The 72089-nt window shown below is 32.8% G+C and overlaps 2 protein-coding genes across 2 annotated transcripts; one reads left to right on the top strand and one right to left on the bottom strand.

The window, feature by feature from the left end:
• Positions 1–36450: 36450 nt before the first annotated feature.
• LOC139896132 (uncharacterized protein At5g01610-like) lies at positions 36451–38100 on the top strand. The gene is made up of 2 exons (XM_071878718.1): positions 36451–37012; positions 37783–38100. Exons 1-2 carry the CDS (start codon positions 36473–36475, stop codon positions 37825–37827), a joined length of 585 nt encoding a protein of 194 aa, XP_071734819.1. The 5' UTR covers positions 36451–36472; the 3' UTR covers positions 37828–38100.
• A 398-nt stretch (positions 38101–38498) lies between these two features.
• Positions 38499–41295, bottom strand: LOC139896131 (F-box/kelch-repeat protein At1g55270-like). Its single transcript, XM_071878717.1, has 2 exons — positions 41016–41295; positions 38499–40141 (listed from the first exon to the last, which is right to left on the bottom strand). The coding sequence occupies exons 1-2, from the start codon at positions 41079–41081 to the stop codon at positions 38891–38893; spliced, it is 1317 nt and encodes a 438-aa protein (XP_071734818.1). The 5' UTR covers positions 41082–41295; the 3' UTR covers positions 38499–38890.
• Positions 41296–72089: the final 30794 nt, after the last annotated feature.

Below are 72089 nucleotides of genomic sequence, written 5' to 3'. Positions count from 1 at the left end.
AGATATTATCGTATCTTTCATTATAAATATCCTCCATATTTCTGGAGATATTTTTATAACTATTCTTATCTGAAATCATTAATCTCTTCGTGCTATCAGTATTATGTCATATAGAAGCTGTTAGTTTCTATATTCTGTAGACTTTCGAATTCAAAATATGAATGTTTTTGAAGTAGTGTTGGGAACTGATGCATGAGTTAGTATAATATAATGACACTTGATCAACGTGATTATATTATAGTAAGTCATGCTGAGTTCTAATGGGACATGATGGTTCACAGTAAATCATACCACCATCATGTGTCATGTTACATAACTCATTCATTCTAATTAACTTCTGAACATATCAAGAAAGTATATTCTTGATAGCTCTACTCTCAATGATTCTGGTAATTTGACTAATCAAATCGTGCTATTACGTTCTTTCTTGATTAAACATTAAATTCATTCGCAACTCCATACTTACAAATTCTAGACCATTACTCGTTTTATTAGAGATCGAGAGGAGATTAAAAAGACGAAGAGCTCCGAAACATAAAGGAAGATATAAAACTCGACGACAATACTGAAATTACAATAATTAAAAATTAAAACATCACGACAATTAAAAATTTAAAAGATTACAATCAAGCTACTCGTTGTCGTCAATTGACATCTGCAAAGTAGCGTTCACCAGTCATTTCACCATCCGTGAGGTACTCTGGAGACATCGGTATTTCTCTTGATGCCTCAACTGCTGCTTCAGTTGATTCATCGAGGTAACGATAACTCAACGTCTCTTCATCTTCCAGAACCGCATACAAAGAAATACGTTTACCACGATCTTCAATGGTATCTTTTATAAAGTACCATTGATCATCGGTACACAGAAAACTTGCCCTACAATCCGCATCATAATCGTCTTTATAAAAGAACACAGACGTAAATTCACACGGGACTTTTTCCTTCAGAAAGGATAGCAAGTCTTGTAAACCAACATCACGAATGTCAATATCTTCAAACGAAATACTGTCGCACCACTTATATTCCTTCATTTGATTACGGAAATCACCTCCGTAATGAACATCGAATGAAACAATCATTGGGGGAAGTGTTAACATTTTGCAGTTTGGGAGTGTTTGATTTTGATTTTGAGAAAGGTGGAAATGTAAAAGAAATATATGTTTGAGTGAATAAAATGAAGTATATGGTTGGTGTTATTATAGGATAAAAGTGACCGTTGGGATAGCCGTTGGAATTTTTTTACTAACGGCTAAAAATTTGGACAAGTTTTTGGGCGAAGGTGGACGATGCCCGTTAGGACCTCTCTCATGATAGTTTCATTCGTGCTCTTCGAATAATCGAATTATTTTATCCAGGTTAGACCCTGTGATAAAATTCTATTTATCAACTCATATTTGCCATGAAAACATTTTTATTGTTAGCCATGACCATCTCACTCAAATTTCGGGACGAAATTTCTTTAACGGGTAGGTACTGTGATGACCCGGGAATTTCCGACCAAATTTAAACTAAATCTTTATATGATTTCGACACGATAAGCATAGTTTGTAATGTTGAGTCTAGAAAATTTTGGAACGATGTTCATATATTCAATTGACCTTTGACTATTCCCGACGATTCACGAACCATTATTTGCAAATAGATACATAAATATTTTAATAACAATTGAAAATATAAATTGAAATATTATATGATGTAATTATTGAAGTAATGTTGTAAAAATAAAATAATATGTAATAAATATTATTAAAAGCATGTCTATACATAATAAAGAAGTATATTGAATATATGTTTAAGGTTTCGAATTTATTTAGTGAACGACGGTGACACTCAAATATCATTCTGTTATCTATCATTATCCATCTTTATATATCTTTATCTATAAATTTCATATATAATCTATATATACATATGAATATAACATAACACCTCACTTCACACTTATATTGTTTCTTTCTTTCTGTCTAATATTCGATCCCTTCATATATACACAAACAAACATATAATTGTAATCAACTTTAAATTAAAGATATCACCAAACTAGTACCATTATTTGATTTATTAACTATTACTAACTTTTGTTTCCTATCTAACAATCAAACACCATATTCAATAATATCTAATTTAATAGATTTATATACATATAGTAATGTAAAGGGAAAACCATTGAAAAAGACCACCATAACAACTCAAACCCAGCATTTTTTTTTCTTTCTATTCTGTGTCCAACTTCAATCCAAAAACGTCACCATGAAACATCTACCTACTACAACTGAGATTTCTATTTCATATCTTAATCACATATACTTTTACATATTCAAAGATATTAGATATAAATATATACATAGACAACTCTTATATGAAACACCACTTATTGACTCACTTTTCTTCCTTGTTCTTCGGTCACCATTAGAACACCACCACACGCCACTCTCCTGCACCACCTTGCTTCTTCTCCATCACTACTAAAGACCACTATCGGGAACCACCATTAAAACATCACTAGCAACACCCTGCAAATCACCATGAGAGAACCACTATCACCATTTCATCATCACTTAAACTACTACTTTGCTTTTCCTGTATTCTGTTAACTCGCTTCAATCTGCTACTGCAGTGAATTCTGTTTCAGTCTAGGAATGACCCAAATAAAATCACTTCAACTGTCAATTACCACCATCGACACAACACCAACTACAAGGGTCTGATGTTAACCTTCTACTTTTAAACCGGCCACCACACAGCTCCACTCCATTGTTGCTGTTATGCTGTCCTAGACCCATATCACCATCACCATTAGAACTTTCATCACCCATCAGTATTGACTTGCAAGCTAATAGTCCTGTTCTTATTCATACTACTACAGAGGTAATTGAAATCAGATTACAAACTCAATCTTTATTTACTAATTTAGTATGAAACATTATGTTTGCATTTGAGTCATTACCTGTTTGAGCCACACTAATACAACACCGGTTGCCAACCCCAATAAACCCCACCTGTAAAACCATCGAAACCCAACCCATCTTCAATCAACACCCTGCAAACAACCCTGTATCACTGTAAATTACTACTACTATTATCGACCACCAAGTCCACTTTTATTACAATTAAATTATTATGTTTGCTGAACCACTCATCAAGAAACCATCATAACACCACTAGTAATTTTATGTTTCTGCTGTAAATTGAAGCCCTACAACAAATTCACACGATTAACCTTTAAAACCAAATACCATTACCTTCAAACAAATCAAAGCATTGTTACTGTTGATCATCTCCATGCTTCAATAACCTGAAATTGATAAATGGTAATGATAGCTAATAATGACGAACGTATTGATAAACCTATTTGTTTTCGTTCGATTACACCACAACCGGTTAATTTCTGTTTCCTGATTGAAGACACTCAATCCAAAAACCATTAATTACTGTATGAGTTCAATCCATTTAAAAGATCAGAATATATATATAAACGAATTAAGAGAAGCAATGAACCAATTACCCACTTGATTTATTGTTGAACCGATTACATAATCGATTGAAGAAGGAAGATGATTAACTATGAGAATGAAGACCGATGATGATGATTGCACGATATTGGTGATGAATCTATGACCTACTATACTTTGATCGATTGTTTGAGTTATGAATCGAAGAAATCGTGAGCTGTGTTACTCTTCTGCCTTTGATTCTGCTAGCTCGATCTGATTTGAAGCAGTCAACAAGATACCTAATTTCTTTTATTAGGTATAAATATTATTGTTATATTATTATTATTATTATTATTATTATTATTATTATTATTATTATTATTATTATTATTATTATTATTATTATTAAAAATCATTATTATTATCATTATTAATAAAAATAAATAAATAAATAAATAAATAATATTATGGATATTATAATTATAATTATAATTATCATTACTATTATTAACAATAATATTCTCATTATTAATATCATTATTTTCATTACTAATATTATCATTATTATAAGTACCATCATTTTATTATATTATTATTATCATTACTATTATTTTGACAATAACATTATTATTATTTTTTTTATTATTATTACTATTAATTATTATTGATAATATTATTATCATGATAACTATTATTATTATTATTGTAAAATAAAACAAATTTTTATTTATTATTATTATCAATATTTTTTTTTATCAAATAACTATTAGTTATATAAAATCATATTTATTACATATAAAATAACTATATCAATACTTTTATAATAAATATTAATAAATATAATTAATTAAATTATTAATGAAATACATAATTAAAATAACAATTAATACACTAATAATATATAAATTTGTTCGACTTCAATTATATGTATTAATATATACATAAATGATATAGGTTTGTGAATCCAAGGCCAACCCTGCATTGCTCAATATAGTCAAATGTATTTTTACTACAAAATACATTAGGTGAGTTTCATTGATCCCCTTTTACTCTTTACATTTTTGGGGCTGAGAATACATGCTAATGCTTTAGTAACTGTTTCACAATAATTATATGCGTGAGTTTTCATTACTCCCTTTTTAAATGCTTTCGCAATATATATTTTTGGGACTGAGAATGCATGCGCTGCTTTTATAAATGTTTTACGAAATGGACACAAGTGATCGAAACTACATTCTATGGTTGGATTATCTAATCGAATATGCCCTTTTTATATAGTCTGGTAATCTAAGAATTAGGGAACAGAAACCCTAATTGACGCGAACTCTAAAGATAGATCTATCGGGCCCAACAAGCCCCATCCAAAGTATCGGATGCTTTAGTACTTCGAAATTTATATCATGTCCGAAGGAGGATCCCGGAATGATGGGGATATTCTTATATGTATATTGTGAATGTCGGTTACCAGGTGTTCAATCCATATGAATGATATCTTTGTCTCTATGCATGGGACGTATGTTTATGAGAAATGGAAATATGAAATCTTGTGGTCTATTAAAATTATGAAATGATTATTTATGTTAAACTAATGAACTCACCAACCTTTTGGTTGACACTTGAAAGCATGTTTATTCTCAGGTATGAAAGAAACATTCCGCTGTGCATTTGCTCATTTTAAAGACAATATTTGGAGTCGATCATCGCAATGGAACCAGTTGTTGGTGACTTCGTCCAGATGGATTAGGACGGGTCCTTTCATACAAGAGTCGTATAACATGGCACATGATGATGTTATGATCTGTGAATCATCACGTTCCATTTAGAAACTCAGCATGACTTACTGTAATATAATCACGTTGATCAAATGTCATTATATTATATTAACTCATGCTTCAGCTCCCAATACTACTTCAAAAATATTCCTATTTTAAACTCGAATGTTTTAGAATTTAGAAACTAAAATAGTTTCTTTTATGATATAATACAGTTAGCGCGAAGAGGTAAATGATTTCAGATAAGAATGATTATGGAAATACCTTCAGAAATATGGAGGATATTTATAATGAAAGATACGATGATATCTTAGAATTTCTAATATCAGAGGATGATGAAGAATATTGTCCGCAGGGGTTTAAAGTCAGGAACAAGGTATTCGTTAATGAATTCAGCAGGTACTGAATCATTTGGATCCTTTGAAGTCAGGTTCAGTCTTGGTGATTTGTCTACAGCCTCCTTCATACTTTGCTCAATCATGTTTCCAGTTCCAAGACTTCTCTTTTTCTGCGCTTTGCCTGCACACTATTCATTATCATCAAACTTTTTACTGTTAATGTCGTTTATAGTTTTTGCTGCTTCATCAGCTCTTTTCCATTTTCGGAGAACCAATTCGTAGTTCGGAGTGTTTTTCAGAAACTTCACATTCAAATTAAGTTAAGAAGATAGACGTTATATATACACATATAACTGTTGGAGTAGACATGCTGCGAGATTTCAAAATACTGATTGCTAATTCCCAATGATTCATATGGCAATTCTCGTTACAAGATGCGAATGAGTAAATGATGGGGTTTCAATGAATAACTATAATGACTTTTTGGAGAGGCTAAAGTCAAAGGGTAATGAAGTTGTTGGTACATCTGCTAATAATGTGGTGGAATGTAAAAGGTTCCCCGGTAATGATGGTATATATCTCAAGGTTATAATAAGGTTAGTCTGACTGAAAAGTCGAAGTTGACTTGTTGGAGCTGTGACAAAACTGGCTACTTTGAAAAGGAATCGCAAAGTTATTTTTGCTAATAATACCAAAGAATCTGACGCGGATACGTTGTTTAAAATTTTACTTTGGTTTCAAGAGTTTTTCAGGTACATAACTGTGAGTAACATGTGGTTGGATCATCATCTCGATTGCTCATCATTCGAAGTGTCTTCAGAAATTTTTGAAGGGTTTGAACACAGATTGTAATCATTAATATACATTTGATGTTCTAATATAGTTTTAAAGTCAAAATATAGCTTTGAAAGATGTAGGAATCTAAAAGTGATGGTACCAGTTATATCTCGAATTTAATTCTGAGGTTTCAAAATCAGAATATGTAATTGAGTTTGAATGAGTATGGTTGTTTTGATTTTTATGAAAGAATGTATATAATTGTGAAAGTAGGAAGTATAGTTGATAATTTGCTTAATCAGATTTGAAGAATGTAACATATTAATTGTGAATATATATATATATATATATATATATATATATATATATATATATATATATATATATATATATATCTCGGGTATTACCTACCCGTTAAAAAAAAAATTCACAATTAATATTTTGTACAAAAGAATTTTATTACAGTCTTTATAAAAATATATATGTATATATTCTCTTCAGATGTAACATAGATTTTAATGAGTTAATACTAAATTAAACTCATTCGATTTACAATTGGAACTAGAATTGAATAATCCTTTGAAGGCTTTAGAGATTACATAAGTATTTCTTCAATAATATTGAAATTATGAATCAATACTTCGTTATTTGTTGAGATGTGATGTTGGTTTTCGTTAAATTCTTGTGAACTTTGCAAAGTACGAATAATGTTATCTGAAAAGTTTCGGGTACATCGATGATGAAAGTGTAAAATCAAATATATACTTGATTTATTATAAATTGGAATTTGTTGAATTTCGACAGAGATTGTAGTTAACGATGGTTAAGTTGCGGGTGAAGGACGTACATTATTGTATATTTATAATATGAATTAACCTAATAGTTAAGATTCACACACAATAGCTTTGCACGGAAAGATTTATTTTTAGTTCAAAATATATATATATAAAATATACATATAATTTCTTCAGAGGGAATGAGTTAATTCTTCATAACTCGTTGATACAATATACGCGTTATTGATTCGTAATGATGTCCACAGTGATTCTTGAACTGACGGAGTTTGTGTTGTTATAGGTGTTGTTGATTCTGATGCTAACTGTACTGACGATGCTGGTGACGCTGACGGTACTGTTGATGATGTTGGTAAAACAAGTTTAGCTTGTTAACCACACACCATTTGTCAGGTTTTCTACTCTTCCTTCTATCATTTTGGTTCGCTTAACTGATTTTTGGTTAGGGCCAGATTAGATAATCTCTAAGACTTTAGAGATTACATAATCGCCGCGAAATGTCTCTCCAATGAAGTTATGAATTAATATTTCGTCAGTTATTATTGTTGGTACTCCTTGGTATCTATGGTGCGTATGACGTTGATGCTCGTGGGACAGATTGTGAAGTTGAGGTTTACGACGCGGTTGTGGTTAGAGGTGGTAATGGTACTTTTAGCGTTGATGATGGTGGTACTGGTTATGTTGCTGGTGCTGATGCTGATGTTTGTAACCTTTGCACCATATTTTCCAAAGCCACTACCCGAGCGCGAAGCTTGTTGACTTCTTCTATTACACCGGGGTGATTGTCGGTTCGGACAAGCGGATAAATAAAATCTAGAATTTGATGTAGTATATAATCGTGACGAGATACTCTGGAAATGAGAGAGAAAATGGTGTTTCGGAGAGGTTCGCCGGTAAGTGCTTCAGGTTCTTCGTCAAGAGGGTAATGTGGTGGATGGAAAGGATCGAATTCTTCTTGTCTCTAATGATTGAGGAGGCTACGAAAGCATCCCCAATTCATCCACAATAGGTGATGACTGATTGATTGATCCATTCCGGTCACACTGCTTTCGGAGCTTGAGTGAGATTCCATTTCGGAATTCGAGTGACTTGAACTGATGACAAATTCCATTTCGTACGATTGGATACAGGATTTTTCGATATAAAATGATTTTCCGGCTATCGGGTGATATTCCATTTACATAGGATATCTATATATATATAGATCAAAAGATTTTGTAGATTACGGAGGAATTTGCGGGATATGTCAGACAAAGTTTAAAGTAACAGATACGATAAGATATGATTTAGCAGATACGCTAAGATATGGATTTTGACTATACACTACTCATGCAATTAATGTAGCAAGACGTGTCTAGACTAATAATGATAAGCAGGTAATTTCATAAGGATGATACGCAGATGATTTCCGACTAGAAATGATAAGCAAAACTTTTGACATGCAGACAAGGTTGAAGTCCAGACTCACTAATGCATCCTAACGACTTTTCAGTTAGACACACTAATGCAGACCTGGTTCGCTAAGACCACCGCTCTGATACCAACTGAAATTACAGTAGGGACAACCACCGTCTCACCCAGTGCCTTCCCAGTTAACCGCCTGGTGACCACTGAGTGTACCTCAGATACTGATTTTAGGGCCTGCCTCTCGGCTACTGCCAACCCTCGCAAGGGATCGCAAGGAGTAAGAGCCAATGCTTCGTCATAGGTAACACTGTGAGAACCTCCTTTATGACTAACCCGCCACACATGGATGGCGTTATACCAGCTCTAATACCAACTAAAAGGACCCGTTCATATACATTATAAAAGATTCACAATAGTTGATTACATCGCCAGGTATTTGACCTCTATATGATACATTTTACAAACATTGCATTCGTTTTTAAAAGACAAACTTTCTTTACAACGAAAGTTGAAGGCATGCAAACTATTTCATAATACATCCAACTATAATTGACTTAATAATAATCTTGATGAACTCAACGACTCGAATGCAACGTCTTTCGAAATATACCATGAATGACTCCAAGTAAGATCTCTAAAATGAGCAAATGCACAGCGGAAGATTTCTTTAATACCTGAGAATAAACATGCTTTAAAGTATCAACTAAAAGGTTGGTGAGTTCATTAGTTTATCATAATCATTCATTTTCATCATTTTAATAGACCACAAGAATTTCATTTCCAGTTCTCATAAATATACGTCCCATGCATAGAGACAAAAATCATTCATATGGATTGAACACCTGGTAACCGACATTAACAAGATGCATATAAGAATATCCCCTATCATTCCGGGACATCCATCGGACATGATAAAACAACATCGAAGTACTAAAGCATCCGCTACAACGGATGGGGTTCGTTAGGCCCAATAGATCCATCTTTAGGATTCGCGTCAATTAGTAGACTGGTTTACTAATTCTTAGGTTACCAAGCAAAAAAGGGCATATTCGGCTTCAATCATTCACCCATATAATGTAGTTTTGATTACTTGTGTCTATTTCGTAAAACATTTATAAAAGCAGCGCATGTATTCTCAGTCCCAAAAATATATATTGCAAAAGCATTTAAAAAGGGAGTAATGAAACTCACCTATTGTATTTCGTAGTAAAAATACATATAACGTCATTGAACAAGTGCAAGGTTGGCCTCAGATTCACGAACTTAAATTAATTATATATATATTTATATGTTGGTCAATATTTGTCTAACAATTAGGTCAGATCATAGTGTACCACAATCCTAATGCTCGAGACTAATATTCAAAAGTCAACAAAAGTCAATTTGATTCAAAAATGATTTCCAAAATTTATACATGATTATTATATAGTTTAAATATCGTCGTTTTATATTTTTAAATATTTTTAAAAGCTTTATTAAAGTAAATAATATAATTCATTTATTAATAAATAAATAAAATTTTATATAAAATATACTTTTATATATCTTAAGTAATAAAATTCATAAGGTTCATTTAATATCATAAAAATATTATGATAGGTTTTATTAAGGTAATTATATTACTCGTGTTACATATTTATTTGATATAATAACATTGATAATAATAATAAGTAAAAGTTGTATTATTTTGTAATAATAATTATTATCTTATTAGTAAAAATATTAATTTTTATATTTACCAAAAATGATATTATGATAAATCGATAATAATAATAAAATTTTTGATTTACAATGATATTCCTCTTAATAATAATAATTTTCGTAAAAATGATATTTTTAATATTAATAATACTTTTAATAATAATAGTGATAAAAATAATGAAAAACGATAATTTTATCTAAATCAATGTCTTACAATATTTTAAATTTCATCATGATACTCATACTCATTATTTCCTAATCGATTTGTTAGTAGCTTTTAAATCGTATTTTATATCGCGTTCATTTTAATGATAATAATAATAATAATTATAATAATTAAGTGTTACTAATATTAGTTTTAGTTATAATAATACTAATAATAATAAATATTATGATAAGGATAATACTAATAACTATTTTAATGATAATAATAATAATGATACTGATTATAACATTAACGATAATAACGATAGTAATAATAATAAAAATAACAATTTTTAATGTTAATACTTTTTATTGATGATAATAATAATAATAATAATAATAATAGTAGTAGTAGTAATAATAATAATAATAATAATAATAATAATAATAATAATAATAATAATAATAATAATAATAATAATAATAATAATTTGATAAAAACTAGAACGACGATAATAACGACGATAATAATAATAATCATTTTTACAAAAATTCAATTGACTATAACTTCAAATCTGTTCGTCGAAATCATTCGACATCTAAATGAAAAGTTATTAATTTTTCACTAGCTTTCCAATGACATGCATATCTTATACCTTATCTCAACCGCAGGCATAACTAACTCAAGATTCAACATATCCTATCTAAGGACAATATCAAAAGTACAATGAAAGGACCCGTTCATATACATTATAAACGATTCACAATAGTTGATTACATCGCGAGGTATTTTGACCTCTATATGATACATTTTACAAACATTGCATTCGTTTTTAAAAGACAAACTTTCTTTACAACGAAAGTTGACGGTATGCACACCATTTCATAATACATCCAACTATAATTGACATAATAATAATCTTGATGAACTCAATGACTCGAATGCAACGTCTTTCAAAATATGCCATGAATGACTCCAAGTAATATCCTTAAAATGAGCTAATGCACAGCGGAAGATTTCTTTAATACCTGAGAATAAACATGCTTTAAAGTGTCAACCAAAAGGTTGGTGAGTTCATAGGTTTATCATAACAATCATTTCAATATATTAATAGACCACAAGATTTCCGTTTATAAATATATGTACACTCGCAAGTGTATAAATGTATTCTATAAGTTGTAGGCACCCGGTAACAAGCCTTAACGTTCATGTTTTACCCTCTGAAGTACACCAGATCAGGTGTGTTTAAAATAACCTCGAAGTACTAAAGCATCCCATAGTCAGGATGGGGTTTGTCAGGCCCAATAGATCTATCTTTAGGATTCGCGCCTACCGTACATAGACAAGTAGTTTAATGTTACCAAGCTAAGGGTATATTTCTGATTTAAACCCACGTAAAATTAGTTTTAGTACTTGTGCCTATTTCGTAAAACATTTATAAAAAACAGCGCATGTATTCTCAGTCCCAAAAATATATATAAAAGGGAGCAAATGAAACTCACCATACTGTATTTCGTAGTAAAAATACATATAACGTCATTTAACAAGTGCAAGGTTGGCCTCGGATTCACGAACCTATATTAATTATATATATTTATATGTTGGTCAATATTTGTCTAACAATTTTTGGTCAAGTCATAGTGTACCACAATCCTAATGCTCGAGACTAATATGCAAAAGTCAACAAAAGTCAACTTGACCCAAAATGACTTCTAAAATTTATACGTGTTTATTATATAACTTAACTATAGTCGTTTTATATGTTTAAATATATTTATTAGATTTTATAATAATAAAAGTCATTTATTAATAAAAATTTATATTAACGTTTATATATGATAAAATATACTTTTATATATCTTAAGTAGTAAAATTTATAAAGTTCACTTAATATCTTAAAACTATAGTGGTAAGTATTATTAATGTAATTATATTACGCGTGGTGAAAAATATCTTTGTATCCCCTATTTATTTGATAAAATAATATTGATCATAATAATAATAAGTAAAAGTTGTATTATTTTGTAATAATAATTATTATTATTCTATAAAAAAAATAACAATATTTATATTTACTAAAAATGTTATTATGATAAAATGATAATACTAACATAATAGTAATAATGATATTTTATAATAACAATGATATTTCTATTAAAATAATAACGACGATAGTAATAATTATCATTTTAACAATAATACTAAAATTCAGTTGACTATAACTTCAAATCTGTTTATCGAAACCATTCGATATCTAAATGAAAAGTTCTTAATTTTTCGCTAGCTTTCCAATGACATGCATATCATATACCCTATCTCAGTAGCATATGTATCTAATTCAGGATTCAACAAACCTATCTAAGGACAATATTGAAAGTACAAGCATGCATAATCCTATATACTCGAGCACTAGTCAGGGATACACTATTGATATATAAAAGTTAAGTTATGAGTGCTCACGTATCAATATTGAGATTCAATATTGCAGGAAAGTACGTAGACGCAACGGAGATGATAAACACTAGATTGACCTCACGAGCATACCCATGAACCATACCCATCACCTCCATAGCTATAACCCATAATTTCCTTAGCTTCGACTCATTTAAAAAAACTATTTTGAAATCACTCGGACATCACTCCGTCGTAATATTTTATGTATACTAATAATATCTTGAATAACATAGAGCAAATATATATATATATATATATATATATATATATATATATATATATATATATATATATATATATATATATATATATATATATATATATGTAAATCGATTGAGAGAGTTTAGAGAAATATATTTTCAAGTTTCTATGAAATAATGAAACCTATTGAATTCTATTTATAATAAATTTTTGAATTATTAAAGTGAATTATTAAAGTATGAATTATTAAAGTGAATTATTAAAGTATGAATTATTAAAGTGAATTATTAAAGTGAATTATTAAAGTATGAATTATTAAGGTGAATTATTAAAGTATGAATTATTAAAGTTAAAGTAAAGTTAAAGTAAAGTAAAGGTAAAGTTAAAGTATAGTAAAAGTATAAAAACTATGTATGTATAATACGCGTATAAATATATATAATATTAATTTAAATTGTTATATATATTTAATGAAATAAAATATAAATATCGTTATATTTATTATACTGGTTAAGTAATGAGTTGTCAAAAGTGATTCTAGATATTTATAAAAGTTATATACGTTTTAATAATAAAGTTCCTTTTAAACTGAAAACGTTTTTGTACGTTTGAAAATAGATTAATAGAATATTATGGAAACCAATTCTCCACTAGCTTTTGTCTAACTTTCGTAAATGACACTTTTTATTTTTATTTATAAATAGCTTTACAAATTATTCCGAATATCGTTAAGAGGAATAGATTTCTCAAATCATAGTGGACCTCTCAACAGAGACTTGTAATCATAATTCAATGTTTTTGATAATTCAATCATTTAATATATATTTTTTTTAATTTCATCGATAATCATATTGAAACAAATACGTCCATATAAAGCATTATACTTTTAAATACTTTGTTGACATTTTCAATTTATAACATATACACATATACATATATATGTTCATTTAATGGTTCGTGAATCATTGGAATTTGGTCGAGGTTTAAATGAATGTATAAACATAGTTTAAAATCCTTGAGATTTAACTTAACAAGCATTGCTTATCGTGTCAGAATAATATAAAGATAAAGTTTAAATTTAGTCGGAAATTTCCGGGTCGTCACAGTACCTACCCGTTAAAGAAATTTCGTCCCCGAAATTTGATAGAGGTCGTTATGGCTAACAATGAGAATGTTATTATGACGATTATGAAGTTTTATCATGTCTAAGAAGTATGGATAAAATAATTCGATTACTCAAAGCGTATGAGGGAAGTTATCGTAAATGAAGGAAATAAGATTATAGTGATTCGTCATATCTTTTGACGTCATCACAATTGATCTCCGAATTTAAAGAAAATCTTTGTAATCTATGTTGGATTTGATGCTTCAGTGATTAAGGAGATTATGATTCTCTTCGAATTAATACGATAATCCATCTTGATTTCTCTGTCGGGTATTTCACTATAAATCCACCTCCTTCGTTTCCTTACAACTCACACCTTCTATTCTTTCTCCCTCAACTCATATTTTAAAGTATTTGTCAATATGCTTCATCCAGTACTGATTCTCGATATACTCCTCACTTTCATATCTGTCGTTCTTCTTTTTCATCTGCCTCCGGAAAAATCTATTTACTTCTACTATACTCTCGGTGTGAGGACCCGTCCTTATCCCCCGGGACGAACTCATCAACATTTGGTTCCATTGCGATGATCGACTCCAAGTAATGTCCTTAACATGAGCAAATGCACAGCGGAAGACTTAATTTGTACCTGAGAATAACATGCTTTAAAATGTCAACATAAAGTTGGTGAGATATATAGGTTTGATGCTAGCAGCGTTATAACAATGGACCACAAGATTTAAAGTTTATACATAATACACTCCTCGTGTATGAAAAGTCGTTGAGCACTTGGTAACCATACTTAACATTTAAATCACAGCAGCATATTCTTAAATAAACCCTACACCGTACCAAGTGTAGTAACGAAACGAAGTACTGTGCAACCGTTTAAAACTGGTCGTCCAGCCCGGTTGGGGTTGTCAGGCCCGATAGATCTATCAACAGGATTCGCGTTTACGCTCCTCACGTAAATATTAGCTACCAAGTATAAAGAGATATGCCATGGTACAACTCAACGTAGAATTTATTTTTGATCACTTGTGTCCATAACGTAAATCATTTATAAAAACAGCGCATGTATTCTCAGCCCAAAATATTTAGAGTTTAAAAGGGAACTATATACTCACCTAATGTATTTTGTAGTAAAAATACATATAACACCATTAATCAATTATAAAGTTGGCCTGGGATTCACGAACCTATATCATATATATATATATTAATACATATAATCGTAATCAAACAAATTTATATATATAAGACTTTATTAGTTATATCATTTTTATATTAATAACCTATATGTTTCATATATTTATTTTATATATTTAAAATAAATAAAAAAAATATTAATTTTGTTATATCATATGTATTTAATACCTTTTTGTACATATATGTATATATTTCTGTTGTTTGTTAAAATTATATTAATACTAAAGTAATATTAGAAATGATAAAAATAATAATAGTGATAATAGAGTTAAAAATGATACTTTTAATGTAAATGATAAAATGATAACTTTAATAAAAATAATACTTTTAATAGAAAGATAATTTTAATAATAATGTATATTAATAATAATAATTCTAAAAATAATGATTTTACTAATAATAATAATAATGATAATAATAATAATAAATGTAATAATAAATGTAATAATAAATAATCATCATCATAATCATCATCATTATAATGAATAAAAAAAATGAAAATAAGAACTACCTTAAAGAGGTTTTCCCAAAATATATTGACAGAGATCGGGCTCGAACTCCAGACCTTTCACTCACCCACAACACACTTCTAACCAATGAACCATTATTTGTTTCTTGTAATAATTCACCTATTTAATTGTTTATCATGTACCAAATTGTTTTCTCATCTTCTTACCCTAATTAAATCATCATCAATCTATTATCAATATCATCATCTTAAACGTTATTATCACTATCATCATCATCGGGTTCATTTGCTATTTTAGCCCAACAGAGTGAAAGGTGGATCACAGCCCAATAATAGAACATGGTGGCCTATCTCAATAGTCCAAGTCTAGCAACAAATTCTCGGCCCAATAAGACTACAGGATCACGGCCCAACAGACCCACACTCTTAAGACAGCTTTTATTAAAAAAAAAAATATATCCAGACTCCTGATTCGAACCCATGACCTTCTGTCTAGTAAACCCAATACCAAACCATTGAACTGTTCTATTTTTCCTGATTAAGTTAGCTTATTAAATTCTTTTAACTCGTATCTGTTGTCTCCTCCTTAAAACCCATCAATTTTTCTAGCATCGTCAACATTATTATCTTTCTCACCCTAACTGTTCCTCGATTTCTAAACTTGAAAGTGAGTGGACAGTTTTATCCAAAAACAAAAACCTCGGGGTCAAAATGGGTAATCAACGTTATTGTCCCATGGGCACACTTTGTGATTATTAAAGTAGGTCATACTTTTTTTTTAAAGCAATAAGGATAATACAAAAAAAAAAGAAACAGCCACAAGGTTCCATCACAAACATCACGATCAATCTTCTTTCTCTCTCAACTTCGTATATCAATGATAGCAAACAGGTGCAGCAACAGTACAACAACAAGTATATTGTGGCGGTGGTTTCAACGGAAATAGAAGAAAAAGCATACAAGCTGCAATACTTAAATGGTGTTTTGAACTTGCTGTGGGTCATCAAACGAGACAGAAACAGTAAGATATAATAGTAGCTATAGCAGTCTGTTGCAGTACCAAAAATGATCGAGTAACAGGTTAGATGGCTTGTATTGGTGTGAGTGTCGATCGGTTTAGAAATAAACAGGAGTATGTAGCAGTTATTGTTGATGATTCGGTTGTGCTGTAACAACAGAAGTGTGCAAGACAGAACGTGAGGGTAGTTGTTTAGTGAGGAAGGTGATGGTTGTAACCCGTTAGATGGTGGTGATTGTGAGGATTCATTTTAGAAACAAGAAGTATGTGAGGGTTTCATTAAGAGGGTGATGGTTTAATGGATGTGTGGGGATGTATGTAGTCAGAGAGATAAAGAGAAAGAAATGGTCGTGTTTGCCATTGAAACTAAAATAATGAAGTCGAGATGGTGTTTGAGATGAAGTGGGTTCATGAATGATCGTTTGATGATTGTGCAATTGGAAGTTGATATGTGAGTTAGTTTAAGAGAGTGATAAACGCAATCAATCAAGAGTTTTCTTTTTACTTCATCTACTGAGTTGTGTCTACTCTAATATAAAGTGTAAATGAGATTCTACACAGTACCAGATTTGTTTAAGTTTTGTTTTGTATCAACAAGTTGGTCGACAATTTTGCCAATCAGAAACAGGAAAGGAAGACAAATAAGAACAAGTTAAAATTCTTTGATTCCATTCGTACCAAATCAAGATTTTTTTTTAAACATCAGATAATTAAAGTAAACTTGATTGTGATATATATAACGGAAATACGTAATTATCTGATACACATGTGCATAATACGTTATTATATATCTATTTATATATATTTGATTTCTTACTAATATAATTATATGAATAAAATAATAATATTATTAATAAAGACTAAAAATGATAAATAACAATATATTAATATTAATACTAACAACAATGTTAACTACCAATACTGATAATAATATAAATGATAATAATAATCTTTTTAGTAACTTAATTATTTTATTTATTACATTAAATTTTCAATTCAATTTAAATGATTAATTTATATTATATTAATTTATATTTAATATACACTTATAATTATATTTATATATATACACATAATGTTCGTGAATCGTTAGGTATGGTCAAAGGGTAACTAATTATCCGAATATAGATTTCAGACTTTCTATACTCAACATTACAGATTTTGCTTATCGTGTCGGAAACATATAAAGATTAAGGTTTAAATTTGGTCGGAAATTTCCGGGTCGTTACAGTACCCACCCGTTAAAGAAATTTCGTCCCCGAAATTTGATCGAGATCGTCATGACTAACAGTAACATGTTTTTATGACGAATATGAATTAATAACTAGAGTTTTATCACCATTTAGTAATAGTGGTAAAACAATTCGATTATGTGAAGCGTACGAGTGAAGCTGTCACAAGAGATTGAGATAAAGATTTAACTTTTGACGTAGTCACAGTGAATTTTCGGAATTTAAGGGATTGAAAAGAAAATCTTGGAAATCTAAAAGATTTGATTCTTCGGCGATCATGATCTTCTTTGATTTAATGCGGCAATCTATTTTCATTTCTCTGTCGGATATTTCACTATAAATCTACCCTTCATTTCCTTATTTCCATATCTCATATCCTATTCTTTCTCCTCAGTTCATACTTTAAAGCATTCGTTAATATGCTCCATCCCATTCTGATCCTTGATATACTCTAAATTTTCACATCTGTCATTCTTCTTTTTCATCTACCACCAGAAGAATCTATTTACTTCTACTATACTCTTGTATTTATAGTGTTTCTAGTTCTCTCGTGTCTCTATATTGCCATGTGCATTGATATACACGGTTTGTAATTTCGGGGTTGTTATCGACCTTGGTATCCTTCTTTATTTTCGGGGCTTTATGCTTTCGTTTTCTCTTTCCGACTTCGAGTCAAGCGAGCAATGGTTCGGAATTCGTAGATATGAAATTTGGAATGAACATAGCTAATGCTCTTAGAAATAAATGGTAATAGCACGATTTTAATTTGTCAAATTACCAGAATATCCTGAAAAAGACCGAATCATCAAGAGAATATTTTCTTGATATGTTTAGAGATTAGATAGAATGTAAGAGCCGTGTAACATGGCACATGATGACGGTACTGTGAATCATCACATTCCCTTAGAAACTTAACATGACTTACTGTAATATAATGAAGTTGATCAAGTTTCATTATATTATACTAATTCATGCATCAGTTCCCAACACTGCTTCAAAACATTCCTATTTCAAACTCGAAGGTTTCAGAATTTAGAAACTAACACAGTTTCTTTTATATTGTAACGCAGATATTACGGAATGATAAATGATTTCAGATAAAGATAGTTGTGAAAATGTCTCCAACAATATGGAGAATATGTATAACGGAAGATATGAAGATATCTTATAATACCTAAGATAAGATGTTGATGAAGAATATATCATCTGAAATGGTTTAGAATAAGGAGTAGGGTTCATACTGACGGTTTCAACAGACACTGAATCATTTGCATTATTTGAAGGCAGGTTCATTCCTTGTATTTGTTCTTTGTTTCCTTCACGGTTAGCTCAATCCATTTTTCAGCACTAAATTTTCTATCGAGCGTTCCTAACATTCCCTTCTTTATCATCAAACTTTTGGCCATTTAGGCCATCTAAAATTTTACTGTTTCCTCTGCATTTAATGCAGTCATATCTGAATCGTCGATTATCAATCCGAGGTGTTTTTGGGCGAATTGTGTTTTTAGATGATTAAATGCTGATGGTAACATGGCGGAGTATGAAAGGTTCCCCGATAACGATGAGGAAAACCAATCGTATATATCAAAGTTATAATAAGACTTATTCGAATAAAAGGTCAAAGTTGTTCTGCTGAAGCTGTGACAAAATTGGCTACTTTAAAATGGAATCGTAAGGTTGTTTTTGCTAATAAATGCTAAAGAATTCGTCGCGGTACGTGTTAAACTATGACTTTGGGTTCAAGAGTTTTTCATGTGTATAGATCTTTTCTTCTGTAGATGAAGTGCGGTCGGTTCAACTTCTCGATTGAGGTATTTTTAAGAATCCTGATAGGTTTGTACGCGGATTGTAAACGTCGAGATACAAATGAGGTTTAGAATGAAATCAAGTGGCAAACTTGAAGAATTGTTTAGTTTCATATGTTATAATCGATATTTTAATTTATTTTAATTGTCCAAAGTTAGTAGTCCAATAGTCCAGTTGTCCACTAGTCCAATATATTCATATATAATTTAATATATAATATTCGAATTAATTAATACGTATCGTGACCCGTGTACCGGTCTCAGTATTGATCACAACTCAAACCATATATATATTTTGAAATCAACCTCAACCCTGTATAGCCAACTCCAACATTCACATATAGAGTGTCTATGGTTGTTCCGAAATATATATATAGATGGGTCGATATGATAGGTCGAAACCTTGTATACGTGTCCCGTTACTTAAAGTGCGTAAAATAAATAACAGAACTTAAATGACAATAAATTAAATTGCGATAAAATGTAATACAGAATTAACAGTTAGCTGGGAACAGTTAACTAGGAACAGTTAGCGTGGATTCCTAACAGAATTTCTCATAATTAATTTGTTTGTTTCTAACACTTTTTATTTTGTCCAATGTTTTCTTCATTATGCCACTTGTTGGATTCTGATAGATAAAAATCCAAATATAAAATTTGAATAAAAATGGTTATTCGGTGGTGAATAGATACGAATATCGGTGGTTGTAAGTAGAATAGCAAATGACCGTTGAATCAGATTCGAAAAATATACACCGTAACTTATTAATGTGAGATCTAAATATTCCTCGGGTACTACCTACCCGTTAAAATATTTTCATCATTAACAGTTTGTACGAAAGAATTTTTAATTACAATCTTTATGAAAATATACTTGTATATATATTTTCTTCAGATGTAATCATGGATCTAATGAGTCAATAAGATATTAAATTTTTTTGATTTATCGTTAATACTTGATTACATGATCTCTAAAACATTAAAGATTACATAATTACCATGTCGAACGAAGATAAATGAGATAGAACGATAAGTAAAGCGAAGATAATCGATATAGAATGATATGTAAAACGAAGATCATACTCGAAGTACAGATAGTGATATTGAGGTGTGTGATGTTGATATCCGAGTTACAAATTGTGATGTTGAGGTTTACGACGCGGTTGTGGTTAAGGGTGATATGGGTACTGTCGGTGTTGATGATGGTGGTACGGATTATGCTGCTGGTGCTGCTGCTGGTGTTTGTAACCTTCGCACCATATTCTCCAAAGCCGTCACGCGAGCGCGAAGTTCGTTAACTTCTGCTAGTACACCGGGATGATTGGTGGTTGGAGTGAGCGAATGAACAAGATCTGAAATATGGGATAGTATATAATCGTGACGAGATACTCTAGAAATGAGAGAGAAAATGGTTTCTCGAACAGGTTCGCCGGTAAGTGCTTCAGGTTCATCGCCAAGAGGGCAATTTGGTGGATGGAAGGGATCACCCTCTTCATGTCTCCAGTGACTTAGTATATTACGAACCCACCCCCAATTCATCCAGAATAGATGATGGGAGATTGGTTGATCCATTCCGGTGACGCTGCCTTCGGAGCTTGAATGAAAATCCATATCGGCATAGCTGTCATAATCTGAGGAATTCGAACTAGATGCGGAATCCATCTTGTATAATCGGAAAAATGAATTTTTGGTATGAAATAGATTATAGAAGTTAGATTTGGTACTCTTCAATACATACTTTACATATGTATATATAATACCAAAATCCCGTAAATTACGGAGAATCTTTGAAAAGATGTCAACCAAAGTCCAAAGTAACAGATATGCTAAGATATGAATTTTGTCTATACACTATCGATGCACTAAATGCAGTAAGACGTGTCCAGACTTATGAATGATAAGCAGGCAATTCCCTAAGGATGATAAGCAAATAATTTACGACTAGAAATGATAAGCAAAACTTTTACATGCAGGCACGGTCAAAGTCCAGACTCACTAATGTATCCTAACAACTACCAGTTAGACACACTAATGGGAGACCTGGTTCGCTAAGACCACCGCTCTGATACCACCTGTGAGGACCCGTCCTTATCCCCCGGGACGAACTCATCAACATTTGGTTCCATTGCGATGATCGACTCCAAGTAATGTCCTTAACATGAGCAAATGCACAGCGGAAGACTTAATTTGTACCTGAGAATAACATGCTTTAAAATGTCAACATAAAGTTGGTGAGATATATAGGTTTGATGCTAGCAGCGTTATAACAATGGACCACAAGATTTAAAGTTTATACATAATACACTCCTCGTGTATGAAAAGTCATTGAGCACTTGGTAACCATACTTAACATTTAAATCACAGCAGCATATTCTTAAATAAACCCTACACCGTACCAAGTGTAGTAACGAAACGAAGTACTGTGCAACCGTTTAAAACTGGTCGTCCAGCCCGGTTGGGGTTGTCAGGCCCGATAGATCTATCAACAGGATTCGCGTTTACGCTCCTCACGTAAATATTAGCTACCAAGTATAAAGAGATATGCCATGGTACAACTCAACGTAGAATTTATTTTTGATCACTTGTGTCCATAACGTAAATCATTTATAAAAACAGCGCATGTATTCTCAGCCCAAAATATTTAGAGTTTAAAAGGGAACTATATACTCACCTAATGTATTTTGTAGTAAAAATACATATAACACCATTAATCAATTATAAAGTTGGCCTCGGATTCACGAACCTATATCATATATATATATTAATACATATAATCGTAATCAAACAAATTTATATATATAAGACTTTATTAGTTATATCATTTTTATATTAATAACCTATATGTTTCATATATTTATTTTATATATTTAAAATAAATAAAAAAAAATATTAATTTTGTTATATCATATGTATTTAATACCTTTTTGTACATATATGTATATATTTCTGTTGTTTGTTAAAATTATATTAATACTAAAGTAATATTAGAAATGATAAAAATAATAATAGTGATAATAGAGTTAAAAATGATACTTTTAATGTAAATGATAAAATGATAACTTTAATAAAAATAATACTTTTAATAGAAAGATAATTTTAATAATAATGTATATTAATAATAATAATTCTAAAAATAATGATTTTACTAATAATAATAATAATGATAATAATAATAATAAATGTAATAATAAATGTAATAATAATAATCATCATCATAATCATCATCATTATAATGAATAAAAAAAAAATGAAAATAAGAACTACCTTAAAGAGGTTTTCCCAAAATATATTGACAGTGATCGGGCTCGAACTCCAGACCTTTCACTCACCCACAACACACTTCTAACCAATGAACCATTATTTGTTTCTTGTAATAATTCACCTATTTAATTGTTTATCATGTACCAAATTGTTTTCTCATCTTCTTACCCTAATTAAATCATCATCAATCTATTATCAATATCATCATCTTAAACGTTATTATCACTATCATCATCATCGGGTTCATTTGCTATTTTAGCCCAACAGAATGAAAGGTGGATCACAGCCCAATAATAGAACATGGTGGCCTATCTCAATAGTCCAAGTCTAGCAACAAATTCTCGGCCCAATAAGACTACAGGATCACGGCCCAACAGACCCACACTCTTAAGACAGCTTTTATTAAAAAAAAAAATATATCCAGACTCCTGATTCGAACCCATGACCTTCTGTCTAGTAAACCCAATACCAAACCATTGAACTGTTCTATTTTTCCTGATTAAGTTAGCTTATTAAATTCTTTTAACTCGTATCTGTTGTCTCCTCCTTAAAACCCATCAATTTTTCTAGCATCGTCAACATTATTATCTTTCTCACCCTAACTGTTCCTCGATTTCTAAACTTGAAAGTGAGTGGACGGTTTTATCCAACGTTATTGTCCCATGGGCACACTTTGTGATTATTAAAGTAGGTCATACTTTTTTTTTAAAGCAATAAGGATAATACAAAAAAAAAAGAAACAGCCACAAGGTTCCATCACAAACATCACGATCAATCTTCTTTCTCTCTCAACTTCGTATATCAATGATAGCAAATAGGTGCAGCAACAGTACAACAACAAGTATATTGTGGCGGTGGTTTCAACGGAAATAGAAGAAAAAGCATGCAAGCTGCAATACTTAAATGGTGTTTTGAACTTGCTGTGGGTCATCAAACGAGGCAGAAACAGTAAGATATAATAGTAGCTATAGCAGTCTGTTGCAGTACCAAAAATGATCGAGTAACAGGTTAGATGGCTTGTATTGGTGTGAGTGTTGATCGGTTTAGAAATAAACAGGAGTATGTAGCAGTTATTGTTGATGATTCGGTTGTGCTGTAACAACAGAAGTGTGCAAGACAGAACGTGAGGGTAGTTGTTTAGTGAGGAAGGTGATGGTTGTAACCCGTTAGATGGTGGTGATTGTGAGGATTCATTTTAGAAACAAGAAGTATGTGAGGGTTTCATTAAGAGGGTGATGGTTTAATGGATGTGTGGGGATGTATGTAGTCAGAGAGATAAAGAGAAAGAAATGGTCGTGTTTGCCATTGAAACTAAAATAATGAAGTCGAGATGGTGTTTGAGATGAAGTGGGTTCATGAATGATCGTTTGATGATTGTGCAATTGGAAGTTGATATGTGAGTTAGTTTAAGAGAGTGATAAACGCAATCAATCAAGAGTTTTCTTTTTACTTCATCTACTAAGTTGTGTCTACTCTAATATAAAGTGTAAATGAGATTCTACACAGTACCAGATTTGTTTAAGTTTTGTTTTGTATCAACAAGTTGGTCGACAATTTTGCCAATCAGAAACAGGAAAGGAAGACAAATAAGAACAAGTTAAAATTCTTTGATTCCATTCGTACCAAATCAAGATTTTTTTTTTAAACATCAGATAATTAAAGTAAACTTGATTGTGATATATATAACGGAAATACGTAATTATCTGATACACATGTGCATAATACGTTATTATATATCTATTTATATATATTTGATTTCTTACTAATATAATTATATGAATAAAATAATAATATTATTAATAAAGACTAAAAATGATAAATAACAATATATTAATATTAATACTAACAACAATGTTAACTACCAATACTGATAATAATATAAATGATAACAATAATCTTTTTAGTAACTTAATTATTTTATTTATTACATTAAATTTTCAATTCAATTTAAATGATTAATTTATATTATATTAATTTATATTTAATATACACTTATAATTATATTTATATATATAAACATAATGTTCGTGAATCGTTAGGTATGGTCAAAGGGTAACTAATTATCCGAATATAGATTTCAGACTTTCTATACTCAACATTACAGATTTTGCTTATCGTGTCGGAAACATATAAAGATTAAGGTTTAAATTTGGTCGGAAATTTCCGGGTCGTTACACTCGGTTTTATAGTGTTTTTAGTTTTTTTCGTGTCTTTATATTGCTATATGCATTGATATATACGGTTTATAATTTTGGGGTGGTTGTTGGGTTTTATATCTTCCCTTATATTTTAAAGCCCCTGCTTTTGTCTTCTATAATCATTGACATCCACAGTTAATGCTCCCTTCTATTTGCTGCGATTTATACTCCAATTTCTATTTTGGAGTTTTGTCCTTTCGTTTCTTCTTCTTGCGATTAAGCAATGTTTGTAATGGTCCAGTATTCGCAGATATGAATTTCAGAATGAACATAGTTAATGTTCTAAGAAGGAAATGGTAATGGTACGATCTTGATTTGTTAATTTACCAGAATACCCTGAAAAGACCGAATCATCAAGAAAATATATTCTTGATATTTTTAGAGATTAAATAGAATACAAGAGTCGTGTAACATGGAATATGATGACGGCATGGTCTGTGACTCGTCATGCCCCATTAGAAACTCAGCATGACTTACTGTAATATAATCACGTTGATCAAGTGTCATTATATTATACTAACTCATGCTTCAGTTCCCAACACTACTTCAAAACATTCATAATTTAAACTCGAAAGTTTATAGAATATAGAAACTAATAGTTTCTTATATGATGTAACACTGATAGCGCAAAGAGATAAATGACTTCAGATAAGATTAGTTGTGAAAATATCTTCAGAAATATCGCGGATATTTATAATGAAAGATATGATAATATCTTAGAATTTCTAATATTGATGGATGATGATGAAGATTTGTCTGTAAAGGTTTAGAATAAAGAGTAAGGTATTCGTTAATGACTTTAGCAGGCACTGAATCATTTGGATTCTTTGAAGGCAGATTTAGTCTTTGTGATTTGTCCACAGCCTCTTTCATAGTCTGTTCAATCCGTTTTCCAGTTCCAAACCTTCTCTATTTCTCAGCTTTACCACCTTACTATTCTTTGTCATCAAACTTTTTACTGTTAAGATCGTTTACAGTTTTTGATGCTTCGTCAGCATTTCAAGAACTAGTTTGCAGTTCAAAATATTTTTCAGAACTTCACATTCAAAGTATGTAAGTCCAGGAGATAGACGTTTTACGTACACATATAACTGTTGGCGTAGACATGCTGTGAGATTTCAAAATACTGGTTACTGTTTTTCGATGATTCGTATGACAATTCTCGTTACAAGATGCGAATGAGTAAATGATGTGATTTCAATAAATATAATGATTTTTCGAAAAGTCAAAGATAATTGAAGTTGTTGGTAAGTTTATTGCTAAGGTGGCGAGATATGAAAGGTCCCCAGTAACGATGACGAAAGGGCAACGTATCTATCGAGGTTATAATAAGACTAGTCCGACTGAAAAGTTGAAGTTGACTTGCTGGATCTGTGACAAAACTGTCTACTTTGAAAAGGAATTAAAAAGTCATTTTAGCTAATAAATGCCAAAGGGTCTGACACGGATACGCGTCGAACTATGACTTTGGCTTCGAGAACTTTTTAGGTACATAAATGTGGGTAATATGTGGTTGGATCATCATCTCGATTGTTCATTGTTTGAAGTGTCTTCGAAAACTTCGGAGAGTTTGAACACAGCTTGTAATCGTTAATATACATATGATGTTCTAACACGGTTTTGAAGTCAAAGTATAGCTTTGAAAGATGTAGGAATCTAAGAGTGATGTCTTCTGTTAAATCATGACTTGGATTTTGATTTGTCAAAATCAGAATGCGTAATCAAATTTGGGTGAGAATGGTTGTTTTGATTTCTATACAAGAATGTATATTGTTGTGAGATTTTGGGAGTATAGTTGATGATTTGCTTAATCAGATTCAAAAAATGTAATATATTAATTGTGAATTTATATATCTCTCGGGTATTACCTACCCGTTAAAAAAAAATTTCACAATTAATATTTTGTACAACAGAAATTTATTACAGTCTTTATGAAAATATATATGTGCATATTTTCTTCAGATGTAACATAGATTTAATGAGTTAATATTAAATTAAACTCATTTGATTTACGGGTGAAACTAGAACTGAATAATCCCTAAAGACTTTAGAAATTACATAACTTTTACGGAGTATTTATTCAATAAAATTGAAATTATGAATTAATACTTCGTTATTTGTTGGTGTTTGTAACCCTTGCACCATATTCTCTAAAGCCACTACTCGAGCGCGAAGCTCGTTGACTTCTTCTATTACACCGGGGTGATTGTCGGTTCGGACGAGCGGATAAATAAAATCTAGAATTTGATGTAGTATATAATCGTGACGAGATACTCTGAAAATGAGAGAGAAAATGGTGTTTCGGACCGGTTCGCCGGTAAGTGCTTCAGGTTCATCGCCAAGAGGGCAATGTGGTGGATGGAAGGGATCACCTTCTTCTTGTCTCCAATTATTGAGGAGGCTACGAACCTATCCCCAATTCATTCATAATAGATGATGGCTAATTGGTTGATCCATTCCGGTCACACTGCTTTCGGAGCTTGAGTGGGATTCCATATCGGAATTCGAGGGACTTGAACTAATGACGAATTCCATTTCGTTCGATTGAATAAAGAATTTTTCGATATGAAATGATTTTTCAGCTATCGGGTGGTATTCTAATTACATAGAATATCTATATATATAGCGCAAAAGATTTCATAGATTACGGAGGAAATTACGGGATATGTCAGGCAAAGTTTACAGTAACAGATACGCTAAGATATGGATTAGCAGATACGCTAAGATATGAATTTTGTCTATACACTATTCATGCAATCAATGCAGTAAGACGTGTCTAGACTAAGAATGATAAGCAGGCAATTTCCGACAAAAATGATAAGCAAAACTTTTGACATGCAGACACGGTCGAAGTCCAGGCTCATTAATGCATCCTAACGACTATCAGTTAGACACACTAATGCAGACCTGGTTCGCTAAGACCACCGCTCTGATACCAACTGAAAGGACCCGTTCATATACATTATAAACGATTCACAATAGTTGATTACATCGCGAGGTATTTTGACCTCTATATGATACATTTTACAAACATTGCATTCGTTTTTAAAAGACAAACTTTCTTTACAACGAAAGTTGACGGTATGCACACCATTTCATAATACATCCAACTATAATTGACATAATAATAATCTTGATGAACTCAATGACTCGAATGCAACGTCTTTCAAAATATGCCATGAATGACTCCAAGTAATATCCTTAAAATGAGCTAATGCACAGCGGAAGATTTCTTTAATACCTGAGAATAAACATGCTTTAAAGTGTCAACCAAAAGGTTGGTGAGTTCATAGGTTTATCATAACAATCATTTCAATATATTAATAGACCACAAGATTTCCGTTTATAAATATATGTACACTCGCAAGTGTATAAATGTATTCTATAAGTTGTAGGCACCCGGTAACAAGCCTTAACGTTCATGTTTTACCCTCTGAAGTACACCAGATCAGGTGTGTTTAAAATAACCTCGAAGTACTAAAGTATCCCATAGTCAGGATGGGGTTTGTCAGGCCCAATAGATCTATCTTTAGGATTCGCGCCTACCGTACATAGACAAGTAGTTTAATGTTACCAAGCTAAGGGTATATTTCTGATTTAAACCCACGTAGAATTAGTTTTAGTACTTGTGCCTATTTCGTAAAACATTTATAAAAAACAGCGCATGTATTCTCAGTCCCAAAAATATATATAAAAGGGAGCAAATGAAACTCACCATACTGTATTTCGTAGTAAAAATACATATAACGTCATTTAACAAGTGGAAGGTTGGCCTCGGATTCACGAACCTATATTAATTATATATATTTATATGTTGGTCAATATTTGTCTAACAATTTTTGGTCAAGTCATAGTGTACCACAATCCTAATGCTCGAGACTAATATGCAAAAGTCAACAAAAGTCAACAAAAGTCAACTTGACCCAAAATGACTTCTAAAATTTATACGTGTTTATTATATAACTTAACTATAGTCGTTTTATATGTTTAAATATATTTATTAGATTTTATAATAATAAAAGTCATTTATTAATAAAAATTTATATTAACGTTTATATATGATAAAATATACTTTTATATATCTTAAGTAGTAAAATTTATAAAGTTCACTTAATATCTTAAAACTATAGTGGTAAGTATTATTAATGTAATTATATTACGCGTGGTGAAAAATATCTTTGTATCCCCTATTTATTTGATAAAATAATATTGATCATAATAATAATAAGTAAAAGTTGTATTATTTTGTAATAATAATTATTATTATTCTATAAAAAAAATAACAATATTTATATTTACTAAAAATGTTATTATGATAAAATGATAATACTAACATAATAGTAATAATGATATTTTATAATAACAATGATATTTCTATTAAAATAATAACGACGATAGTAATAATTATCATTTTAACAATAATACTAAAATTCAGTTGACTATAACTTCAAATCCGTTTATCGAAACCATTCGATATCTAAATGAAAAGTTCTTAATTTTTCGCTAGCTTTCCAATGACATGCATATCATATACCCTATCTCAGTAGCATATGTATCTAATTCAGGATTCAACAAACCTATCTAAGGACAATATCGAATGTACAAGCATGCATAATCCTATATACTCGAACACTAGTCAGGGATACACTATTGATATATAAAAGTTAAGTTATGAGTGCTCACGTATCAATATTGAGATTCAATATTGCAGGAAAGTACGTAGACGCAACGGAGATGATAAACACTAGATTGACCTCACGAGCATACCCATGAACCATACCCATCACCTCCATAGCTATAACCCATAATTTCCTTAGCTTCGACTCATTTAAAAAAACTATTTTGAAATCACTCGGACATCACTCCGTCGTAATATTTTATGTATACTAATAATATCTTGAAATAATATAGAGCAAATATATATATATATATATATATATATATATATATATATATATATATATGTATGTATGTATGTATGTATGTATGTATGTATGTATGTATGTATGTATGTATGTATGTAAATCGATTGAGAGAGTTTAGAGAAATATATTTTCAAGTTTCTATGAAATAATGAAACCTATTGAATTCTATTTATAATAGATTTTTAAATTATTAAAGTGAATTATTAAAGTATGAATTATTAAAGTGAATTATTAAAGTATGAATTATTAAAGTGTGAATTATTAAAGTGAATTATTAAAGTGAATTATTAAAGTATGAATTATTAAGGTGAATTATTAAAGTATGAATTATTAAAGTTAAAGTAAAGTAAAAGTAAAGTAAAGGTAAAGTTAAAGTATAGTAAAAGTATAAAAACTATGTATGTATAATACGCGTATAAATATATATAATATTAATTTAAATCGTTATATATATGTAATGAAATAAAATATAAATATCGTTATATTTATTATACTGGTTAAGTAATGAGTTGTCAAAAGTGATTCTAGATATTTATAAAAGTTATATACGTTTTAATAATAAAGTTCCTTTTAAACTGAAAACGTTTTTGTACGTTTGAAAATAGATTAATAGAATATTATGGAAACCAATTCTCCACTAGCTTTTGTCTAACTTTCGTAAATGACACTTTTTATTTTTATTTATAAATAGCTTTACAAATTATTCCGAATATCGTTAAGAGGAATAGATTTCTCAAATCATAGTGGACCTCTCAACAGAGACTTGTAATCATAATTCAATGTTTTTGATAATTCAATCATTTAATATATATATTTTTTAATTTCGTCGATAATCATATTGAAACAAATACGTCCATATAAAGCATTATACTTTTAAATACTTTGTTGACATTTTCAATTTATAACATATACACATATACATATATATGTTCATTTAATGGTTCGTGAATCATTGGAATTTGGTCGAGGTTTAAATGAATGTATAAACATAGTTTAAAATCCTTGAGATTTAACTTAACAAGCATTGCTTATCGTGTCAGAATAATATAAAGATAAAGTTTAAATTTAGTCGGAAATTTTCGGGTCGTCACATACAAGCATGCATAATCCTATATACTCGAGCACTAGTCAGGGATACACTATTAATATGTAAAAATTTATTTACGAGTACTCACGTATCAATATTGAGATTCAATATTGCAGGAAAGGTACGTAGACACAACGGAGACGATAAACACTAGATTGACCTCACGAGCATACCCATGAACCCTACCCATCACCTCCATAGCTATAACCCATAATTTTCTTAGCCCTATCCTACTCGAAAAGCTCATTTTGGAATCACGCGGGCAGAACCTCGTCGTAGTATTTTATGTATAATACATAATAATAATAACACTTAACACTCTTAATAATAATAATAATAATAATAATAATAATAATAATAATAATAATATATATATAAATATATACGGAGTATTATATGTGATATAGAGAGATAGAGATTATGTGCACAATGAGCTGAACGAGTTCATTTTATAATTGATTTCCAGATTTTGACTTCATGCGATCGCATGGAGTCCCAATGATATTATCATGCGATCGCATGATGTTGGTTGCCAGCTCATATGCACTAATCTAATATGCCGACACTCCTTACATTACACATTTACACATGATACGTAAATATATATATTATTTAATATATATTATATTTAATCTTTAAAATTAATTAAATATTATATTATATTCTCGTGCATAGTTAAAATGTAATTTTTGTTCAAATGAGTCGTACGTTGTCACTCGACTCATGTACCACTTTCGGTTTTTCGAGCGCACTTTCGTACGTTTAGAAAACTAGCCTTTTACGTTACGCGACGTGTACCTTTAATAATAGTTTGATTTATTCATCAAAAAATTACCTTGTAAAAATGTATCTTATAAAATTTGAGCGTTGTGGTCATTTGCTTCTATAAATTAGTGACTCGTTGTTTACCAAGCTATATTATTCTAAATTGGGACGTTTTATGAATAAGTTAAAGTATATATATATATATTTTTATTTAAAATTGTAAATTTGTACCTAATAAATATTTTTGAAATATTTTAACTAATGATATAATATTTAGCCTTTCAAAACCAAATAGATTTCAAAGTTCGTTTTAACTCGTTTTTAAATAATAGTAGTTATTTTACCAAATAATATTTTTAATATGAAAACTAAATAGTTGCTTTATCGAGGGACACGAGTTAATCAAGTAAAGTATATTTTTGAAATTTAAACGGAAATGATTTCTAACTTTTGACTAACTCTTGTAAATGACATTTTTGTAAATCACTTTTACCAACAATTCCGGATACCGTTAAAAAGGAAAGGTTTCTCAAATCATAGTGGACCTCTTAACAGAGACTCATAATTATAATTCAATGTATCTAATAATTCAATCATTTGATATCATCTTTTAATTCCATTGATAACTATTAGAATATATTTTGAAACAAATACGTTTATATAAAGTATTATACGTCTAATACTTTGTTAATGTTTTTAAGTTATAATATATACACATATACATATATAATCATGTTCGTTCATATAATAGTTCGTGAATCATTGGAATTTGGTCGAGGTTAAATGAGTGTATGAACACAGTTTAAAATTCTTGAGATCCAACTTACAAACTTTGCTTATCGTGTCGGGAATATATAAAGATTAAAGTTTAAATTTGGTCGGAAATTTCCGGGTTATCACATAGGGTTAATTAGGTGAAAGAGATGAAGGTACGGGAGTGTGTGGAAGAGTCTGGAAAATGAGAAGAACACAGCTCACTAGTCATCTAAAGTGGGTTAAAATCCCACACTGTGCAACACACGGGTATTTATCAGTTATCTGATATCTTTCGTACATCATTTGGCAACCCAAACGAAGTCCAAATTAAATAAACAAACATGTTCTGTGACCCTTGTTACAAACTGGTCCTAACCACATCATTATTTAATAATAAATATTAAATAAAAATAAAAGTATATAGTAATACAATACTAACTTAAGGGCAAATTAGTAATCTTACATCTAGGCCCAGTAAATGATGTTACATCATATCTTCTCGCTCGCAACGAGTTAAATTTTTCCAACACTATTGTTAAACTCGAAATAACTTTTGGAATACAATGTCACTAGCTATACGCAAAACAGACGTTTTTTAAAAAACGCTAAATATTTGAGGTACTTTTCATACACGTTGATTTTGCGTTAAATTTTTAAAAGTCGACAATTCCATAGCGAAACGCGGAGATGCACATATATTATTAATTTAAAATAACATTTAAATCTTTCACGGGTTATACCTTTTAGTTCGACCCGAGTTGCGCTTCAACGATATCATCGTCAGTCACGAAATAATTTTACAAACTAAACGCAATAAAATACATTGAAAACCGAACCCCCGTCGCGAAGCGAGGGTTCGAAAACTAGTTAATATCATTAGTTAAAAGCACTGTTGCAAAACACCCCGTCTCGACCCGTCTCGACGCCCTTTGCGACGGTTTGGTGACTAGCCCGTCCCGTCTCGAAGAAAACCGTCTAATATGACAGTCAACGGTCAAAATTCGAGTCAAAGTTGAAAAAAATCATGTCAAAGTCTCTCAAAATTCGGAAAAGCCAGAAAGTCGGCAAAATCAGTCAAATATGTCGTATTTTAGTTTAGATTTTCAGTATTATATTAACGTTGATAGCAATTATGAGTACAAGTTAGTCAATTGAAGTTTATGACTTTAAAATATGTACATATATATATTTATATACTTATATATTTAAAAGTCAACTTTGGTCAACGTCCGTCTCGACTCCCGTCTCGACCCCGTCTTGAACGTCTCGACTTTTTTAGGACCCGGCCGTCTCGACCCCGTCTCACGTCTTTTGCAACCTTGGTTAAAAGCCTAAAAATTTTAGACTATCCACTAGTGTTGGTAACTAAAATCTTAAATAATTGTTTTACACTATATAGCTTATTTCACCGGTAGCATGTGCTACAAGCAAATACAATATAATGTAGATCCGCCCCTAAACACACAAAGAGTCATGTAGGGTAAAAGGGGTGGAGTCGGGTGTGTGTGTATTTTATTTAGAATTGTATCTCCTTTAATGGCTAAGAAGATGAGCGTAATGAAAAAAGCATAGGTGTTGCATTATACGGAGTAAATTGAATTAGTATTAGTATGTTTTTATGCAGCAACAACACTCGAAGGGATCAAAGGAACATCTAATTAAATTAAGCTGGCTGGAGTCAGAGCCATCTCGTTATTTTAGAAGTCTTCATTCTAGATATTAAAATTAGTCCTAATAAACATTAAACTAATCAATATTTAATATAAGTAATCAAAAGATAATAGTTAACTTTTCAATACTTATATAAGTTATCAATATCAAAGAATTCTAGAGAAAATCGTATGAAAATGTTTATTTTTTCATATAATTGTCATCTCATTATACTTATTCTGTACATAAAATTATTCTTGTATCATTTTCAAAACCAAAGAATGTATTTTTTTTTTTCTCCGGAAAAAACTAAAACTTCATAAATATCAAAGATCTTTCTACAAAAGAACCCAAACAAGCAAAGACGACATGTAATTGTATAGTTCCAATAATGTTACCAATGAGAATTTGTTGGTGGTGGAGAAGAGCTCAATATTGGATGGTTTGTTTTGTATAAGTGACGATTTAATTTTGTTAGACATCTCTCATTTGAATAAAAAAGTGAGAACTGAAGACTTTGTCAGAACAATATGTATATATTCGCTGAAAAAAATCGTTTTGAGTGAGTGGATTCACTTGCTAATAGAAGTCAACTTATTGAGGATTTTATGGCATGATTTGTATCGTTATGTGATCCGAGGTGCCTTCATCTTTAAACTTGATTCTCGCTACACACAGAGCCGAAACACATGGAGAACGAATAAGCAATAAGATCATTGTATGGTGAATAGACTCTCTATGTCAGGACCAAACGGTATTTACCTTTTTATTAGTAAAAATAACTAAAACTTATATAGAAATGAAGTCATTTTCTAAAGAAAAGCGCACTCAACGGAGAATACAAAAGAACGAGGGAAACGAGGAAGTTCGCAGCTAGAAAGCAACCGTCTAAACAAAAACTATCTAAAAACGAGACTATTTTGGTCCTTTAACAACCCGAAAAACCTTAATACAAAGCATACAATACTAATCTAATCGAGACTATTTTGGTCCATGTTTAAAGGGTGTTTCAATGTTTGAAGGACCCTACAATCATCACTCGAAGATTATTCATCTTTAAGTGTATAACCACCAGTCCACCAGTCCCCCAAACATAAAGATCCACATGATCAAGTAATAACATATTCATACTTTTTAAGAGCATATTACCTTTAATGTAAAATGTGACTTATCAATTATCACAAATGATAGTGGCTAACCCTCAATGAGGTGATGACATTTCTATTATAGTACTCTTGATCCTTGGCATTAAACATCTTTTAGTATATGTGCTCGTCGCAATTAACATTCGCACCTCTATTGCGCATAATAACTATGCGCAAATGTTAGATTGAATCAACCTCTAGTCCCGCTGGTTTTAACTTTATCAAATGTTAGGAGCTTTACCTTCACATTAAAATGTCAAATAACCGATATAACGGAGTTAAATAAAGGGGAGTGATATGTACACAACTTATTTTTGTTATGTACACGACCAGCATCAGTGGCGACTTTAGGTTGTAACCCGTGGGGTCACGGGACACCACTAGTTTAAAATTTTGTTGTAGAAAATACTCTAAAAATTGTATAGGACACCACTAAATTTAACTATAGGACCCCATATATTTTACGAATCTATACTTTTTCCTTTAAATTGTATAGGACACCACAAAATTTAACTATTCGGATCACATATATTTTCGAATTCGTGGTTTTTTGAAGGCAAATAACCACTAAAATAGCATTCAAATATAATTACTATTGAAAAAAAATTCGGTACACCATTGAGTTCTAATCCTGAAATCGCCACGGACCAGCATGCTTTATAGTGTTGTATTGTACAACACTGTAAAGCATGATAGTTGTGTAGATAATAAAAATAGATTGGGTACATATCATCACCCTTAAATAAATCGTCAAATTTGGTCAAAATCGGGCCACGCTCACAACTCAAACACGTGGCGGTCGGTACAAATCAGCGGATATCATGTCACGTTCCAATAAATTCACAAACCACAGTTCAGTAGTTCACTACCGACAACTTACAATAACAATGGCGGCAAAAACCCTAATTACACTCCTAACCCTAGTCATCTTAATCACGTCAACTAATGCACTCTCCGTCACCAATCAACCAACCGTTTACCAAATCCTCGAAAAGTACGGTCTTCCTAGTGGCCTATTACCTGATTCCGTTAAATCGTACACGTTATCATCCGATGACGGAAGTTTTGTCGTTGAACTTGAGAAACCGTGTTATATACAGTTCGATTACCTTGTGTATTATGATAGTAAGATCACAGGGAAGCTTAATTTTGGATCGATTACTGATTTGGATGGGATTCAAGTGAAGAGGTTTTTGTTTTGGTTTAGTGTTGATGAAATTAGGGTTGATTTACCTGCTAGTGATTATATTTACTTTACTGTTGGGATTATTAATAAGGAGCTTGATATTGATCAGTTTGAAACGGTTCATGCTTGTACGGAAAATGCACTCTGCCCTTTCTCCTCAAATCCTACCTCTCAGGTATATGCATATACTTATATATGATATATGAAACAAGTATGTATAGTTTTAACTGTTTATAAGTGCAATGTTGATTGAATTCATAGAGATTTACTTGAATAATGCATTAATGTCATATTTCAGTCTGCTGTATGCTTAGTGGTTAGCATTCAGCTGTAGTATCATAAAACAGGGGAATTTATACTAGTTTTTGCCAAAAAAAAAAAATAATAATATATAATTATATGTTAGATTACATTGCTTGGCTATTTGCACTGAAATAACTAAGTCTGTGATTGTAGTAAGTTAATAACGTTATGAAAGTTGATCGTATTAACCAACTCCCTCGCTGAAAGAATTAGTGGTTGAACTGATAATAATGAGTAGAGGTATTGGATTTCAACTCCAGAAACTGAGTAAGAATTCAAGTTGTAACAGTACGTTCAGATCTTTTATTATGGAATAGTTATGCTTTAGATTCATGGACTTAGTGCGTAAATAGGTAATTTAGCATCATATACTTGCCTAGTTGTATTGCTTGACCTGGCTTAAGGTAGTCAGACGAAGATAAGAGATCGTAAATGGTAGCAACATATTGGTCTTTCTTGATTGTATAATAATTGATTGATACACTCGTATGTTTCGTCAACATAGTAGTACATTATGTCTTCAAAGGGTGGGTTTTAGACCATCTGGGACCGTTTTGCTACTCTTTTATCTTTTTTGTCAACCTGCTCTCACTGACCCCGTCTGTTTGTGACTAACTTTTATCGTAATTTTTTCTTTTACAGCTTCCAAAGACTGTTGATGAGGTTGAAATGCTGATTACAGAGTAGATGTAACACCAGGTGGTGACATGCAGTGGGAATAATATAGGTATATATTTGTATCGTGTGTTTTAAAGGTCAGAAGCCACTGGGCTGAGCTTATTGTTGAGCCTCGTTGAGCCTCTATATGTGAGTATAATGAATAAGAACTTGTGAACTTTCGGAGATTGTACTATTACTAAGAAATGTATAATATTGCGTCGGATGTTGTAGGAGCTTTCCACTGTGTGTAATGACTCACTAGTAAATAATGAATGACTTTAATGTTCTGGTTACCTTATTATCTTTATGATGGTGATCCAAATTAGAATGAATGTATGTGATGATTTATGTCATAGGGTCAGGGGACTGGTGCATTATCTTCCTGTTTAGTCGAGTTCACTGCTACCCATGGTCCCCTTATGAATTAGCTGGACTGATGAACAAACGGAGCAGGTATATATGCCTGGGGAGCTGGCCTGGTCCCATAAGTTAACACCGACAGACTGAATCTTCGTAGTTGAGTTTCTACATCCAAAAAGTGTTATGATTGTGCAAGGTAGGCCTTAATCCTAGTCCTAGTTTAGTTCAAACCAGGCCTGTTTATGCTAGAATGCAACTTCATTTTAAACATCTGTTCTGAAGCTCCATTACTAAAATTGATTGACGAAACTACAATACATGATGTATGAACAGTCGTACGAATCTTATTGAATGACAATATAACCTTCAAGCATGCTACAAGTCTTTAGTTGCCCAGACCACTATAATAGTTCATGGGTCACAAGAAATCAATGAAAAGTACATGTCAGAATTCGTAATCAACAGATAATTCAATTATGCACGCGAATAAGATCTCAAAAAGGCCAAAAACAGTCACAAAACGAGTTTTATAATTCCTGCTTTCTCACCAATGGGTTCTTACATTTGATTTTTGTACAAACCTATCTCACCTCTAAACTTACCATTTACTATCATCACGTTGGCTTCTTCAGATTCTCGACCCTCCTCGTTATGTTCTTGTTTGCAGCCATCGAGTCAAACTCCGTACATACAAAAACCGCATTCTTGATCAATCATCATCAACAGTTCTTCAAGCTTGAAGCACTTGGCAGTGCACAATGTGGCTCTTCAGATTGTTTCGGCCTGATAAACTTGACCATAAATTTGTGAACAACGTTTTAATCTGACCTTTTCCAGCAATGTTTTCCCAAAGCTGCGGATTACTCTCCACTTCTTTATTCGGGCTCAACACATCAACAAGACTAATACTCATATTATTTCTAATAATACACAACTTCCCATTTAACGAAACAAGAGCTGCAGCTTCAAAAGCACGCGAACTCCCTAAATGAACCTTACTATCAATAATTCTTTTCCAAGAATTCGTATCTTCATCGTAAACCCTAATCTTGCATCCATCACGACAATCCAACGCATAAAGCTGCTCGTTCATCGAAATACTCGGATTTCTCCAACCACCAATCATCCCGTTCGTTATCGACCCCCATGTGTTAGATTCCGGGCTATACACTTCACTCAAAACCTCACGGTGGGCACCGAGCCCTTTCAAGAACCACTTCCCGTTGTGAACCACTCCTATAAACGGCACCATAGCCGTACTCATATCCGATATGAAGTTCCATCTGTGTTTATTCGGATCGTAAACTTCGGCGGACCGTAACGTTCGGTGTATTCCCTCACATTCGCCACCCGCGACATAAAGACAGTTGTTAATCACACATGCGCCAAAAAAATGCCTTTTTCGAAGCATATCGGGAGCCCTATGCCATTTATTTGTCCTAGCGCTGTAGAAAATAACGCGTCTCATGGAACCCTTAAGCGGGTCTTTACCTCCAAACAGATAAAGATGACACCCGCTTAAAACTGCACACCCGAACCCGAGTGCAAAACCATACTCCATTGGGACAGGTGGCAGCGGTTGCCACAGTTGGTAAAGGGGGTCGAAAGCATGCCAGGAAATTCGACCATCACGGTCTCGTTTAAAAACGTAAACCCATTCTTCTGCAAATCCAAGACTCTTTCTTAACGAATAGAAGTAGTTCCCCGAAAGAAGTCGGAACCATCGTTTGCAAACTAACCGAAGTTTGTTATGCTCGGCACGTGGGACCCGGATCAGACAAGCGATTGCCAGGTCATCAGGGAGGCCAGGTAGGAGAGGTGGCTGAACCCTGGTTCGTTCCCTGCGCCCGTTTTTGGACTTGTGTGCACGCGGGTTGATATCGGGCTGGATACAAAGTTTTGACCCAGGGACGAACCTTCTTGCTCCAGCTACTGTTTTCAAGCCTGCATCGACTCTGCAGTAGCACGAAACAGACTCAACCTGAATCGTTTCACCATGTTAGGATACAAAACATCACCATAATTACAACACCATCAGACTTCGAAGGTCAAAAAGATAAGTATGTTTCTTTCAATCACCGTACACATACAAGTATTTCAAGATATCCATTTACAGATGTGTCAATATATGTCAGACGCAATAAGTTTAGCCCTCATACAACTTTTCTTTATTTGTGTTTGTCATATACAGGTGGTAATGAAATGGCATGAATGAAACAGTATGAGGCTGTTTTACACGGTTAATGGTTATATTCTTCTACAAAATTTCTCAAATTTGAGCTACTGTTTGCAGTAAAAAGTTACAAAATTTGTAACTAACAATCATAGATTACACAACAAAGAACATCAAAACCCGAGCTTTTCGATCACAAACTAGTTTTGGTAGTATGAGAAACAAGTCCCATCATCAGAATTTTAATTTTTTTTTTCTTTTTAAACAAAATGCTGATGAATTGCATTCATTAATAACAACATATGTGCAGGCACACTAGTAATCAAATAGGTTACTTAAGAAACTCGGAAAGAAAAAAAAGCATAAAGATTAAAACTTTTTACCCCCAAATTACCAAGAAACCAATCCCCAACACAATTGAGCTCAAGTTAGCAAAAAACCACATCATATCTCAAACCTAATTTCAAAATTAATTACAAAATTTACTTAATTTCATCTAAGTATCTCTATTTATCACTCATTACCCACATATTCTACGAAGAAACATAACCCATAACCGATTTCACATGCAATTATCAAAATTCTCATAAAGATTGTTAATTTCTTCAAGATTCATCTGGGTACCCATCAAAATCTAACAAATGAACTGAACAAAAAATAAAGTCAAAGATGTTTGACTTACCAGTGGAGCTTGAACACGAAAACCCCTTTGTTGAGACCTTTCAGGTTCAGAAGATAATTGAGCCATCTAACTCACAATTGCACCAATTTCATAAGTTTTAATATTATTTTAATTCCAATTAAATTAATCAGAGATTTCGGATTACTATGTTATCTTAGATCGAGAACAAAAAAGGCAGACGCAGCAGTCTTGAAATCTGATCCCAGGATTACAATATTCACAAGATCAAAAGAAACCCTTTTTTCTAATTTTATGTATAAAAATGCAAAGTGTGTGAATGTGTGTGTATTTCGAGATTTTAAGAAAATTAAAAAATGAAAGAAGAGAGGACTTATTTTGCTGAAGTGAGAAATCACAGCTGGACCCCTGTGTTGTTTAATTATGGTAGGTTTTGGAACATTTAATTTTTTAATTAATTGAATAAAAAAACTACTCCGTAATTTAACAATCAAGAAAATAATAATAATTAATTGATTACGTCCTCCTGATTGGATAATGGATTGATAATAATTCAACTTTGTTTGTCAACGAAAGTTAGACTTTTTCTATTTTTTTATTTTTTATTTTTTGATAAACGAGTTCACCGGATGAATATATTGATATCAACAAACAAATAGAAATAAGCACGAAGTTATATGACAGGCCCTATAACCACTCAAAAGTAACAAGCTTTAACTTAAACAGAAAAAGCTCACTAGAGCGTGAAGCTCGAACACAAAATAAACAAACTCATGAAATTTTCCAATCCGATTTTAGCCGAATCGCACTCGATGAGGACTTCTATTTGAAACTCATAAGCTTTAAACTAACCGTTGAATAAATCTTCTCGTCACCTGTTCAGTAAAACGCCTGCCCTTATTAAACAATCGTCTGTTCCGCTCTTGCCAAAGAAAATAAACTGTAGCCGAAAATAGTAACTTTATGATCACAATACGCGCTAGATTTCGAGAGGCAAACGGACACAGTAGCAACATAAAATCCCTCCAAGAATGACTGGTTATCGAAAATTCACAATGTTGTAACACCAAAGTCCATACCCTGGATGGAAACGTACATGAAAAGAAAATGGGGTCGTGGGAATCAAGGATTGAACTGCATAGCAAACAGGAAAGAGCATGTTGATGAACTTCCCAAACTTGCAGTTTATCTTGTGTCTTCAGTCTTTCTCCCATAAGAAGTCATAGAACAAATGCATGTACAGGGTTATAGTGAGAGTGCCAAACAACCGAAAACCACTGTATTTGTGGAGCCCTTAGACGTAAACAGTCCCACACTTGTTTTATCAAAAATTGAGTTTTAATGTCATTGATATCCTTCCATTTCACAAAAGCTGGTTCATTCGATAACGTTTGAGGTGCTAAATTCGATAGCACTAAAAATCGATCCACCCAGTCATGCGGCCAATACCACGCACCAACACCTTGAACAATATCCGCAACCGAATCTTATAAAGTGTACCTCGCTTGGATTATGTCTCGTCGTCTAACAACCATTAGCAAAGTACCAATACTTAACCATTCATCAAACCATGCTGACGTACTCTTATCATTGCATATGTCATGCACAAATCTTCCCATCATAACATCACGCATACTAAGTAACTTACACCATCCCCAACTAGCATTTAATGGAATTGAAACATCCCAAAAGTTTTGATTATTTAATCGATAAGTATGTATCCATTTCACCCAAAGGAAACTTTTATGCGCAAAAATCCTCCACACGTGAGTTGTTAAAAGAGCTAAATTCCATTGTTTTAATCTTCGAATACCCAAACTACCCTCTTCTTTAGGAAGACACACATCCACCCATTAAACCTTTGCTTTTCCTTTCTTCATATCTCCTTGACATCAAAGAAACGTACGCATCAAAAATTTAATTTCTTTTATAATAGATGATGGAATATTGAACACGGATTGCCAATAAATTTGCAAGGAGGACAAACCGAATTAATAAGTTGAACTCGACATGCAAATGAGAGAAATTTATTTTGGCAACTATTTATTCTTTGCTTCACTCAGTCGACTAGAACTTTGTAATCATTACCTAGATATTTTATCGGAAGAACACCTTCATCAAAGGGCATTAGAGCTAGAATTTGCTCTTTAAGACTATGCGTGACATTAGCAAAAAAACGTAGTACTTTTTGGCAAAATTGGAACCAACCCATACCACATCTTAAACTCTTCTAAAGCCGTACTAATAGCTTGAACAGACGTACAGTCAGATGAAGAGAAGATAAAAAGATCATCTGCAAAACAGAGATTAATAATCCCTCGCTCTTCATGAAATGTCCCGTTCATATTGATTATAAACGTTCCATATTAATTGATTTCGTCACGAGGTTTTGACCTCTATATGAGACGTTTTTCAAAGACTGCATTCATTTTTAAAACAACCATAACCTTTATTTTATCGATAAAGGTTTAAAAAACATTACGTAGATTATCAAATAATGATAATCTAAAATATACCATTTACACACGACCATTACATAATGGTTTACAATATGAATATATTACATCAAAAATAAGTTTCTTGAATGCAGTTTTACATAATATCATACAAGCATGGACTCCAAATCTTGTCCTTATTTTAGTATGCAACAGCGGAAGCTCTTAATAATCACTTGAGAATAAACATGCTTAAAACGTCAACAAAAACGTTGGTGAGTTATAGGTTTGACCTATATATTATCAAATCATAATAATAGACCACAAGATTTCATATTTCAATACATCCCATACACAGAGATAAAAAAATCATTCATACGGTGAACACCTGGTAACCGACATTAACAAGATGCATATAAGAATATCCCCATCATTCCGGGACATCCATCGGACATGATATAAAAACTCGAACTACTAAAGCATCCGCTACAACGGATGGGGTTTGTTGGGCCCAATAAATCTATCTTTAGAATTCGCGTCAATTAGTAGACTGGTTTACTAATTCTTAGGTTACCAAGTAAAAGGGGCATATTCGGCTTCGATCGTTCAACCATAGAAACTAGTTTCATGTACTTGTGTCTATTTTGTAAAACATTTATAAAGCTGCATGTATTCTCATCCCAAAAATATTAGATTTTAAAAGTGGGACTATAACTCACTTTCACAGATTTTTACTTCGTCGGGAAGTAAGACTTGGCCACTGGTCGATTCACGAACCTATAACAAATATGTATATATATATATATCAAAGTATGTTCAAAATATATTTACAACATTTCTAATACGTTTTAATGTTTTAAGTTTATTAAGTCGGCTGTCCTCGTTAGTAACCTACAACTAGTTGTCCATAGTTAGATGTACAGAAATAAATTGATATATATTATCTTGACCCAATCCACGACCCAGTGTATACACGTCTCAGGCTAGATCACAACTCAAAGTATATATATTTTTGAAATCAACCTCAACCCTGTATAGCTAACTCCAACATTACTGCATATAGAGTGTCTATGGTTGTTCCAAATAATATATATAGATGGGTCGATATGATATGTCAAAACATTTGCATACGTGTCTACGGTATCCCAAGATTACATAATATATTAGAATATATGTATTATATAATATAAGTTAGCTAGGATATGATTAATATAGATTTGTTACCAATTTTCACGTAGCTACAACAAGTAAAAATATCCAATCTTGTTTTACCCATAACTTCTTCGTTTTAAATCCGTTTTGAGTGAATCCAATTGCTATGGTTTCATATTGAACTTAAGTTTATGAATATATACAGAAAAAGTATAAGTTTATAGTCGGAAATATAGGTTACAAGTCATTTTTGTAAAGGTAGTCATTCCAGTCGAAAGAACGACGTCTAGATGACCATTTTGGAAAACATACTTCCACTTTGAGTTTAATCATGATTTTTGGATATAGTTTCATGTTCATAAGAAAAATAATTTTCCTAGAAGAACAACTTTTAAATCAAAGTTTATCATAGTTTTTAATTAACTAACCCAAAACAGCCCGCGGTGTTACTACGACGGCGTATATCCAGTTTTACGGTGTTTTTCATGTTTTCAGGTTTTAAATCATTAAGTTAGCATATCATATAGATATAGAACATGTGTCTAGTTGATTTTAAAAGTCAAGTTAGAAGGATTAACTTTTGTTTGCGAACAAGTTTAGAATTAACTAAACTATGTTCTAGTGATTTCAAGTTTAAACCTTCGAATAAGGTAGTTTTATATATATGAATCGAATGATGTTATGAACATCATTACTACCTCAGGTTTTTTGGATAAACCTACTGGAAATGAGAAAAATAGATCTAGCTTCAAAGGATCCTTGGATGGCTTGAAAGTTCTTGAAGCAGAATCATGACACGAAAACAAGTTCAAGTAAGATTTCCACTCGAAATAAGATTGTTATAGTTATAGAAATTGAAACAACGTATGAATATGAGTATTACCTTGTATTAGAAAGATATCTTACTGTAAATAAGAAAGATTTCTTGAGGTTGGATGTGAAATGTCCCGTTCTTATTGATTAAAAATGTTCCATATTAATTGATTTCGTTGCGAGGTTTTGACCTCTATATGAGACGTTTTTCAAAGATTGCATTCATTTTTAAAACAAACCATAACCTTTATTTCATAAATAAAGGTTTAAAAAGCTTTACGTAGATTATCAAATAATGATAATCTAAAATATCCTGTTTACACACGACCATTACATAATGGTTTACAATACAAATATGTTACATCGAAATCAGTTTCTTGAATGCAGTTTTTACACAATATCATACAAACATGGACTCCAAATCTTGTCCTTATTTTAGTATGCAACAGCGGAAGCTCTTAATATTCACCTGAGAATAAACATGCTTTAAACGTCAACAAAAATGTTGGTGAGTTATAGGTTTAACCTATATATATCAAATCGTAACAATAGACCACAAGATTTCATATTTCAATACACATCCCATACATAGAGATAAAAATCATTCATATGGTGAACACCTGGTAACCGACATTAACAAGATGCACATATAAGAATATCCCCATCATTCCGGGACACCCTTCGGATATGATATAAATTTCGAAGTACTAAAGCATCCGGTACTTTGGATGGGGCTTGTTGGGCCCGATAGATCTATCTTTAGGATTCGCGTCAATTAGGGTGTCTGTTCCCTAATTCTTAGATTACCAGACTTAATAAAAAGGGGCATATTCGATTTCGATAATTCAACCATAGAATGTAGTTTCACGTACTTGTGTCTATTTTGTAAATCATTTTTAAAACTTGCATGTATTCTCATCCCAAAAATATTAGATTTTAAAAGTGGGACTATAACTCACTTTCACAGATTTTTACTTCGTCGGGAAGTAAGACTTGGCCACTGGTTGATTCACGAACCTATAACAATATATACATATATATCAAAGTATGTTCAAAATATATTTACAACACTTTTAATATATTTTGATGTTTTAAGTTTATTAAGTCAGCTGTCCTCGTTAGTAACCTACAACTATTTGTCCACAGTTAGATGTATAGAAATAAATCGATAAATATTATCTTGAATCAATCCACGACCCAGTGTATACGTATCTCAGTATTGATCACAACTCAAACTATATATATTTTGGAATCAACCTCAACCCTGTATAGCTAACTCCAACATTCACATATAGAGTGTCTATGGTTGTTCCGAAATATATATAGATGTGTCGACATGATAGGTCGAAACATTGTATACGTGTCTACGGTATCTCAAGATTACATAATATACAATACAAGTTGATTAAGTTATGGTTGGAATAGATTTGTTACCAATTTTCACGTAGCTAAAATGAGAAAAATTATCCAATCTTGTTTTACCCATAACTTCTTCATTTTAAATCCGTTTTGAGTGAATCAAATTGCTATGGTTTCATATTGAACTCTATTTTATGAATCTAAACAGAAAAAGTATAGGTTTATAGTCGGAAAAATAAGTTACAAGTCGTTTTTGTAAAGGTAGTCATTTCAGTCGAAAGAACGACGTCTAGATGACCATTTTAGAAAACATACTTCCACTTTGAGTTTAACCATAATTTTTGGATATAGTTTCATGTTCATAATAAAAATCATTTTCTCTGAATAACAACTTTTAAATCAAAGTTTATCATAGTTTTTAATTAACTAACCCAAAACAGCCCGCGGTGTTACTACGACGGCGTAAATCCGGTTTTACGGTGTTTTTCGTGTTTCCAGGTTTTAAATCATTAAGTTAGCATATCATATAGATATATAACATGTGTTTAGTTGATTTTAAAAGTCAAGTTAGAAGGATTAACTTTTGTTTGCGAACAAGTTTAGAATTAACTAAACTATGTTCTAGTGATTACAAGTTTAAACCTTCGAATAAGATAGCTTTATATGTATGAATCGAATGATGTTATGAACATCATTACTACCTTAAGTTCCTTGGATAAACCTACTGGAAAAGAAAAAAATGGATCTAGCTTCAATGGATCCTTGGATGGCTCGAAGTTCTTGAAGCAGAATCATGACACGAAAACAAGTTCAAGTAAGATCATCACTTGAAATAAGATTGTTATAGTTATAGAAATTGAACCAAAGTTTGAATATGATTATTACCTTGTATTAGAATGATAACCTACTGTAAGAAACAAAGATTTCTTGAGGTTGGATGATCACCTTACAAGATTGGAAGTGAGCTAGCAAACTTGAAAGTATTCTTGATTTTATGAAACTAGAACTTTTGGAATTTATGAACAACACTTAGAACTTGAAGATAGAACTTGAGAGAGATCAATTAGATGAAGAAAATTGAAGAATTAAAGTGTTTGTAGGTGTTTTTGGTCGTTGGTGTATGGATTAGATATAAAGGATATGTAATTTTGTTTTCATGTAAATAAGTCATGAATGATTACTCATATTTTTGTAATTTTATGAGATATTTCATGCTAGTTGCCAAATGATGGTTCCCACATGTGTTAGGTGACTCACATGGGCTGCTAAGAGCTGATAATTGGAGTGTATATACCAATAGTACATACATCTAAAAGCTGTGTATTGTACGAGTACGAATACGGGTGCATACGAGTAGAATTGTTGATGAAACTGAACGAGGATGTAATTGTAAGCATTTTTGTTAAGTAGAAGTATTTTGATAAGTGTATTGAAGTCTTTCAAAAGTGTATAAATACATATTAAAACACTACATGTATATACATTTTAACTGAGTCGTTAAGTCATCGTTAGTCGTTACATGTAAGTGTTGTTTTGAAACCTTTAGGTTAACGATCTTGTTAAATGTTATTAACCCAATGTTTATAATATCAAATGAGATTTTAAATTATTATATTATCATGATATTATCATGTATGAATATCTCTTAATATGATATATATACATTAAATGTCTTTACAACGATAATCGTTACATATATGTCTCGTTTAAAAATCATTAAGTTAGTAGTCTTGTTTTTACATATGTAGTTCATTGTTAATATACTTAATGATATGTTTACTTATCATAGTATCATGTTAACTATATATATATCCATATATATGTCATCATATAGTTTTTACAAGTTTTAACGTTCGTGAATCACCGGTCAACTTGGGTGGTCAATTGTCTATATGAAACATATTTCAATTAATCAAGTCTTAACAAGTTTGATTGCTTAACATGTTGGAAACATTTAATCATGTAAATATCAATCTCAATTAATATATATAAACATGGAAAAGTTCGGGTCACTACAGTACCTACCCGTTAAATAAATTTCGTCCCGAAATTTTAAGCTGTTGAAGGTGTTGACGAATCTTCTGGAAATAGATGCGGGTATTTCTTTTTCATCTGATCTTCACGCTCCCAGGTGAACTCGGGTCCTCTACGAGCATTCCATCGAACCTTAACAATTGGTATCTTGTTTTGCTTAAGTCTTTTAACCTCACGATCCATTATTTCGACGGGTTCTTCGATGAATTGAAGTTTTTCGTTGATTTGGATTTCATCTAACGGAATAGTGAGATCTTCTTTAGCAAAACATTTCTTCAAATTCGAGACGTGGAAAGTGTTATGTACAGCCGCGAGTTGTTGAGGTAACTCTAGTCGGTAAGCTACTGGTCCGACACGATCAATAATCTTGAATGGTCCAATATACCTTGGATTTAATTTCCCTCGTTTACCAAATCGAACAACGCCTTTCCATGGTGCAACTTTAAGCATGACCATCTCTCCAATTTCAAATTCTATATCTTTTCTTTTAATGTCAGCGTAGCTCTTTTGTCGACATTGGGCGGTTTTCAACCGTTGTTGAATTTGGATGATCTTCTCGGTAGTTTCTTGTATAATCTCCGGACCCGTAATCTGTCTATCCCCCACTTCACTCCAACAAATCGGAGACCTGCACTTTCTACCATAAAGTGCTTCAAACGGCGCCATCTCAATGCTTGAATGGTAGCTGTTGTTGTAGGAAAATTCTGCTAACGGTAGATGTCGATCCCAACTGTTTCCGAAATCAATAACACATGCTCGTAGCATGTCTTCAAGCGTTTGTATCGTCCTTTCACTCTGCCCATCAGTTTATGGATGATAGGCAGTACTCATGTCTAGACGAGTTCCTAATGCTTGCTGTAATGTCTGCCAGAATCTTGAAATAAATCTGCCATCCCTATCAGAGATAATAGAGATTGGTATTCCATGTCTGGAGACGACTTCCTTCAAATACAGTCGTGCTAACTTCTCCATCTTGTCATCTTCTCTTATTGGCAGGAAGTGTGCTGATCTGGTGAGACGATCAACTATTACCCAAATAGTATCAAAACCACTTGCAGTCCTTGGCAATTTAGTGATGAAATCCATGGTAATGTTTTCCCATTTCCATTCCGGGATTTCGGGTTGTTGAAGTAGACCTGATGGTTTCTGATGCTCAGCTTTAACCTTAGAACACGTCAAACATTCTCCTACGTATTTAGCAACATCGGCTTTCATACCCGGCGACCAAAAATGTTTCTTGAGATCCTTGTACATCTTCCCCGTTCCAGGATGTATTGAGTATCTGGTTTTATGAGCTTCTCTAAGTACCATTTCTCTCATATCTCCAAATTTTGGTACCCAAATCCTTTCAGCCCTATACCGGGTTCCGTCTTCCCGAATATTAAGATGCTTCTCCGATCCTTTGGGTATTTCATCCTTTAAATTTCCCTCTTTTAAAACTCCTTGTTGCGCCTCCTTTATTTGAGTAGTAAGGTTATTATGAATCATTATATTCATAGATTTTACTCGAATGGGTTCTCTGTCCTTCCTGCTCAAGGCATTGGCTACCACATTTGCCTTCCCCGGGTGGTAACGAATCTCAAAGTCGTAATCATTCAATAATTCAATCCACCTACGCTGCCTCATATTCAGTTGTTTCTGGTTAAATATGTGTTGAAGACTTTTGTGGTCGGTATATATAATACTTTTGACCCCATATAAGTAGTGCCTCCAAGTCTTTAATGCAAAAACAACCGCACCTAATTCCAAATCATGCGTCGTATAATTTTGTTCGTGAATCTTCAATTGTCTAGACGCATAAGCAATCACCTTCGTTCGTTGCATTAATACACAACCGAGACCTTGCTTTGATGCATCACAATAAATCACAAAATCATCATTCCCTTCAGGCAATGACAATATAGGTGCCGTAGTTAGCTTTTTCTTCAATAACTGAAACGCTTTCTCTTGTTCATCATTCCATTCAAATTTCTTCCCTTTATGCGTTAATGCAGTCAAGGGTTTTGCTATTCTGGAAAAGTCTTGGATGAACCTTCTGTAGTAACCAGCTAGTCCTAAAAACTGGCGTATGTGTTTCGGAGTTTTCGGGGTTTCCCACTTTTCAACAGTTTCTATCTTTGCCGGATCCACCTTAATACCTTCTTTGTTCACTATGTGACCGAGGAATTGAACTTCTTCCAACCAAAATGCACACTTTGAAAACTTAGCGTACAATTCTTCCTTCCTCAATACTTCTAACACCTTTCTCAAATGTTCACCGTGTTCTTGGTCATTCTTTGAGTAAATAAGTATGTCATCAATGAAAACAATGACAAACTTGTCAAGGTATGGTCCACACACTCGGTTCATAAGGTCCATGAACACAGCTGGTGCATTAGTTAAACCAAACGGCATGACCATAAACTCGTAATGACCGTAACGTGTTCTGAAAGCAGTCTTTGGAATATCATCTTCTTTCACCCGCATTTGATGATAACCGGAACGTAAGTCAATCTTTGAATAAACAGACGAGCCTTGTAGTTGATCAAATAAGTCATCGATTCTCGGTAGTGGGTAGCGGTTCTTGATGGTAAGTTTGTTCAACTCTCGGTAGTCGATACACAACCTGAATGTACCATCTTTCTTCTTGACAAACAAAACAGGAGCTCCCCACGGTGATGTGCTTGGTCGAATGAAACCACGCTCTAAAAGTTCTTGTAATTGGCTTTGTAGTTCTTTCATCTCGCTGGGTGCGAGTCTGTAAGGAGCACGAGCTATTGGTGCAGCTCCTGGTACAAGATCTATTTGAAATTCAACGGATCGATGTGGGGGTAATCCCGATAATTCTTTCGGAAATACATCAGGAAATTCTTTTGCGACGGGAACATCATTGATGCTCTTTTCTTCAGTTTGTACTTTCTCGACGTGTGCTAGAACAGCATAGCAACCTTTTCTTATTAGTTTTTGTGCCTTCAAATTACTAATAAGATGTAGCTTCGTGTTGCCCTTTTCTCCGTACACCATTAAGGGTTTTCCTTTTTCTCGTATAATGCGAATTGCGTTTTTGTAACAAACGATCTCCGCTTTCACTTCTTTCAACCAGTCCATACCGATTATCACATCAAAACTCCCTAACTCTACTGGTATCAAATCAATCTTAAATGTTTCGCTAACCAGTTTAATTTCTCGATTCCGACATATATTATCTGCTGAAATTAATTTACCATTTGCTAATTCGAGTAAAAATTTACTATCCAAAGGCGTCAATGGACAACTTAATTTAGCACAAAAATCTCTACTCATATAGCTTCTATCCGCACCCGAATCAAATAAAACGTAAGCAGATTTATTGTCAATAAGAAACGTACCCGTAACAAGCTCCGGGTCTTCCTGTGCCTCTGCCGCATTAATATTGAAAACTCTTCCACGGCCTTGTCCGTTCGTGTTCTCCTGGTTCGGGCAATTTCTAATAATGTGGCCCGGTTTTCCACATTTATAACAAACTACATTGGCATAACTTGCTCCGACACTACTTGCTCCGCCATTACTCGTTCCGACACCATTTGTTCCTTTCGTTCTATTAACCCCTGGTCCGTAGACCTCACACTTCGCCGCGCTATGACCATTTCTTTTACACTTGTTGCAAAATTTGGTGCAGAACCCCGAGTGATTCTTTTCACACCTTTGGCATAGCTGCTTCTGATTGTTGTTGTTGTTGCGGTTATTATTGTTGTTGGGATGATTGTTGTAGTTGCTGTTGTTGTTGTTGTTGTTGGGCTGTTTGTTGTAGTTGCGATTGATGTTGCGATTGTTGGGATAATTGTTGCGATTATTGTTGTAATTGCTGTTGTTGTTGTATTGGTGATTCTTATCACCGTTTTCCTCCCACTTTCTTTTGACTTGCTTCACATTGGCCTCTTCAGCAGTCTGTTCTTTAATTCTTTCTTCAATCTGGTTCACGAGTTTGTGAGCCATTCTACATGCCTGTTGTATGGAGGCGGGCTCGTGTGAACTTATATCTTCTTGGATTCTTTCCGGTAATCCTTTCACAAACGCGTCGATCTTCTCTTCCTCATCTTCGAATGCTCCCGGACACAATAGGCACAATTCTGTGAATCGTCTTTCGTACGTGGTAATATCAAATCCTTGGGTTCGTAACCCTCTAAGTTCTGTCTTGAGCTTATTGACCTCGGTTCTGGGACGGTACTTCTCGTTCATCAAGTGCTTGAATGCTGACCACGGTAGTGCGTACGCATCGTCTTGTCCCACTTGCTCTAGATAGGTATTCCACCATGTTAACGCAGAACCTGTGAAGGTATGCGTAGCGTACTTTACTTTGTCCTCTTCAGTACACTTACTTATGGCAAACACCGAGTCGACCTTCTCGGTCCACCGTTTCAATCCGATCGGTCCTTCGGTTCCATCAAATTCCAAAGGTTTGCAGGCAGTGAATTCTTTGTAGGTGCATCCTACACGATTTCCTGTACTGCTAGATCCAAGGTTATTGTTGGTATGTAGCGCAGCCTGTAATGCGGCTATGTTTGAAGCTAGAAAAGTACGGAATTCCTCTTCATTCATATTCACGGTGTGTCGAGTAGTCGGTGCCATTTCCTTCAAAATAGTCAAATGGAACAAGTTAATCATACATAATATTAAGAGTAGTTAATAGTATTTCGTAGCATAATATGAACTCATTTATAAAAGCTTTTTCTTCATATTAGCGTTTTATAAGTTTAAATTCGGGTAGTACCTACCCGTTAAGTTCATACTTAGTAGCTAATATACAATTCAACTACTACGATTCTATATGAAAAACTGGTTATAATAATATTTCGCCTTCAAACTTTTACACAATATTTTACAAACTTACAATACCGCTTATTTTACATATAGCATGAAATATAGCACACAATAAATTTGATACAAGATGGTTGTGAAGATAATTCTAGCTAGTACACAAGTCGTTCAGCAAAGGCAATAAAGACACGTAATTCATACGTCCAGAAACAAGTCATGCATTCTGGTTTTACTAGGATTACTTCCCATCCTTGGTCTTGTGGAACATAACCGTTATGGTCGTTGATAAGACATCGTGTTGTAACGTCGTCAAAGGGACGAGGGTTACGTAATGTCCAACAGTCCCGTAACAATCTAAAAACCTCATTTCTTACCCCAATTACCGACTCCGTCACTTGTGGGAACGTTTTGTTTAATAGTTGTAGCCCGATGTTCTTGTTCTCACTTTGGTGAGAAGCGAACATTACTAATCCGTAAGCATAACATGCTTCTTTATGTTGCATGTTAGCCGCTTTTTCTAAATCACGAAGTCCAATATTCGGATATTTTGAGTCAAAATAATTTCTTAACCCATTGCGTAAAATAGCATTTGGGTTCCCCGCAATATATGCGTCAAAGTAAACACATCGTAACTTATAGATTTCCCAATGTGATATCCCCCATCTTTCGAACGAAAGCCTTTTATAAACCAAGGCATTCTTGGAACGTTCTTCGAATGTCTTACAAACTGATCTCGCCTTAAATAGTTGTGCCGAAGAATTCTGACCGACTCTAGACAAGATTTCATCAATCATGTCTCCGGGTAGGTCTCTTAAAATATTGGGTTGTCTATCCATTTTGTGTTTTTATACTGTAAAATAGACAAGAGTTAGATTCATAAAAAAAAATACTTATTAATACAAGCAATTTTTACATATATCATAAAGCATAAGCACACCATATTACATATATTACACCACACGAATACAACTATCTTATTCCGACTCGCTTGTTTCTTCTTCTTCGGTTTTGGTTCGTTTTGCCAAGTTTCTAGGGATATATGATGTTCCCCTAATACGAGCCGTCGTGATCCACATTGGTTTAGAAAAACCTGGTGGTTTAGAGGTTCCCGGGTCATTGTTACAACTTAAGGACTTCGGGGGTTGACGATACATATAAAGTTCATCGGGGTTGGAATTAGATTTCTCTATTTTTATGCCCTTTCCCTTATTATTTTCTTTTGCCTTTTTAAATTCAGTTGGGGTAATTTCTATAACATCATCGGAAATCTCATCGGAATCCGATTCATCGGAGAATTGGTAATCCTCCCAATATTTTGCTTCCTTGGAGGAAACACCATTGACCATAATTAACCTTGGTCGGTTGGTTGAGGATTTTCTTTTACTTAACCGTTTTATTATTTCCCCCACCAGTTCTATTTCTTCATCCGGTTCCGATTCTTCTTCCGGTTCCGATTCTTCTTCCGGTTCCGACTCTTCTTCCGGTTCCTCTTCGGGAACTTGTGAATCAGTCCACGAATCATTCCAATTTACATTTGACTCTTCCTTATTATTAGGTGAGTCAATGGGACTTGTTCTAGAGGTAGACATCTATCACATAATATCAAACACGTTAAGAGATTAATATATCACATAATATTCACATGTTAAAAATATATAGTTTCCAACAAAATTTGTTAAGCAATCATTTTTCAAGTAAACACGATCGAAGTCCAGACTCACTAATGCATCCTAACAAACTCGATAAGACACACTAATGCAAAATTCTGGTTCTCTAAGACCAACGCTCGGATACCAACTGAAATGTCCCGTTCTTATTGATTAAAAACGTTCCATATTAATTGATTTCGTTGCGAGGTTTTGACCTCTATATGAGACGTTTTTCAAAGACTGCATTCATTTTTAAAACAAACCATAACCTTTATTTCATAAATAAAGGTTTAAAAAGCTTTACGTAGATTATCAAATAATGATAATCTAAAATATCCTGTTTACACACGACCATTACATAATGGTTTACAATACAAATATGTTACATCGAAATCAGTTTCTTGAATGCAGTTTTTACACAATATCATACAAACATGGACTCCAAATCTTGTCCTTATTTTAGTATGCAACAGCGGAAGCTCTTAATATTCACCTGAGAATAAACATGCTTTAAACGTCAACAAAAATGTTGGTGAGTTATAGGTTTAACCTATATATATCAAATCGTAACAATAGACCACAAGATTTCATATTTCAATACACATCCCATACATAGAGATAAAAATCATTCATATGGTGAACACCTGGTAACCGACATTAACAAGATGCATATATAAGAATATCCCCATCATTCCGGGACACCCTTCGGATATGATATAAATTTCGAAGTACTAAAGCATCCGGTACTTTGGATGGGGCTTGTTGGGCCCGATAGATCTATCTTTAGGATTCGCGTCAATTAGGGTGTCTGTTCCCTAATTCTTAGATTACCAGACTTAATAAAAAGGGGCATATTCGATTTCGATAATTCAACCATAGAATGTAGTTTCACGTACTTGTGTCTATTTTGTAAATCATTTTTAAAACCTGCATGTATTCTCATCCCAAAAATATTAGATTTTAAAAGTGGGACTATAACTCACTTTCACAGATTTTTACTTCGTCGGGAAGTAAGACTTGGCCACTGGTTGATTCACGAACCTATAACAATATATACATATATATCAAAGTATGTTCAAAATATATTTACAACACTTTTAATATATTTTGATGTTTTAAGTTTATTAAGTCAGCTGTCCTCGTTAGTAACCTACAACTAGTTGTCCACAGTTAGATGTATAGAAATAAATCGATAAATATTATCTTGAATCAATCCACGACCCAGTGTATACGTATCTCAATATTGATCACAACTCAAACTATATATATTTTGGAATCAACCTCAACCCTGTATAGCTAACTCCAACATTCACATATAGAGTGTCTATGGTTGTTCCGAAATATATATAGATGTGTCGACATGATAGGTCGAAACATTGTATACGTGTCTATGGTATCTCAAGATTACATAATATACAATACAAGTTGATTAAGTTATGGTTGGAATAGATTTGTTACCAATTTTCACGTAGCTAAAATGAGAAAAATTATCCAATCTTGTTTTACCCATAACTTCTTCATTTTAAATCCGTTTTGAGTGAATCAAATTGCTATGGTTTCATATTGAACTCTATTTTATGAATCTAAACAGAAAAAGTATAGGTTTATAGTCGGAAAAATAAGTTACAAGTCGTTTTTGTAAAGGTAGTCATTTCAGTCGAAAGAACGACGTCTAGATGACCATTTTAGAAAACATACTTCCACTTTGAGTTTAACCATAATTTTTGGATATAGTTTCATGTTCATAATAAAAATCATTTTCTCTGAATAACAACTTTTAAATCAAAGTTTATCATAGTTTTTAATTAACTAACCCAAAACAGCCCGCGGTGTTACTACGACGGCGTAAATCCGGTTTTACGGTGTTTTTCGTGTTTCCAGGTTTTAAATCATTAAGTTAGCATATCATATAGATATATAACATGTGTTTAGTTGATTTTAAAAGTCAAGTTAGAAGGATTAACTTTTGTTTGCGAACAAGTTTAGAATTAACTAAACTATGTTCTAGTGATTACAAGTTTAAACCTTCGAATAAGATAGCTTTATATGTATGAATCGAATGATGTTATGAACATCATTACTACCTTAAGTTCCTTGGATAAACCTACTGGAAAAGAAAAAAATGGATCTAGCTTCAATGGATCCTTGGATGGCTCGAAGTTCTTGAAGCAGAATCATGACACGAAAACAAGTTCAAGTAAGATCATCACTTGAAATAAGATTGTTATAGTTATAGAAATTGAACCAAAGTTTGAATATGATTATTACCTTGTATTAGAATGATAACCTACTGTAAGAAACAAAGATTTCTTGAGGTTGGATGATCACCTTACAAGATTGGAAGTGAGCTAGCAAACTTGAAAGTATTCTTGATTTTATGAAACTAGAACTTTTGGAATTTATGAACAACACTTAGAACTTGAAGATAGAACTTGAGAGAGATCAATTAGATGAAGAAAATTGAAGAATTAAAGTGTTTGTAGGTGTTTTTGGTCGTTGGTGTATGGATTAGATATAAAGGATATGTAATTTTGTTTTCATGTAAATAAGTCATGAATGATTACTCATATTTTTGTAATTTTATGAGATATTTCATGCTAGTTGCCAAATGATGGTTCCCACATGTGTTAGGTGACTCACATGGGCTACTAAGAGCTGATAATTGGAGTGTATATACCAATAGTACATACATCTAAAAGCTGTGTATTGTACGAGTACGAATACGGGTGCATACGAGTAGAATTGTTGATGAAACTGAACGAGGATGTAATTGTAAGCATTTTTGTTAAGTAGAAGTATTTTGATAAGTGTATTGAAGTCTTTCAAAAGTGTATAAATACATATTAAAACACTACATGTATATACATTTTAACTGAGTCGTTAAGTCATCGTTAGTCGTTACATGTAAGTGTTGTTTTGAAACCTTTAGGTTAACGATCTTGTTAAATGTTGTTAACCCAATGTTTATAATATCAAATGAGATTTTAAATTATTATATTATCATGATATTATCATGTATGAATATCTCTTAATATGATATATATACATTAAATGTCTTTACAACGATAATCGTTACATATATGTCTCGTTTAAAAATCATTAAGTTAGTAGTCTTGTTTTTACATATGTAGTTCATTGTTAATATACTTAATGATATGTTTACTTATCATAGTATCATGTTAACTATATATATATCCATATATATGTCATCATATAGTTTTTACAAGTTTTAACGTTCGTGAATCACCGGTCAACTTGGGTGGTCAATTGTCTATATGAAACATATTTCAATTAATCAAGTCTTAACAAGTTTGATTGCTTAACATGTTGGAAACATTTAATCATGTAAATATCAATCTCAATTAATATATATAAACATGGAAAAGTTCGGGTCACTACAGGATGACCACTTTACAAGATTGGAAGTAAGCTAGCAAACTTGGAAGTATTCTTGATTTTATGAAACTAGAACTTATAGAATTTATGAAGAACACTTAGAACTTGAAGATAGAACTTGAGAGAGATCAATTAGATGAAGAAAATTGAAGAATGAAAGTGTTTGTAGGTGTTTTTGGTCGTTGGTATATGGATTATATATAAAGGATGTGTAATTTTATTTACATGTAAATAAGTCATGAATGATTACTAATATTTTTGTAATTTTATGAGATATTTCGTGCTAGTTGCCAAATGATGGTTCCCACATGTGTTAGGTGACTCACATGGGCTGCTAAGAGCTAATCATTAGAGTGTATATACCAATAGTACATACATCTAAAAGCTGTGTATTGTACGAGTACGAATACGGGTGCATACGAGTAGAATTGTTGATGAAACTGAACGAGGATGTAATTGTAAGCATTTTTTGTTAAATAGAAGTATTTTGATAAGTGTAACGACCCGTCAAAATCGCTATTGACGCGTCACGTTAATCATTGATTCCACAGTGAGGTTTTGACCTCTATATGATACGTTTTGATAAAATATTGCATTCACTAAAATAAGTGACTTTCTAAACATAGAAAGTTATAAACATGTAGGCGAGTGCTTAGGTATAAGCAAAACTCCAAAATACATAAGTCTTTAATTTACAGGTTAACATCACAGTCCAATTATTTATTACACAACGCAGTTTTATTTAGAATGCAATAAACTTTATACAAAGCATGAGAGACTCCATGCAGGCAACAAGCACATCACAGCGGAAGCAGTCTAAGGACCTGAGAATAAAACATGCTAAAAAGGTCAACACGAATGTTGGTGAGTTATAGGTTTAATTGCTCGAGTCATAAATATATATAAAGATAGACCACAAGATTTCATCAAAAGTTTATCAATAGATTCTACGTAACACAGCACCCTGGTAACTAAACTTAACGCTATAGTGATAATTACCCCATTCGTTTTAATACACGCAAACCAACGTGTCTTAAACTCAAATAACATACGTCCGTTAAAAGGCTAGCGCTCTAGCTCAGACGGGGATGTCAAGCCCTATGGATCCATATACAATTATTCGCGCCCACCAGTCCATATCCTATGTACTGGCAGCTACTAGTTACCAAAGCTAAGGGATTTTCGGTTTAACTCAGTGTAGAATTCAGTATGTACTTATGTCTTATTGCGTTTAAAATAAATTGCATGTATTCTCAGCCCAAAAATATTTAAAGTATTTAAAAAGGGAGACTATAAACTCACGGTTCAATATTGAGACTCAATATTGTAGGCAAATTGCGTAGACGTAATGATGGTAGACGACTGTATGGTTGGCCTTGGATTCAAGAACAATACCCCGAACAATACCCAATATTTCCTTAGCTTAAAGCGGTTTGAAACTCGAATTAAAAACACCCTCGTATATACCTTATTATTATTAAACTTAAATTTAAAATTATAATTATAATATAAATATAAATATTGAGAGAAAATTTATTGTGAAAAATATCATCGAACAAACTGGCTTATTTATATTACTTTTCCATTTACTGTAGCTCATGCGATCGCATGAGTTTTTAGTGTTTTTGTCATGCGATCGCATGGCCGCCTTTTCCATTTTTGTTTGCTAGTTCGTCGACATCAAATAGTGTTTACTGTAGCAAATAGTGTTTACTGTAGCAAACAGTGTTTACTGTCGTTTTCACTGTAGCAAAGTACGGTTTCACTGTAGCAAATAGTGTTTTACAGTAGCAAAGTCATTTTTACTGTAGTAAATAGTATTTTACTGTAGGAAAGTCTTTTTTACTTGTACATATATATATATACATACATATAATTATTCATGAATCGTCGAGAGTAGTCAAAGGTAATTGTATATATAAAACAGTTCTAAAATTTTGAGACTCAATCTAACAGACTTTGTTTAACGTGTCAAAATAAAAAAAATCGTATAGAGAATTGGTTTAAATAAGTCGAAATTTTTCGGGTCATCACAGTACCTCCCCGTTAAAGAAAATTTCGTCCCAAAATTTTGAGTAGTACCTGTTTCATGAGCGATATCAGTGAACAAATGTGGATACTTTTGCTTCATTTGATCTTCACGTTCCCAAGTAAACTCGGGTCCTCGTCTTGCGTTCCAACGAACCCTAACTATCGGTATTTTGCTTTGTTTTGATTGTTTGACCTCACGGTCCATGATTTCAACAGGTTCTTCGATAAAATGGAGTTTATCATTGATTCGTATTTCATCAAGAGGAATTACGACATCCTCTTCACCTAAACATTTCTTCAAATTTGACACGTGAAATGTGTCGTGAACACTACTAAGTTCTTGCAGTAGCTTTAATCGATAAGCAACTGCTCCAATTCTTTCGGTGATATCAAAGGGTCCTACGTACCTAGGACTTAACTTTCCTCGTTTACCGAATCGTACAACGCCTTTCCAGGGTGACACTTTCAACATGACTTTGTCGCCCACTTGAAATTCTAGCGGTTTTCTTCTTACATCAGCATAACTCTTTTGGCGACTCATGGTCGTTTTCAATCGCTGTTGTATTTGAATGATCTTTTCGGTGGTTTCATGAATAATTTCCGGTCCAGTAAGTTGTCTTTCTCCTACTTCACTCCAATAGATAGGAGATCTGCACTTTCTACCGTAAAGTGCTTCAAATGGCGCTGCGTTGATGCTCGTATGATAGCTGTTATTGTATGAAAATTCTGCCAACGGTAAGTGTCGATCCCAATTGGTTCCAAAGTCAATCACGCATGCCCGTAACATGTCTTTCAATGTTTGTATTGTTCTTTCACTTTGACCATCTGTCTGTGGGTGATAAGCGGTGCTCATATCTAATCGAGTTCCCAATGCTTTTTGTAATGACTGCCAAAAGCGTGATGTGAATCGGGTGTCGCGATCAGATATGATAGAGATGGGTACACCATGCCTGGAAACTTCTTCCTTCAAATATAGACGATCAACTATCACCCAAATAGTATCATGACTACTTGCAGTCCTTGGCAATTTCGTAATGAAATCCATGGTTATTCTTTCCCATTTCCACTGCGGAATTTCTGGTTGTTGCAGTAATCCTGACGGCTTTTGGTGCTCAGCTTTGACCTTTGCACACGTCAAACATTTGCTTACATAAGTAGCAATTTCTATCTTCATATTAGGCCACCAATAGAACTTCTTGAGATTGTGGTACATTTTCCCATTTCCTGGGTGAATTGAGTACCTCGTTTTGTGTGCTTCATCTAGTACTAGTTGCCTTAGGTTACCATGTCTTGGTACCCATATCCTACCAGCAAAATACAGGGTTCCATCGGCTTTTACTTCAAGCTGTTTTTCTAACTCTCTGCTCATTTCGCCTTTTTCATTTTCTTCTTTTAAAGCCTCTAACTGTGTTGCTTGAATTTGCTTTGTGAGATCAGTACGAATTGTAATATTTAAAGCTCGGACCCTAAGAGGTTTTACTCTTTCTTTCCGACTTAGGGCATCAGCTACAACATTAGCCTTTCCGGGGTGGTAACGGATTTCACAATCGTAATCGTTTAACAACTCTACCCAGTGACGTTGCCTCATATTGAGTTGTTTTTGATCAAAAATATGCTGAAAACTCTTATGGTCAGTGTACACTGTACACTTGGTGCTATATAGATAGTGTCTCCATATTTTGAGTGCAAAAACTACTGCTCCAAGTTTCAAATCGTTGTCGTATAGTTCTTTTCATGAATTTTTAGTTGTTGTGAGGCATATGCGATAACTTTGGTGCGTTGTATTAATACACATCCTAAACCTTGGCGCGAAGCGTCACAATAGATCACGAAATCATCATTTCCTTCTGGTAATGACAAAATGGGTGCAGACGTTAACTTCTTCTTTAATAACTGGAATGAGGATTCCTGTTCCGTGGACCAATCATACTTCTTTCCCTTTTGTGTCAATACAGTTAAGGGTTTGGCGATTTTAGAAAAATCTTGAATGAATCTTCGGTAGTAACTAGCAAGACCTAAGAATTGGCGAATTTGTGTTGGAGTCTTCGGTGTTTCCCATTTACTAATGGCTTCGATCTTGGCGGGGTCAACTTTAATTCCATGTTTACTGACAACATGGCCCAAAAACTGTACTTCTTGTAACCAGAAATCACACTTCGAAAATTTTGCGTACAGTTCTTCTTTCTTGAGTACCTCCAGTACCAGTCTTAAGTGTTGCTCATGTTCTTCCTTGTTCTTCGAGTAAATCAATATGTCGTCGATAAAAACAATGACAAATTTGTCTAAATACGGTCTACAGATGCGCTTCATTAGATCCATGAATACTGCTGGAGCATTAGTCAATCCAAAAGGCATGACTAAAAATTCATAGTGACCGTAACGGGTTTTGAACGCGGTTTTAGGAACATCTTCTTCCTTCACTCTCAGCTGATGATATCCGGAGCGTAGATCAATCTTAGAATAAACACTTGATCCTTGCAATTGATCAAACAAATCATCAATCCTCGGTAATGGGTACCGATTCTTGATCGTTAATTTGTTTAATTCTTGGTAATCTATGCACATTCTCATAGATCCATCCTTCTTTTTGACGAACAGAATAGGAGCACCCTAAGGTGAAAAAATGGGACGAATAAATCCACGGTCCGATAATTCTTGCAACTGGTCTTGTAATTCTTGCATTTCTGAAGGTGCAAGTCTATATGGGGATCGAGCTACAGGTGCGGCTCCTGGTACAAGATCAATCTGGAATTCTACACATCTGTGTAGAGGTAGCCCCGGTAATTCTTCTGGAAATACTCCGGGATATTCTCTTACAACTGGCATGTCATCAATGCTTCTTTCTCCAGTATCGATCTTCTTTACGTGTGCCAGAATAGCATAACAGCCTTTTCTTATAAGTTTCTGGGCCTTCATACAGCTGATAAAGTTCAGCTTTGAGTTGCTCTTCTCCCCATAAATCATTAATGACGTTTCATCCTTACGAGGGATGCGTATTGCTTTCTCAGTGCAAACAACTTCCGCTCTTGTTTTGGACATCCAGTCCATGCTAACGATTACGTCAAAACTTCCTAATTCTACGGGTATCAAATCAATTTTGAAGGTTTCACCAGCGAGATTTATTTCGCAACCATGGCAAATTTTATCGGCTTTTATCAGTTTACCATTAGCTAATTCAATAGTATATTTATCGTCTAGAGGCAATGATGCACATTTTAGTTTAGAACTAAAGTCTTTACACATATAACTTCTATCAGCACCCGTATCAAACATAATAGAAGCTAGTTGATTATTAACGGTAAACGTACCCGTGACAAGATTAGGATCCTCACGTGCTTCACTGGTACTAACATTAAATGCCCTCCCTTGTGCGGGTTCTTTGTTCTTCTCCTTATCAGGGCATTGATTTATAAAGTGACCAGGCTTCCCGCATCGAAAACATTTATTGACATCGGTCAGTTTTGTCTTTACTTCAGAAACGGTGGCATAACAATCTTTCGCCACATGTCCTTTCTTGTTGCACTTATCACAGACCACTTGGCAATAACCTGCATGATGTGTCTAACATCTTTTGCAAAATGGATGGGGTCCCTTATATTTTGGACTTGCAGTTGCCCCATCTTGTTTACCTTTAAAAGTTTCTTGTTTCTTCAGGTGAGTACTTTTGCCCTTATAGTCTTCTCATTTCCTCTTTCCTTCAGTTGTCTTGACTTCGGTAATTGGTGCCTTAATCGAACTCTCTGTGATCTGGTCCATGAGTTGGTGTGCCATTGTCATGGCTTCCTGCATCGTATTCAGTTTGGATGATGTAACATTTCCTTTGATATTAATCGATAAACCGTCAATATACATTTCTATCTTTCGTTTCTCGTTTGGCACCAATTCGGGACACAACAAGGCTAGTTCCATGAAACTCTTTTCATAGTTATTGAGATTCACACCGAAAACCTTCAGATTACGTAACACAGATTCCATTTTTCTGATCTCGTTTCGAGGACAATACTCCTCGATTAGCATCTTTTTCAGTTCTTCCCAAGAGATATCATATGTCATATCTACTCCTACTGCTTTAGCATAATTGTTCCACCAAGTAAGTGCACCGTCTTGCAACGTGCACGAAGCATACTTTGACTTGTCTCCGTCAGCACAATTACTGATTTTGAAAACGGACTCCATCTTTTCAAACCATCGGGTTAGACCGACTGGTCTCTCGGTTCCACTAAATGTCTGTGGTTTGCATCGTTGAAAAAGTTTTGTATGAGCATCCGTTTCGTGAGTTTGTGTTTACGGCTGCTGCTTTGGCTGCTACTTCGACTGTTGGTTTTGCTGCCTCAGCTGCAGCAATTCTTTCATTCACATGTTTCTCGACTAGTTCCTCAAACTCAGCATCCGACATTTGAGACATGTTTCTTCAATAAACACAACAGATATAATTTAATCATATAGAATATTATAGGTAAAATGAGTTGTCAATAGTTAATCGTAGCATATTAATAATATGAACCAATTATTATAAAAGCCTTTTCTTCTTATTAGCATTTTATAATTATTTCTAGGGTATTACCTACCCGTTAAGTTCATACATAATAGCTAGTACAAGGAATTAACTACTAAAATCCTAATAATATTCCACTATGAAAAATTATAGCGAGTTATTACGTTATTATGTAATAATAATAATAATAATAATAATAATAAGTAGTAATAATACAAATAATCATTCCATGCATTTATTATTTATAAACCAAAATAATACAATACCATACAATACCGATATTTTACATATGCTTATTTTACATAACAAGATAGAGTAGCACACATAAGTAATAGAATAGCGCATGGAAGATTTATGGTTGCGAGGTCGTTTATTCAGAACTATCAGAAACTTCTTCCCATTTGGTTCTCTCTGCCAATTGTTTGTGTATGCATGGTCCGACAGACATTCTGGCAGTGTATTTAATTTTTGGTTGGGGTTTTGAGGTACCTGTTGCCTCAGTGGGTTTAATACAATAAGGGTGGTTACAGATTGAATGGTTCTGTTCCTTTTTAATAATTAAGGTCTTTTTATTACCGTGGTTGTTTTTATTATCTATAGCAAGTTGAAATTTCTCCTTAGTGACTTCTTTTATTTCATTAGCGAAATCCTCCTTCTCACTGATCTCGTCTGATGATGAACTATTTGAGTCATGTGTAGGAGAATATGATGACGAACTGTCTGCATCATGTGTACGAGAATATGTACCGGTGGTCATGAACCGAAATCTGCCAGGCGTAATATTTACAACCCACCCGTCGGCGGTGTATCTGGCCCAATGTCCATGTTCGTTTAGAAATGGACGATCCTCGTTTACTCCAGAGATCATGGGTCCATGACAACGATACTGTGGCTCTGAAAAACTAAAGCTGGGTGGAGCTGGGACCTCCTCTGGGTTAACCCGAAGTTGAGATTCTCCGGCTAACACAATTTCTTCTTTAATAGGTATTGGAATGCCCTTTTCAGTTGTGGATATAATAGATTCAGTGTCCGATTCCGAGTCGTACAAAATGATAGGATTAGAAGAAGTCATCTATCACATAATTGAAACAACAATTACGTTAGCATATAATGTGATGACCCGGAAATTTCTGACCAAATTTAAACTTAATCTTTGTATGATTAACATTTTCGACACGATAAGCAAAGTCTGTAAAACTGAATCTCAAAATTTTTGAACTACTTTTATTTATTTAAATACCCTTCGATTGTTTTCGACGATTCGCGAACAATTATATGTAAATAGATACATATATACTATAACTTGAAAAGGTAACAATGTATTAATTGTTTGATACCGTACATTAAACTTATTGGTTTAAATATCTATTTGAATATATATGATAAGTTGAAATATTTATTATTAAAATTTATTTATAAATAACTTCCAATGTGTATTTAACAACTGATTTATGTATATTAAAAAGATATATACATATATATAATTTCAAGTTATTTAGTAAATGATGGTAACATTCGTATATTGATTCGATTGATATTCATATAAGTTAACTAATGCGTTTAAGATGAACCAGTAAAACACTAATTTGCTATAGTATTTTCAAATTGCTACAGTACCCAAAATGCTACAGTGTTTTCGAAAATCACTATTTGCTACAGTGAAATTGAACTTTGCTACAGTGAATTGCTACAGTAAAATTGAATGCTACAGTAACTTTGCTACAGTAAACACTATTTTAAAATGTATTTTAACAAATAGCGAGACGATGATTTATAGAAGTAAATGACCAAAACACTCAAATGTATGAGTTATATTTTGAGTGATATAATTTAGGGATAATTTAAGGCTATATTTTGACTAAGGTACGTGTCCCAAAATGTAATGTACAAGTTTTCTCAGCGTACGAAGGGACATTCGAAAAACCGGAACCGGGACATAAGTCGAGTGACGACGTACGACTTATCGAAACAAAAATTACAAGTCAACTATGCACGTAAATTTAATATAATATATAATTAATTATATAAATTAAATATATATTATATATATATTAATATTTAATTACGTCGACAAGCTAAATTACAAAATCATATGTGAGCTGGAAAAGGGGTCCATGCGATCGCATGGAGTCCCCTCACAACATCCATGCGATCGCATGGCAGGGATTTTCAGGCCACATTATAAAAGCTCGATCATTTTGGCAGTTTGAAGAACACACATACACATATACAATACATCTTACATTTATATTATTATTATTATTATTATTATTATTATTATTATTATTATTATTATTATTATTATTATTATTATTATCATTATTATTATTAAGATTAATTATTATTATTATTAATCTTATTATTAGTAGTATTATTATACATAAAATACTACGACGAAGTCATGAGTGTGTCATTTTAAAAATGAGTTTTACGAGCGGGATAGAGCTGTAACGACCCGGAAATTTCCGACCAAATTTAAACTCTAATCTCTATATGGTTCCGACACGATAAGCAAAAACCCTAAAGTTGACCCGCACTTTTATGATCGTTCTATACTTATAAGATTAATATTTACATAAATTAAACCTTACCAACATGATAAGCAATCCAAATTGTTGAGACTTATGTTTTCGAAAAGAGTTTTACACAACGTTTGACCGTCTAGTTTGACCGATGATATCACGAACTATACAATATATGATAATTATACGTTTGTGTATATATATGTATATATACATATTTAACATGATCTAAGAATGTTTTAATATCTCATTTTGTATTAATAACAATAAGTTATAAGTATATTTTGAAACTACTAACTTAAGTTTTCAAAACGATAACCATACGTAACGTTATTTGACTTAAATACTTATGACCTATAATGTTTATACATATATCGTATAAGTAATGTATTTAATCACTTTTAAAGACTTAAATACATAAAACAATATAAGTATATTTACAAAAGATAGCTATATTTGAATCCTCGTTCCGTTTTCTCAAAGATTTCTATACGTATACCTAGGGTATATGTACCCGTATCATACGCAGCTTCTAGATGTATTTACTATTGGTATATACCAATAAAAATCTGCTCCTTAGCAGCCTTAAATGATTAAGAAACATGTGGAACCAACCATTTGTCAAGTAGCATGAATTATTTAGCAAGAAAACAAAGTTAGGTATCTTTTTTTTCCTTTATAACCTAAAAACGTTTTTATGCATGCACACCATTTCTTCACCCCATTTTCTCATACTTACACTTCCATTTCTCTCTCAAAATACTCTTAACTTCATACTTGATCATCTCCAAGCATTTTCCCCATCATTTAGCTTCAAAAACCTTACTTAAACACCATAAGAAAACCATACAAAAACACTTCAAGAAATCCTTCCAAGAACACAAACTTACTTCCAATCTTTCATCCAATTCCATCACCCTTTTGGTTCTAGCTTTTTACTCCTCTTTTACAGCAACCTTGTCCAAGGAACTTGAGGTAGTATCTATGTTCATAACCTTATTCGATTCATATATATATAGCTATCATATTTTGTGGTATACAATTTTAACAACAAGAACATAGTTTGAAAGTTTTCAAACTTGTTTGCAAACTAAATAGATCCTTCTAACTTAACTTTTAAAATACTTCAAGACCTGTAATATAACTTAAATATATGCTAACTTAACAAGGTATAACTTGGTTTTTCAAAGAATATCTTAAAAACTGTTTTTACGACGTCGGAGTGTAACCGGGGACTGTTTTGGGTTGGATAATTAAAAACTATCTTAAACTTTGAATTGGAGGTTTATGTTCTGGAAAAATGATTTTTACTATAAATATGTTAACACATAAAAATTTCATGATTTAATTCAAAGTATAAGTATTTTTAGAAAAAAGGTCATTAAGTGTTATTTTTTTGTAACAAAAATGTTTAACTTCATAAGTTTCACTAAAGTTTTACCTATGCCGTGTGATTTTGAATACAAACCAAGGTATTTTCAGTTCATAGTCTTAAAGAGGGACTCGATCCAAGGAGATGGCAAGTTGAATCAACGAAAACGGATTTGTAACGAAGAAACTATGACCGAAACAAAATTGGTTATCCTAGACTTGTTTAACTTCGGGATTAATTGGGAAAAATTAAATAAATCACATATTTCTAAGATAACATGATATTTTATATATATGTACTTATAATTCAATTTTATATGGTTCAGGATCACCCGTAAACAACACGAGAAGATTAATCATAAGATCCCATGTTTGTACGCAACACGTCATTTGACAACACCGGTACTTTATGTACGCAACACGTCATTTGACAACACCGGTACCGTGGGTCAAGATTAATCTTGACCAATACATATACGATGGGGTTTTATTTATTTCGTTGGGGGTTTTATTTATTTCATTGCGGGTATATTAAACATCTAAAAATGAACCATTAAAATTGAATTACTAACAACGAGCTGCTAACTACGGACTAAGGAATTATTCAAAGTATTAAAAGTATAACAAGTATATATATGTGACGTTTGTTTAAAAAGAAAAGGTATTGATATATTATATATGGATAGGTTCGTGATATCAACCGGAGACCAAGTCAAATTATATATATCTTCAAGACGAAAGTGAGTATATAATCCCATTTTTAAACTCTAAATATTTCGGGATGAGAATACATGTATTTTATGTTTTACGTTATGGACACAAGTAACTGAAAAATATATTCTACGTTGAGTTGTACCACTGGCATACATCCCTGTAGCTTGGTAACTAATATTTACAGCGGTATTGTAAACGCGAATCCTGTTGATAGATCTATCGGGCCTGACAACCCCAACCGGACTGGACGACCAGTATTCAACGGTTGCACAGTACTTCGTTTCGTGACTACACTTGGTACAGTGTAGTAAGATTTTATATTAAAGGGAATATGCGACGTGATTAATTGTTAAGTATGGTTACCAAGTGCTCAACCACTTAGAATATTTTTATTAAAATGTTTATATATGAAATCTTGTGGTCTATATTTATATCGCTGTCGACATTAAACCTATATCTCACCAACTTTATGTTGACATTTTAAAGCATGTTATTCTCAGGTATGAATTAAGTCTTCCGCTGTGCATTATCTCGTACTAAGGATAGGTCATTTGAATATTATGAAATGTCAGGCGAATATGTCAATTATGGATGTAACTATAGATTGCCTTTTAAGAATAAATGCAACGTTTGTAAGATGTATCATATAGAGGGCAAGTACCTCGCAATGTTATCAACTATTGTAATTCATTTGTAATCAATATGGACAACGTCCGGATGATTAGTTTCGGATCCTTTCAGTTGGTATCAGAGCGTTGGTCTTAGCGAACCAGGCCTTGCATTAGTGTGTCTAACTTGTAGTTGTTAGGATACATTAAGTGAGTCTGGACTTTGACCGTGTCTGCCTGTCAAAAGTTTTGCTTATCAATCCTAGTCGGAAATCATCTGCTTATCATTCTTAGGGAACTGCCTGCTTATCATTCTTAAGTCTAGACACGTCTTACTGCATTTAGTGCATCGATAGTGTAAAGACAAAATTCATATCCTAGCGTATCTGTTACGATAGACATTGCCTGACGTATTTCAAAGATTCTCCGTAATTCATGGGATTTTGATATTATATATACATATGTAAATTATGTATTGAAGAGTACCAAACCCAACTCCTATAATCTATTCCAAACCAAAAATTCATTTCTCCGACCATACAAGATGGATTCTTCATCCAGCTCAAATTCCTCCGACTTCGATAGCTTCGCCGATATGGATTTCCATTCGAGCTCCGAGAACAGCGTTACCGGAATGGATCAATCAATTTCCCATCATCTATTCTGGATGAATTGGGGATGGGTTCGTAATATACTAAATTTTTGGAGGCAAGAAGAAGGTGATCCATTCCATCCACCAAATTGTCCTCTTAACGATGAACCTGAAGCACTTACCGGCGAACCTATTCGAAACACCATTTTCTCGCTCATTTCTAGAGTATCTCGTCATGATTACATACTATCCCATATTTCAAATCTTGTTCATTCGCTCGTTCCAACCGTCAATCATCCCGGTATAATAGAAGAAGTCAACGAACTCCGTGCTCGGGTAGTGGTTTTGGAGAATATGGTGCGAAGGTTACAAACACCAACAGCAGCACCAGCAGCATAATCCGTACTACCATCGTCAACGCCGACAGTACCTTTATCACCCCAATCACAACCGCGCCTTAAATCTCAACATCACAATCTGTATCTCGAATATCAACATCACACGACTCAATATCTGTACTTCGAGTATGATCTTCGTTCTATATATCGTTCTACATCGATTATCTTCGCTTTACGTATCGTATGACGATTATGTAATTTCTAAAGTCTTAGAGATTATGTAATCTAGAATTAACGATAAATCAAATGAGTTTAATATCATATTGACTCATTAAATCTATGATTATCTCTGAAGAAAATATATATGCAAGTATATTTTCATAAAGATAGTAATTAAAAATTCCTTCGTACAAACTATTAATGATGAAAATATTTTAACGGGTGGGTAGTACCTGAGGAATATTTAGAATTCACATTAATAAGTTATATTGTACATTCTTGAATCTGATTCAACGGTTATCTATTATCTTACTTACAACCACCGATATTCGTATCCGCTCACCCCAGAATAACCATTTTCAATCAAATTTCATATTCGGATTTTGACCTACCAGAATCCAACAAGTGGCATAAAGAAGAAAACATTGGACAAAATAAAAAAAAAAATTGTTAGAAACACACGATTTAACTAATTAAAAATCTATTAAGGATTCCACGCTAACTGTTCCGGCTAACTCTGGACAATTAAAATGAATTAAAATGTTGATTGTAACATATGAAGCTAAACAATTCTTCAAGCTTGCCACTTGATTTTATCTTAAACCTCATTCG

This window comes from Rutidosis leptorrhynchoides, chromosome 3 (assembly GCF_046630445.1).
Source record: "Rutidosis leptorrhynchoides isolate AG116_Rl617_1_P2 chromosome 3, CSIRO_AGI_Rlap_v1, whole genome shotgun sequence".
Classification (NCBI taxonomy): Eukaryota; Viridiplantae; Streptophyta; class Magnoliopsida; order Asterales; family Asteraceae; genus Rutidosis; species Rutidosis leptorrhynchoides.
The sequence above is the reverse complement of the archived record's forward strand: the minus strand, read 5'-3'. Positions and strand labels throughout refer to the sequence as shown.

Bases quoted from the DNA above. Each gene is read 5' to 3' on its own strand.
- LOC139896132 (XM_071878718.1), top strand. From the start codon at position 36,473: ATGTCACGTTCCAATAAATTCACAAACCACAGTTCAGTAGTTCACTAC. The intron at 37,013-37,782 runs GTATATGCATAT...TTTCTTTTACAG, and splicing joins CCTCAAATCCTACCTCTCAG to CTTCCAAAGACTGTTGATGA.
- LOC139896131 (XM_071878717.1), bottom strand. From the start codon at position 41,081: ATGGCTCAATTATCTTCTGAACCTGAAAGGTCTCAACAAAGGGGTTTT. The intron at 40,142-41,015 runs GTAAGTCAAACA...GAAACGATTCAG, and splicing joins TTCGTGTTCAAGCTCCACTG to GTTGAGTCTGTTTCGTGCTA.